The sequence below is a fragment of the Brachypodium distachyon genome, chromosome 3, assembly GCF_000005505.3.
Source record: "Brachypodium distachyon strain Bd21 chromosome 3, Brachypodium_distachyon_v3.0, whole genome shotgun sequence".
Lineage (NCBI taxonomy): Eukaryota > Viridiplantae > Streptophyta > Magnoliopsida > Poales > Poaceae > Brachypodium > Brachypodium distachyon.
Genome location: NC_016133.3, coordinates 18,068,412 through 18,139,377, shown reverse-complemented (window position 1 = coordinate 18,139,377; position 70,966 = coordinate 18,068,412). Strand labels below are relative to the sequence as shown.

Here is a 70,966-nt window from a genome sequence, read left to right as displayed (position 1 = left end):
TTGTGGGGTACTATGTGCAGATCGACCGACCTTTGTCAGGAAAACATCCCGAGTGTTTTCAAAACACTTGTTAATTCTATCAAAATCCCGGATATATACACATCGAATCGATCTCCCGTCGATCTGCAAATCCAATAATTCGTACAGAACGATTCGCCGCGTACAAGCCCGGAGAGCCGGCGAATTAACTAAACTAGATGCATCTCTCTATCACATCTCAAGTGAACCAGGAATAAGAGCGATTACACCTTTTATGGACACGCAAAAAATGGAACAATCAAACACACAGCCGTATAATACTCACGTGGAGTCTCGTCCTCTTGGCCGGAACCGTCTCCTCCTCCTCCTCTTCCTCCCCTTCCCGATCCGGCGCCCGGTCGCTGCTGCCACTAATGCAATTCTGCAAAGGCATACCGGTCAGCATCGAAGGCACGCAACAGAAAGAGAGAGAGCTCCTGCCTGTTTTGGTCTGTGTGTTGTGTATTTTGTTTTCAGCAAGAGAGCTTTGCGAAAGGAGGTGGGGTCATGGGTGTTCAGGAGTGTTCTAATGAAAGACTGACTGAAATGGACAGGGCTAGGGGTCAAGCCAGGATTTTGTAGGCGCGGCGGAGGCCACTTGGCAACGGTCCCACGTCCCAGGGAGGCGGATGGGGAGGAGGGGGGGGGGGGGGGGGGGGGCTGCTGCTCATCAAAAACTTTTGTGGATTAATTTTTTAATTCACATGGCACACTTCTCTTACAGAGGGGCCCTACTGATCATAAACTTCATTACTATGGTGGGGAATGTGCCGATTTAATGCATTAATTTACTGTTCGAATATAGTTCTTGGATATGTGTAGAGGGATTGTGGGTATTAAACATATAGTGTGTGTGGCGTTGAGAAGCGCCGCCGGCCGGCCGCTCTAGCTGCCTAGCAGAACAAGAGAGCCTGCTGCTAGCTTGATCGATATATATATATCATCGATTATTCATAAATAAAATATAGCTTAATAAATGGCCGAGCATCGCAAAAAGAATACCAGAAACATGACCGCGTTACCATAAAAAAATATAGCGGAAAGTGGGCGGATTCTGGTTAATATATACCGGAATTTGTCTCCGCTGGTTCTCCACATCTGTGGGCGGAATTCCAGGCTTAAATTCCGGGGCATGGAACGTTCCTATTACTACCTTCCTTTTCATAATCTCTATGGTCAGTACTGATGAAGAGCAGTGGAATGGCGAGCTCCTGGGTCCTGGGATTCTGTTTCTGAAAGTGTTCTCGGTAAATATTAGTGGAATGCACAACGTATGCACGTAGGCTTGAACTGGAGATGCACCATATAATAAACTATGGGAGGAGGACTGCAGAAGATGCACGTACTTATCGTATAGACGTGCATGTGGTGCAGGATTTGTCGTTCAGCAAGATATTATAGTGGAATAGAGAGATGTTTTGTGACGTGCAGGTGTCATATTTGGCACGATGCAGGATTTCAACTCTCTTTCTATGTTCCTGCATCTCATGGTCAACATGGCCGTGGCCGGGTGTGACGCGCGCAAGTTGGAGAAACGACCAAGATGCTGACACAGGTATATATCTTTGGGCTGCAGGTCTATATACAATAATCTCTCCGTCTGAAAATAAGTGACGTGCATTTGTATAAATCTTATACAAATTCAAGTCACACTTATTTTGGGACGGAGGGACTACAGGCTTAAGTTTAGAGCGTCTCTATACGGTTCTTGAGTCCTTGACGATCTGATCGTTCAGAATCAATTCCTTTGGATTGGACGGGATTGGTAAGGATAGAAGGAAATGAACAAAAATCTCTTTTAACTAATCCATGTAATTCCTCCTGATGGTGGGGTTCGGATTGAAAAGAACAAGGCCTTGATAAGATTGCACTAAAACAGCGACAAGTATTTAGGAACGGAGGGAGTAGTAGTTATTACCAAAGTATTAGACTCAAGTCTTGATGATTTCTTTGCAAATTGACATATTACAATCTACCACCGTGTATATGCTCTCGTAATAGAATTAAGGCCATATAGAGTTGCTAGATACTCCCTCCGTACTTAAATATAAGAAATTCTAACTTTTTTTAAGTCAAATTTATTTAAGTAATTAAGTTTGATCAAGTTTACAGAAAAATCTACTAAGGTCTGCAATATCAAATGAGTATACTGTTGACATATATAACGACATATTTAATCAAAGTAATTTGAAGTTGTAGATGTTGGTAAATCTTTTTATAAACATGGTCAAACTTGAAGAAATTTGACTTAAGACAAAGCTAAGACTTTTTATGTTTTAAAACAGAGATAGCAATAATTAAGTACTTCCTTCGGTCCTAAATATAAGAACTTCTAACTTTGTTATAAGTCAAACTTCTTCAAGTTTGACCAACTTTATAGAAAAAATCACTAACATCTACAATATAAAATGAGTATATACTATGGATATATACATAATGACATATAATAACTAATTTGAGGTATAGATGTTTGTAATTTTTTTTCTATAATCTTATTCAAACTTATTTTTTTTACTTAGGACAAAGCTGAGACTTCTTATATTTAGAATCGAACGCAGTAGCTATACATGACAGCTTGATCGATTGCAAAAAGGCAATGTGGGATTCTAATGTACAAGTACAGTTTCTAGCCTTGCGCCATATATTTTCTGTCAAGTCACATATACATGGATCAATATACAATTTATCCAGATCATCGAGGCAAATGATATACAATAATGTACCACTACAAGCAAGACGAGAACTTACTCAAGTCAACGAATAGGGATGTTTATTTTCCGAAATGCTAAAGAAATTAAAAGAGACAAAAGGACAATGCCAAATCAGTGTACTACAAAATTTCAAACTATTCACATGCGCTTACGGGTTCGGTGTCTGTCAGCAACTTAGTGTAAGGGCATCTCCAACAAGAGTACCAAACAGGTACTTAGGGCAACTTCAATAGGAAGTTACTATAGTTGTTACTTAGCCCCCTCTTTTTCTCACTCATTTCTCTCTCCCTTCAATGACAAAGCTAACTTTTTTATTTTGGACCCACATGGCATACTCCTTTTCTATTAAACTATCTCCTGAGATTCCTGGTTCTTGTGCCAAAGTGGTTACTTCTGCGGCATATCATCTCTTCAACTTTTGGTTCCACCTCGGCCCAAAAAGTAGGAAAGAGAATATAAGTACTTGCTAGGTACCCTTGTTGGAGACGTCCTTATATTCCCGTTCCTATTTTTTGGGTTGAGGTGGAACCAAAAGTTGAAGAGATGGTTTTTTCTACAAGATACCACTACTACACGAGTACCAAGACTAGAAAAAAGGATGGCAGTGGGCCTGCCAGGAAAGAAAAAGTATAAAATAAAATATCCCCTATATAATAAGGGAGAGATGTGATTAGGATGGAGAGAAAAGTGATGACATAAACCTATGTATTCGTGTCCTATTGAAGATGTCCTAGGTGTTGAATACTCATCCCTGAGGAGTGCCATATACCCGTCGGTGGGGATGGCCTGCCTTCGATGGGCCGCAACGACACATCAGCAGAGATCCTTCGCTGGCTTGGCCATGAAGTCCATTGTAAGCATCATGTGTTGGAAATCAGCCCAAAATCTCTGTCACGCAGTAACAACAAGCAACGCACATGTCAAGTACTTTCCGACAAGCCAATGAACTCTGGCGAGACGCACACGTACAAAACTGCCCAGCAAGCAAATCGATTAGCAGCTAGCACCAGTAGTACTCGCGTGACGCACACACAGGAGAATATTGATTTTGGTATGGCTATAGGCCCTTGTCGAGCCTGCTCTCTCTTTTTCTTATTTTCTGGGATTAACTTACAGGGTACCGTATACATGCATATATACACGGCAAGATGCAATTAGACTAGAACACTGAATACGAGACCTACACCTAAACGGACTTGACTTCTAACCAGAAACGGATTCGATTTTGTCTTAAGCTTACATTCTCCCCCTAAGATCAAAACGAAAAATTACTTGACAGCATGAACACCGATCTTCTTCCTCATCTCCTGAAACTTCACCCTTCCAAGAGACTTCGTCAATATGTCGGCCAACTGTTCACCTGTGTTTATATAATCAACATCAAGCTTGCCTTCTTCCACGCATCCTCGTATGTAATGAAATCGGGTGTCGATATGTTTACTTCTATCATGAAATACCGGATTCTTACACAGAGATATAGTGGACTTGTTGTCGATCTTTAACTCAAACTTTTCTGGTTCTCGGTTTAGTAGATCAGCAAGCAATCGCTCTAGCCACACTCCCTGGCATGCTGCGGTAGCTGCTGCAATGTATTCAGCTTCACACGAGGATAGAGCCACAACCTTCTGCTTCTGTGACATCCAGCTCACAATATTTCCACCTAGGAAAAACGCCATGCCCGAAGTACTTTTACGGTCATCAACGTCGCCGGCCATATCACTGTCACTGTACCCGACTAGTTGTGTCTTCTCCTCTTTCTTCTTTGAGTAAACACACCCATAATTCAGGGTTCCTTTGATGTACCGCAAAATCATCTTCACCGCTGCAAAGTGTTCTGTTGTGGGGTTCTCCATGAATCGACTAACGATCCCAACCGAGTATGCCAAATCTGGCCTTGTATTCACCAAGTATCTCAGACTTCCCACAATACTTCTATATTCGGTACTATCAACAGGATCTGCTTCGCTGTGTTTGCTCAATTTATGCCTTGCTTCCATCGGTGCCAAGGTAGCATTGCAGTCTTCCATGCCGCACTTCTCAAGGATTTTCCTCGCATAAGCTTCTTGACACAAAGTTATTGAGTCTCCTCGCTGACATACTTCTATCCCGAGGTAGTAGCTCAACAAACCAAGGTCACTCATCTTGAAAAGATCTAGCATCTGCTTCTTAAATCTTGCAATCTCCCTCTCATCTGCACCCGTGATCAACAGATCATCAACATATACTCCAACTAGGAGCCGTTCCTTCCCATCACCTCGTTTGTACATAGCATGCTCCAATGGACTCTTCTCAAATCCGAGGGACACCAGTGTAGCATCCAGCTTGGTGTTCCATGCCCTCGGTGCTTGCCGTAGCCCGTACAATGCCTTGTGCAGTCGCAACACCTTATGTTCCGCTCCCCCTTCGACGAAACCTGGAGGTTGTTGTACATATACTTCTTCTTGTAGGTCACCGTTCAAGAACGCTGATTTCACATCCATATGATGCAGTTCCAGGATTCTTGAGCGGCCAAAGCAATCAACAACCGTACCGATTCCATCCTTGCGACCGGAGCGAACACTTCCTCAAAATCAACGCCTTGTTGCTGCACATAGCCCTTTGCTACCAAGCGTGCTTTGTGCTTTACCACATTGCCATTGGAGTCTTTCTTCACTTTGAATACCCACTTGAGGCCTATGGGTTTATGCCCTGCAGGGAGATCAACCAAGCTCCATGTCTTGTTATCTTGGATTGATCCCATCTCCTCCTCCATTGCCTTGCGCCAACTTTCTTCCTCGCTAGCTTCTTCAAACGAGGTTGGTTCTTCGGTACTTAACGAGCACCTTTCTTTCGCTGTGCGCTTCATCTTGATCGTCTTCGTCTTGCGGATCATCTTCTTTGGAGAAGGGTACAACTCCGATAGAGGTCGAAGTCGTTCGGGCGTAGGTCGTCGAGTCCGCGACCGAGTCTGCACCGGCGATCGTACCATCGTCGATGCCCTTTGAGAGGTTGCTGCCACGGTAGAAGTTTCAGCGTCACCGCCGGCTGCTGCATCCTCCCCTTCACTCGCTCCTGCCGCGGCAGAGGGATTTTCTGCCGTCTCTCGCGTCGTGGCAGACGCAGATCTTCCTGCCGCGATTTCTGCCGTGGCAGAATTTTCTGCCGCGGATCCTGCCGCGGGAGGGATTCCTGCCGCTGTTCCTGCCGCGGATCCTGCCGTGCCAGAGGATGAGGCCGGTGCTCTACTGAAGCTGAACACCGGTGTAGCGCCGTGGCCCTGCGGCGTTCCTGGTGGATCTTCGCCACCTGTGTCATGGTCGTGGCCTTCTCCACGGTTATGACCTGCATGCTTAGGGTCAGGGTAAGATACAACAAACATATCATCCGAATTTTGTTGATTCTCTTCTTTGTTTGAGGACCAATCCCATGCCCTCTCTTCTTCAAAGACGACGTCGCGTGCCACGTGAACATTTCTTGTTCGTGGATCGTACACACGATAAGCCTTCGAGTGTCCCTTCAAGCCTGCTTCATAACCCATCAAGATCATCGGCTTACTCCGATCTTCCAGCTTTCCCACATGTCCAGAAACATTCTTCACATGTGCCATGCACCCAAAAGTACGAAGGTGATCGACCGAAGGTTTTCTTCCACACCAAGCTTCATAGGGTGTCATGCCAATGACACTTTTCGTCGGTGCACGGTTTAGCAAGTATACCGCTGTAGTCACCGCTTCTCCCCAAAACCTCCCCGGCAAGCCTTTGCTCTTCATCATGCTTCGAGCCATTGCTACCACGGTTTGGTTCCTTCTTTCAACAACACCGTTTTGCTGCGGTGTGTATGGGGCTGTCAGAAAACGCTTGATGCCATGTTCCTCACAATATGCAGCAAACTCATGTGAGATGAATTCTCCTCCTCGGTCAGTCCGGAAAGCCTTCAACTTTGCCTCTGCTTCTACTTCAGCAGCAATCTTGATCTTCTTGAATGCTTGAAACGCTTGAGCTTTCGTTTTAAGCAGCACAACCCACATGTACCGACTGTAGTCATCTACCACGAGTAGAAAATAGCGATTGCCGGCTGGGGTTGCAGGTGAAACTGGGCCACATAGATCACCGTGAAACAAATCTAGTACCTTCTCTGCCCGGTACTTTGCTTCTCTGGGAAACGGCGCTCGCCGTTGCTTCCCTACTAGGCATCCATCGCACACTTGTTCAACATGATCCACCGTCGGCATCCCAACCACCATGTCCTTCTGGCCGAGTTGTCGAAGCGAGTGAAAATTCAAGTGCCCGTAGCGAGCGTGCCACCTCCATGCTGGATCGTCAAGACCAGCTAGCAAACAGATCGGCTCTGTTCTGTCTAGGTCAAGAATATACAAGCGATTTTTTGCCCTCTTGACCTTCATCAGTAGCTTGCGTTGTCGGTCGTAGCCCCACAGGTACCCATCCTCTAACACGATTTTACATCCCCTTTCCTCGAGTTGACCAAGACTGATTATATTGCTTTTCAGCTTGGGGATATAATATACGTCGGTTAGTACCTTGTGATCGCCAAATCTTGTCTCGAAAAGAACTGTGCCTCGCCCTTGTATCGCCACCGTGGAACCATCTCCAAAACGCACCGAGCCACCCACCGCTACGTTAAGCTCTGCAAATTGGGTTTTGTCGCCAGTCATGTGAGTGCTAGCGCCCGTGTCAAGGTACCACACATTGCCCGCCTTCACTCTTGCTTTATCATGTAGGTAGACTTTCTTTTCAACAAGGGTTACGGACTCAGACTTCTCCTCGATGACTTCCTCTTGACCTTCTTCCATCAGCTCGCATATCTCTACCATCAGCAGTGCCGGATCATCATCTTCTTCCCTGGCCATATATGCTTTCTCTTTCTGTGGCTTTCGGCACTCCGACTTGAAGTGCCCGTATATTCCACAGTTGTGGTACCTAACCTTCTTGCGATCAAACTTTTTCTTGGGGCCCGCACCTTTCTCCTCGGTACCTTGAGGAGCTTTCTTTGCTTGTGCTCGACCTCCTCCTTTAGCTTGATCTCTTCTTCCACTGGACGATGACGAATCGCCAGTTTTCCTTGCGGCCATAGCAGACCACTGCGCACGGGTCATCATCAGATGCTCGTCATCTTTGCCGTCTCCGAACACCATCCGGAGTCGTTCATCGTGCGCCTTGTAGCGCCCCACCAAGTCCTCCACCGTGAGGGTCTTCAGATCGACACACTGCTCGATTGAGGTTACGATCTGGATATACTTTGGTGATGCCGCACGTAGGAACCGCCTGACCACGGAGATCTCGGAGAGTGTCTCGCCTAGGTCACGAATCCCGTTAACGAGCGTCCTTACACGCGCTGCGAACGCGTCGACCGCCTCGTCTTCTCCCATCTTCAAACTCTCATAATTCTTCAGCAAGGTTTGAAGGTTTGCCTCCCGGACACGCTCGTGTCCTTGATGTAGGGTCTTGATCGTATCCCATGCATCCTTCGCAGATTTCTTTCCCTTCAGGTGTTGTAGCACATCGTTCGGCACAGCCACATGGATGGCCGCCAACGCCAGGCGATCAATGCGATAGTTCGCCGCTCCTTTGGCGTACGTGTTGCCGCCAGGGTCGACCGCGTCCCAGATCTCTTGAGATTCCATAGCCACCTCCATCTTCATTGCCCACATGCTGTAGTCGCTGCGATCGAGCTTTGGAAATGTCGTCGGTGCTGAGTTCCTTCCAGCCGCGGCTCCTGACGTCCCCGCATCCGTCGGCATAGCTCCCGTGTACTAGGGACCGCTTTGCCGGATTAACTTGGCTCTGATACCAAATGTTGGAAATCAGCCCAAAATCTCTGTCACGCAGTAACAACAAGCAACGCACACGTCAAGTACTTTCCGACAAGCCGATGAACTCTGGCGAGACGCACACGTACAAAACTGCCCAGCAAGCAAATCGATTAGCAGCTAGCACCAGTAGTACTCGCGTGACGCACACACAGGAGAATATTGATTTTGGTATGGCTACAGGCCCTTGTCGAGCCTGCTCTCTCTTTTTCTTATTTTCTGGGATTAACTTACAGGGTACCGTATACATACATATATACACGGCAAGATGCAATTAGATTAGAACACTGAATATGAGACCTACACCTAAACGGACTTGACTTCTAACCAGAAACGGATTCGATTTGGTCTTAAGCTTACATCATGCACCACTGGCACAGTTTGGTAGTGTGTTTATTTTAGTTGTAGCGAGTTTCTTTATTGATAAAGAACTATTTGTACAGTCAATGACTTGGTAACAACAAAACTCTGGTGTGCACATTGAAAAGGATGTCAGTGTGGTAGCAAAAAAAGACGGACATGTCACCTTGGCGAAGCGTTAGAGATCGAGAGCACCATCCAAATCTTTGACGCTTGTGCACAGGAAAGCGTCAGATTTGTTCCTGTCACCTCTAACGCTTTCTGGAAGAGGAGAGTCAGTAGTTCTACACATTAGTGCATACCAGGTTCTGTGAAACTCGGGACAAGTAAGCATCCGAAATAACTTATGGATGCGGCGTCCTAGATGCTACTTGTAACTACACTATATAAGGAGCGTCAGCGATAAAAATCGGGTCTGACACTTCCCTGTGCATCACTACGTGGTGAACTTACAGGAACGACGAGTTTTTTAGCAGTGTCTAGGCTAACACAGAAAGATTTATTAGTAACGGTCGAAAAACAGCATCAGTAACGATTAGGGCCGCCGTTACTAATTTCGTGTTACTGATGATAACGGTCGCTCCGACCGTTACTGATGTATCATCATCAGTAACGGTCGCGTTGTCACATCAGTGTCGGTAGAGCGACCGACACTGATACATTTTCGGTATTTAAAAAAATAATTAAAACCACAGAAAATACACAGAATAATATATACAACACAGAAAAATGTATCTCATCACAGAAAAATACATATAAAGCCGCATCACATCACATCATTTAAAGCATACAAATGTATATAAGCCGCATCATTTAAAGCATATAAAGAATATAAATGTATCTTACTTCACGACATTGATTACAAAGTGTCAAAATTTCATAAAAGCATAATTACAAAGTGTCAAAATTTCATAGAAGCATATAAAGAATACAAATGTATCTCATGTCAAGCTTGAATCTATTGTCGTGGGTGAACCCTAAACACCACTTGTTCCACGCGTTCGTAGAAGTCCCCACCAGGCTTTATGACCTCATTGTTGATGAGATGGGCGAACTCCCTTTGAATGTTATACACGACCCATTTAGGTCGGTGCCCCATTGTCATTCGGGGCCGCCGGTACTCTTCCATCGCCGCGGCTGACCCCTTCCATTCAGGCTTAAACATGCTGGCATTCTCCATAAGGATGTGACAGCAGTAGTAGCCACAGAACACACTACCGGGCGGCTGTTGCTGGCAAGGGAACCTGTGGTTGTGGTGAGGCTCGTCTTTATAGCCTTTACCAGCTAGTTTTCCTTTGGTCGCCACTTTCCAAGCAGTGTTAATGAGTGATTTGATGGGTTTCCAGAACCAGCCTCGAACACCCTTCTTCGGAAGTAGTGAATCGAAGTAGTACACCGCGGACCAAGGCAAACAAATGAGTAGTGTGACCCAATGGTCTCTGTTTTCAAAAGAAACAAACTTTAGTATCTAAGGGTGTATAAGAAAGACTGAATTAGAAAAAACAAACGATTCCATATATAAAATTGAACTTACTCCAAATTAAGGAAGAAGAGTACGAAGTCGTCATCCGCGTATTTCTCGAGACATGCCACCAAGTATTTAGATGCTATGGTTCATGAAGCATCCTTTTCTGGCTCAAGACCAATGTCACCGTAGTTGAACATCGCGGGGTCTAGAATGGCTACTTTTTTTACCTTCATTCGTCGCAGTTCTCTTATTTGGTAGGCAGACCACAGCATTAAGAGGTTGATATCAAGCTTTTGGCGGTTGAAGAGGTGGAACAGTTCATTAAACTCCACACCAAAGGTGATAGGACGTTCCTGAATCTTCCCGGTTTCTTGGTCAAAGAAGCCATAGTCTTTTGGGATTCTAACATTGATCTGTTGGGCATGCTGTTGAGAACCAGCTGATGCTTGCATGTAGAACTGATGAAGCTCTTGCATCTCTATGGACACGGCACGCACGAAATCTTCGGTGACCATCGGTCTTTCAGGATAGTAAATAAGCACCCGGTCGAACTCTCTAGCCACGAAATAGGATCTGTCTTCGAATCTCTGGCCTTGATATGGGTTCTTGATGAGAATGTCAGGCCTATTGTCCTTCCAGACTCCAGTTATGTCAGGCACATAATGCATCTCATCTTGAGTGGCATTGGAGGACTCCTTGATGGTCTTGCCGCCGCGCCCCCTCTTTTTATGTCTCCTCTTACTATCCCATGCCTTTTGCTTCTCTGCCTTGTACTTGTCATCGATCTTGTGGCCACCCATCGACTCAACGGCACCCAAGAGAGAGAAGGTAGGAGGGACGCTTCCAGCCTGTGCCGACCCTGTGGTCTGGCTATCTTTGAGCTGTGCAGGCATCGACATTGCCCGCTCTTCATCTCCGCCGGCATCGACAGGAGGAAGTATCTTAGGGGAAAGGCCAAGCGGCGATTGAGAAATACCTTTGTGGGCGGAGGGAGATGTCTTCGTCCTCCATACGTGTGTCCGAGGCGGCGCTGCTCTTCAGCGGGGTGCTCTTTCGCGAGGGGAGAGGAGGAAGAGGAGGAAGAAGGTTCCTCAAACCTTCCACTCCTCCCCAGAGTATGGCGTGAAGGGCGGGGTGGTCTTTGGCCAATGCCGACACCAAATGATGGACGGCTTGCACTGCATATTCCCGCGACACCTCTTGAGACATGATAGATGCCTGCTCTCCCGCCTCCGCCTTAGCTTGTTCTATTATCTCAGCAGAAGCGGGGAGCTTTTTCTGGACCCTGCTTCGCTTCGGAGCAGGCGGGAAATAATCATCCCAGCAGGCCCCTTCGCCTTCTCATAGAACACGGCTCGTGTGCTCCGCCTTTTGCAAGCCGGCGGTCACAGCCGACTCCCACCTCTTGCTCTGCACGGAGTTGTCGAAGGTTTCTGACCTCTTGCTCTCCTCCCATTTGTGAGCATTTTCCTGTTATCATATAAGACAGGACGTGAGTCTTATGGATCAGGAGTGTCATAATTAACGCCGAAAACAAATAAATGCACGTGAACCCTTACCGTAAAATTTTAACAGGCGGCTGCATTGGCTCAATGCCCGCCCACTCCTCGGGTGTCATGTGCTGACGTGCATATTCTCTAGCACGTTGGTCCTTCAGCATGTCATGCACTGGAGGCACCCTGCCTGCCGCCTCGAGAATTCGGTCCTGCTTGCGCCAGACCTTCTTCTTCCCCTCTTTCCCTGCACTCCCTAGCCTGTGGTTCAAGGGCTTCCTTGCGCGCAACACGCTCATGCGTTCACTCTTCGCAATGAATGCAGGGTCAGACGATTCCTTCTTGAATTTTTCCCATTCGGACTCATCAGTTACCGACGGCCATTTCTTCTTGATGATCTCGTAGGGTTTGTCCATCCACTTTCTAGCGGTGGTTTTCCAATTAGCAAGTCCATTGCGGACTACTATGTTGACGGCCGCTAGGAATCGCTCGCGTCACTCGTCGGTGACTTGGAACCTACTTGCAGCGTTCGCGATGCACGTGTTTCTGACGACTTGGGAGATGTCACTCCACTCGTCGGTGATCTTGCAATACTTGCATGCAACGGCTCCACAGGTCGTTGCGAAGGCCTTCTGTGCCCTCTCAGGCGACTCTGGGCGGCCTCTGTCAGAGTGCCGGGTGACCACGTAACAGAACTCCTTCAAGTTGTGGCTCCCCCTCGGCATCTTCTTCCTTTGCTTCTTAGCGGGAGTTTCAGAAGGCTGCGGGTTACTCTCTTCCACCCATCGCTCGTTGTCGCGCTCTTCTGAACGAGAGCTACCTGAGCCAGAGCTGGCAATTTGCTCTCCCGATGAAGACTCTTCATCGACACGATCTACCTCCTCCCGATCAAGAACTGGTTTCTGGCTACTCTTGCCCATTTCGTACCTATGCCATCAAAACCATCAAATATATATCGGCCGAAAATTTCAGCATGACCTATGCTAAAAAACTAGCAGATTTTCTCTACTAGGAGCTCGAAATCTGCATAAAAAGCCCACCCGCATATGTACCCCCTCGGCACGATGACCGGCCCCTTCTCCAATGACCCGACACGATGGTCGGGCCCACAATTCATTACTCAATTCTCCAAAAATAGCATATAAAACCGCTATATAAACTACATGTCTATCATATAAAACAACATGTATATAGCATATAAAACATCATGTATATAGCATTTAAAAAACCTATCATTATGTATCATGTGTGCTATATATTATCTACTGATCATGTGTTCAATAATGCCCTTGTGTTCAATCCCCTCGCTCACTACAATGCTCTGTAACTCAATACTATATCAAATTCATAATGGTAAATAAAATGTATCCATGTTACAAATTAGCTATTACAATATGTGTGCCCATGTTCCACATACATGCCCTGGTGTGTGGTGGGAAATGTACATCTAAATCCTAACTACAATGCTAATCCTAAATTAACAGCATACCCTAACATCGCATATGTGGATCATTAGATGGACCATGATATCGAAGAATGATGGAGGGAAGAACATCTCGAGCTCGCACAGAATCTGTATCATACTATCCTTCAGTATCTGGCATCGTCTAACGGTGATTGACTTCTGCGAGATGCTATCAAAAAAGTCAGAAAGCTTCATGATTGTCTCCCTTACGTGCGGCTCCATGATACCTCTGATTGCGACTGGAAGTAATTGAGTGAGTATAACATGGTTGTCGTGAGACTTCTTACTAGATAGCTTGTGACTCTTCATGTCAACTAGATGCTTGATGCTCGACAAGTAGTTCAATGGGACTTTAATGCCCTGCAGGCACTGGCACATCCTATGCAACTCGTCTTTGTACAGGTTGTAACATGCAAGACGACACCGCGTGGTCACCGTCACGAAACCATTCTTGTCGGCTGCCGAAACTTGATCTTTGCCCCACAACTCTTTCCTGATAGACATGAGTTCCAGGTCCTTCCGTGCATTGGGTCCATCTTTCGTCTTCTCTGGAATGTTCATCAGCAACCCCAGCACGCTGTCGCATACATTTTTCTCCACGTGCATGACATCTATGCTGTGGCGGCATTCTAAGTGTGCCCAGTACTCCAGGTCCCAGAATACAGACCTCTTTCTCCACACGACGTCTTCAGGTTCCTTATATTTCTTTGCAGCAATTTTTCCAGGGACAACCTCAAGATCGTTCACAATTTCAAGGATTTGCATACCAGACTTCTCCTTCGGTGCTGTCCCGTGCTCCGTCTTCTCATTGAACCTTTCATAGTCATCCCTCCAAGGGTCTTTAGCATCCAACCACTTTCGGTGGCCCATGTAAACAATTTTGGATGAAGCGGGCAACTTCTCCGATGTCGTGTTTTCCCCGCACTTTGTACAGGCCTTGTACCCACGTGTCACCTGGCACGAAGTATTTCCATTCGCGGGGTAGTCGTGCACGCAGGTCTGAACCGCTGCTCTCATCGTGAAGTACTCCCTCCTGTTTGCGTCCCAAACCACTCTGCCAGGGTTCCAAAGCTGCTTCAGCTCATCCTTCACTAGCTGTAGATACACATTTAGGTCAACTCCCGGCTGCTTTGGACCCTGTATGAGCATGCACATGTGGATGTACTTTCTCTTCATGATTAACCATGGAGGAAGGTTGTAGACAAACAAGATCACTGGCCATGTGCTGTGCTTGTTGTTCATGTTTTCGAAAGGATTTATCCCGTCAATGCTGAGACCGAGCCTCAGGCTTCTGGGCTCTGCCCCGAAATCTGGAAATGCCGTGTCGAAGTTCCTCCACTGAGTCCCATCGGCAGGGTGTCTTAGGACCCCAGCTTTCTCCACACGGTAGTGCCCGTCAAAATCAAATGCAGCCTGCGCCGGATCGTGATGGACGAGATACCTCGCGTCCTTAACGTTCTACATCCAACGCTCAACTCGGCCACCTGCCGTAAGATACCAGACAGTCTTTGCCGGCCTGCCCTTCATCACTTCTTCCCCATCATCTTCACCAGCTCTGGCGTTTTTCTTGTATCTCGATGCACCGCATATGTGACAGCTCTCATGGTTCTCGTACTCTCCAATGTATACCATGCAGTCATTTGCACATGAATGATGTTTCACGCAATCTAATCCAAGCAGGCATGTAATCTTCTTCGCCTCGTATGTGCTCTTGGGCAACTTGTTTGGCTATGGAAAAACCGAAGTAAGGTAACTCAACAAGTTCGTGAAGCCCTTGTCTGAAAAGCATGATGCTGCCTTCAGTCTCAAAAGTTCGAGCGTCACTTTGAGCACGTACGTTTTCTTCGCCAGCTCCATCATACAAGGGTGTGTTTGCGTCCTCCAACAATTTTTTGAACTGAGCAGGCTCTGCCTCATCTTCGGAGTCCTCCAGCTGGTCCCGTAGGTACGGGTCATCTAGCATTTCAGCAATCCTGCCACGTGGAGCTCCTTCACCTTCCACATTAGCATCCTCATCAACCCTTGTTTCTTCCTCGGAATCATTTGCCAGATCATACCGCAAGACATCATCATTTTCGCTATAGCTACCGACATCAACCGCATCCTCCCAGTGACAAGTCCAGTGAGAATAACCTTCCACAAAACCCGATGCCAGCACGTGCATCTGAACATCTTCAGGCTTCATCATGCATGTGTTTCCACATTTGCGACATGTACAACGCATCATCAAAAGTCCTTTTCGTTCCATATCACCTTTCGCGACTCCAAAAAAGACCGTCCATTCGGTTATCCATCGAGCATTGATTCTTTTCTTGACGTACATCCAAGAACGGTCCTTCGATCTACAACACAATACACAAGAAAACAAACAAAGCAAAATAGTTAGCCTACTCATTGACAAAGGGATTAAGGTGTTAATTAACCGGAGCTAACTAAAAATTTGAAATTAGAGACATTCGGAGAGAAATTGGAGGCTGGCGAGAAAGATCGGGAGGGAGAGAGAGCTCGCAAGAGAGAGGGAAGCTCCGGGCGACGACGAGGAGGCCGCATTTTGGCCGGCGGCCGCGGAGCTCAAAAATTTGAAATTGGGGAACTTCGGAGAGAAATTGAAGGCCGACGAGATAGATCGGGAGGGAGAGGGAAGCTTCGGGGTCGAGAATCGGAGCTCGCCGGCCGCCGGAGCTCCAAAAATGGAGCTCGGCGGCCATGGCCGCCCGCCGGCCATGGAGACGGCGGCCGCCGGCGTAGGGGGGAGAGAGGAGGAAGGGGGAGGGAGGAGTTGCTACCTAGGGGGCTCGCCGACGGCCATGGCGCCATCGGGCAGTGCTTCGCCGTCGCCGGAGAAGAAGGGGCCGCAACTAGTCCGTTACGACGCGCAGCGCGACCAGCTGCGGCTCTGCCCAGTGTATTTAAACCGCGACGATCATCAGTGGCGGTCGGGAATTGGGCGACCATTACTGATAATCGTGGGTACATCAGTAACGGTCACGTTGGGGTGACCGTTACTGATGCGTGGTTCATCAGTGGCGGTCGCCTCTTAGCCGACCGCCACTGATGTAACTCGCGAGCTATGATGGTTCATCAGTGGAGGTCGCCTCGCGCGACCGCCACTAATGTATGGCTGGGCGGGGACGGGCAGAGCCCGCTATGTTTATTAGAAACGGTCGCGGCCGCGACCGACACTGATGTTGTTCATCAGTAACGGTCGCGCCGGACCCGTTACTGATGTGCCGTTGCATATGGACCGTTTTGTAGTAGTGCTAGTTTAAAAGACCTCTCGCCACGAGAGATTCAATTGTGAAAATCATGATCTGAGCTTGGTGTTCTCAGTGAGGTCTCGGTTGACTATTGCCCTTCGTAGGCGAAGGTTTCACTTTTCGCTTTGCAAAGTGCTCGGGGTTGTTGGTTCTTGAGTGTCCACCCTTCTGTCAAGGTTCGTGTTTGTGATTTAGTCTCGGTGGAGCAATGCCCTTCGATAGCCTGGTGCCACGGCTCGCAGTAATGGCAACTTTATTCAGCAGGCGATGATGGTGGTAGTGGCGTTGTCTCGGCAAAGTGATGCCCTTCAACAACATTACAACATTGTTTGACATTGTGCTCGGATCTCTCCCTTGGACCGTTGAGCAAGCAAGTGAAATTCGTGCATCTAGGTTTTACTCGGCAGTGTGATACCCTCCGAAAACGCTTGAGGCATTCTTCCCTTGTTTTTGTAGTAGATTGTTTCTATGCTCTGGCTCTCTATTTGTGCAATTCTTATGGTACACACTAGTATGTAGTGTGTCAACCTCAATGGACTTTAGATTGAAAAACTTGATTAAAAGATAGCCGCTGGCTGTGGCATGATTATCTTTCCCCCTCATTGTAATTCTGTGTTTTTTGAAGTAATATATTCAGGTGGGGAATCTTTCCCTCCCTTTGATTGCCTAATAGAAAATCATGATCTGAAACCTCAAGATGAAATTTTATAACCTTTTTAATTTTCTTCATAAGAAAATTGATCCATATTACATCTCCAACCAACTCATCATGAGGACCACATCCTCAAGACCATATATGCGGTCCTGACCTCTTCCCTAACAATAATTGATGCGGTTCACCCAAAATCCTTGTGTGGAATGCAAGAAAAGATGACACATTTTTTGGCTCCATCAAATATTTAATGCATATCCAACAAACCCATCCTTGGGACCACGCATGTAAGCATGTGTGACCAAACCACTCTCCCGCCGATAATTGATGTGGTCTGCACGCAGCAAGACACTTTCCTATTGTGTAAGCTGGAAGAGAAAAAAAAGGGGAGTTGGGTTGATTGAAAAAAAAATTGATATATGTGTGTATGCCTTTACCGAGAGAGCAAATAATTTTATTGAGATACATTATCTTTTGGCTAGAATCGCTCGACAGTGATGGGTCCTTGAAAAAAGACTGCTTAAAGGGACTCAAGATCAAACTCATCGACAGTACGCACAAGATTCCTATGTTCAAATCATATGCGCAAGATTGCAAAACTTAAACATGAACAAAGCAATCTAAATTACCTCCGGGCTGTGAGGGAAATCGACGTTCATAGTGGGCTTCGCGAGACATCAGGAAGGACACACCAGGGCCCGACAAATCAGCGATGGCGCCGGCTACTACAGTGATGGTGCGGCCGAATCGAGGCACCCCATGAAGCTGCACGCCATATTTGTGGCAGCCACGAGCTCTGGTCAACTTCGAGCGAAAGAGACCCAACAAGCCGCGAGCTCCCAGGGATGCCGGACGAGCACGGTAGATGACGAAAGACCTTGTTGGCAACGCAGAGTCAAAGGCAGCAGCCAAAATCCATGATGGGAGGCGGCGGCAAGGGGAAGTACTGGAAGCATGGGGGTTAAAACTTCAGCATGCCATGGGTTTTTGAACAAACGAGGGGTACCAAGAAATTCAAAGCGGAAATGGGATATACAGCGGTGGGAGGGGTTTATATGCGGAGTTTTAATTATTGGTTTAAGGTTTTCGTAAATAAGAGAGATCCGCTCGGATCGGTTTTTCGGTCAAAACCGTAGTAAATAAGTAATTTTAAAGGTCAGACCTACGTAAGAGATCTGCTAGAGATGCTTTAAGGACTAAAAACTTGTTTTGTTTAACACTAAACTTTAAAAAAATATTTATCTAAACATGTGATGTCTAATCTTGAAGATCAGACACGAAAAACCTAATAGGTATTTTAAATCATGATTACGAGCTGAATTTAAAAGTTTGTACCTACTTTTTGAAGATTTTTTTAAGAAAAGTAATATACATATCCAACGAACTCATACTTAGGACCACATCCTCGGGACCATATACGTGAAAGCTCGTGCGCTCCAGCCTGTATCATAACAATAATTGATGCGGCACACCAATTTTTTCTATGTGCAAGACAACAAAAGATGACACATTTTTTAGTTCCATCAATATTTAATGCATATCCAACCAATTCCATCCCTGAACCACGTTTGTGGAACCACGTCTGACTAGACCACTCTCTCTGACGATAATTCATGACACATTCCTTGCCCGGGGATATATCTTTCGGGTAAGCCGGAACACGAAAAAAAAAATACTCCGAGCTTTTGCATTTAGGAAAAAATAAATTCTCTACGGCTCTACGCGTGCCCCGTTACCGGAAGAGCAAAGGATTTTCTTTGGATACACTTTCTTTTGACGAAAATGGTTCCGTGCTGCAGTCGAAGGAGTGATAAAAAGGCACCGGCTCCCCACCTGCCCCCTCTCTGCGTCTCCTGCAGAAACAGGGAAGATGGCAAGCCCGGGCTCCTCCTCCTCCTCCTCCAGGAGTGGCCGGCGGGTGGAGGACGCCCCGGCCGTCGGGCTGGACCCGCTCGTGTATCTCCCGCCGGACATGCTCGACAACGTGCTCGCCCGGCTCCCCTTCGAGCAGTTGGTCCGCACCTCCGGCCTCTCCCGCGGCTGGCGCCGCCGCTGGGAGTCCGTCGCCGGCCTCGACATCTGGTTCAGCCCTGGCGTCTCCCCCAAGCCCAGCATCGGCGCCCTGAAGCGCTGCGCCGCGCCCGTCCTCAGCTTCACCGCCCGCGTCCTCCCTCCCCACTTCCACTGCGCCGACGGCTGGCTCCGCGCCCTGCGGGGCAAGCGCGTCGCGAAGCTCGCCGTCGAGCTTTTCGACCCCAGGGCGCGCTTCCTGGGCGACGTCGACGGCGCCTCCCTCCCCGCCATCTTCCTCCACCGCGAGCTCGTACACCTCGACCTCGCGGGCTGCTGCTCCATCCCGCAAGTCCCGCGGGGCTTCGGGGGCTTCCCCAACCTCGTCACGCTCTCCCTCAACCATGTCCGCCTCCCTTTCTTCGGCGGCGGGGCGCACCTCCAGTACCTCATCTCCTCCGCGCCCAACCTCGCGGAGCTCTCGTTGATCGACGTGGATCAGGAGGAGAGACGGTCTCAGGTCGTTCGGTGCGACATCCGGGCGCCCAAGCTCCGCGTCCTCAAGCTCGTCATGCTGAACGACAACGACAACGGCTGCGAGGTTGCGGAAGACCTCCCGATGCTGGAGGAGGCGGTCATCTCCGCCGATTGCCTGCTCGAGACTGACGAATTCGTCACTACTTTCCAAAGGATTGCTACTGTCAACAAGCTTACCTTCCGCACCGACTCAAGAAAGGTACCTATACTGTACTAACCGATTTCCATGAAACAATGGGTTCAGTTCTTGTCGCAATTTTCATTGCCTTTTCCTGAATTTTACTACAGTGGTTACTCGCATATCCATCTCTCCTCCTTGCATTTTGAGTATCTAATTAATCAACGCAAATGATTTGCATTAAATGGATGCCCAAGTTTACTGAGATGTTTTTGTTTGCAAATGCTGACTACTGACTATAAGCAAGCTTGGTTGAGAGTGCTCTAGATTTGTTCATGTCATCCAGATAGTATGATCTGCCTCCGCTCTTAGTTTCGCTCACACAATCCTATCCAATTACTAGTCATGGTCATTGGCTTTATTGTTTCCAGAAGTTGCTATAAATTGCTTTTGACTGATTGTAATTATGATTGGCGCCATAATAGTAGATCTACTTTATTGCCAGTTATGTGCTGTTTGCTTAAAGCCTGGGTATCAAACATAGAGCAATCTCCGTCAATGCCACAGGTATATCAAACGAAGTGCAGAATCTCCGTAAGAGATTGACTTTGGCCTTCCAGGAAAAAAGAAGTTCCACTCTCTTGTAGATGCACAGGCTCCAATTGAAATGCCTAGGATAATACTCTATCGGTTATTTAATGTAGGCCATAGTTTCACTGTTGAAATTCAAGTATTCACCAAAAATTAATCAAATAATGTGTGGACTATGTTACACAAAAAATTGTATAATTCGATTTCTATTTATAACACTTTACATTTACCATTCTGATGTTGTCACCGTTAACAAAATATTATACAAGAAACTTAAGGCCAAAGTTCAACCCTGGGTAGTCGGACTAGGCCCTGCATTTCCAAAATGGAGGGAGTGTATGCATTATTTATTTATTTCGTTGAGAGAGTATAGTACTATTAATTTCCATTGTCTTCAAAGATTAGTTGTGCAATACTGTGGTGGTTAGCAAATATGAGCGCTTCGTAATTTACAGCTGTTTTTGCTTCCCGGTGTTCAAATCCTTTTATTTCTCTGCTTCTCTGAGTTTGACTTCATTGGAAGAACCACTTGTGTTTGTGTCATCCCCAGCATCATGACATCAGAATTATCTAATTTTTTATCTGATATGAGGCGAGTCCCTTGGCTGGCTTGGCTTTACCTTTGCAAGTCCTCATGAGCAACTTATAGCTGAAACCTAATAGAAGAGATAAGTTGGTGACTCATTTCAATGGCAACCTGAAACTTGCTTTCAAACCTTGGATATTCTGCATGAACCTTGAATGAACTGCAGCAGTTGGGCTTTGTCGTCTTTTTTTAAAATGTGTTAGGAACTTGCAGAGTTGCAGGTATTTATCTATAACAAGTGAACATAACAGTTTCTGCAATGTGATTTCGAGTTCATCCATTCTCTATGCAAATAAACATTGCGGACAAATTAATCTTAGCTTTTCAGCTTCAGTACTTTTGGAGACAAACTGCTTAAGATAGTAAATCAGTCAATCAAAACTTTCATTGGGGTTCATATTTCAGTCTAACCCTGTTCTCATAATATCCAGTGTAATCAAGATCCACTGCGAGTGATTTCATGGAAGTTTCAGAACTTGAAGGTAGCAACCTTGAGTGCAAATTTTGGCAAACTCTCAAGCATTATGTCGATATTTTCTCTACTGAGATGTGCTCCTTACATTGAAAAGCTTGAAATTGAGGTAATATTAGTTTCCCTTGGAACATGTATGTTATAATTTAACATTTGTCTGATTAAGTTGTTTAATTGGCACTGCAATTCTGGATTTCCTTTTATAGGTAGAAAAAACATACATCCAGGCTGACGAAGATGATGAAAATTTTGATCCTGAGACATATGATGATGAGGTGTATGATTTTCTTTCCCACCTAGATATGGTTGTGGATGAAATTGATGAACAACTTCTGAATGAGAAGGCCAGTGATGACTTGTTTGTTAGTCTCAAACATGTGTCCCTGCATGGTATCAAGGGCTACATGCGAAACGATATCTGCTTCATGAAGTTTCTGCTATCCAAAACAGGCTCTCTTGAATCTTTTGATGTCACTTTACGCTCTGAATTCAGGAAGGAAACTGCATGTGTGGAGTTAGCGACGTGCAGCAGGGCATCACCTCAAGCTAAGATCAGTGTTAGGCTTCTAAACAAGCCAACCCCAGAACCAGATGAGTCTTGAGTTCAAACCTCTTATCCTTCCCATATTTGTGATTGATTCCAGAATTGCTTCAGATTAACAGCTCATCGCCAAATTATGGTACATTTTTATATTGGTTACTAGAGTCAACAAAGAATGCTGGAATATTGGTTACTAGTAGCAGCAGTTGTCATCATGTCTGAACTGATGTTTTTTAAATCGTATGATGTATTTTACCAGTTTTATCCTGAGCGAGTAAAAGTATTCTGGCGCCAGCACTCGGTCAAGTTTATAGAATAATAAATGTACTGTACTTAGCTTTCGACAGAGTTGTTGTTTGATTACTTGAGTTTCCGCTGAGGTTTGCTTGAGTTATCGGGCCATGCAGGTTTGCATAATTAAGAAAAAGGCTTACTTGCTTTGTTGCTATGAACACTTAAGAATGGGCTAGTTTTTTCATTTTCTTGTTGAGACGTTGAGCAATCGGTTAAACGAATCCACAGCGGAGCGGTCGTCCAGATGAAGAAAAGAAAACGTGGCTCTTCACACCGATCGCGGAAAAAATTCTATTAGATCGCTTGTTTGTGCAAAGGCTTCCTTTCCACTAGGTCCAAATTCATCAAATCGAAATATGTGACTCAACAGAAATTCTGCATAGTGATTGCAGCTGAAATATGGCTACTAGGCCCGCGATCAACCCGTATGCCATAAAAATTTACTACTTCTTGGATAGAGGAACATTCTATTTATCCGCGAAATGGCTCATTGATCCAAATGAATCATTCTAGTAGGCCATTCGACCTATTGCAAATTTTATTAATGAAAAAGCGAGAGTTCTCTCTCACAACACCCTAACCAAGGTGGTTAACGGCCTGAAAAGAGAGACAAAAACAAATGAAGTAAATCAACGAAAAAGCTGAGAATCCAATCCTGCATGTTCTCATAACGCTTTCTTCTGGCTTTATGGAAAACCAAATTCATCTCTCTCTCTCTCCACAAAATTGAACTACGACATAGTGCCCATTCGTTTCGCGTGTGCGAAGGCAACGAAGTTCAATTCAAAAGACAGCTGTGGAGTGGAGCAGCCATTTCTCAAACAACAGAATACCGTCCAGTTCTCTAATGTTGCTCTCTCCAGTCCAAGTTGAAAGACTAGCTTTCAGAGAGACAGAGAGTGTCCCTAAAAAAAGATACAGAGAGTGAGACTATAGCTTGATCTTTTCATGTTCTTTAAAAAAAAATGTTTCAAGTTCTTTTTCTGGCTTTTACTTCGTTTTTCTTTGCTGTTAAATACTAGGTGCTAGACCTACATGTAATGCCGCAGCTAACTAACCCTAAACTTTGGTACCTTTTCTTTGAAGTAATATATATAGGTGTGGATGCCCCCTCCCGCCCATCTCCTCCGGTGATTGCCAAAAAACCATGTAAGGCCCGAAAAAATGCCGGTAATTTTAATGAAGCATCATATTTAAACGGTTTCAACTTCAACAGATACGATTAGTAACTTGTTGGGATATCACATACTTAAATTAGTACTCCAATTATTCTATACAAAATTATAGTTCAACAACAGTGTAATTTAATTTTGGAAATTTAGTGTTAAATCTAGATATCGGCATATCCGAGTGCATCTAGGCATGTTTAATTATTTTCCAATTGCATAAGACAAAATAGAATTGCATGTACTCTCCAAGACACGACGGAATAGCCTTGTATAAGAAAAAAAATCATCCTATGAAAATGAATAAGAACTATTCTCCAATATTAGGAAAGAACAATTCAAAGGGCCAGATTTTAATTCATTGTATTAGATGAACAATTGTATGTGTTTTCTTTTTCACTTCAGACTAATATATAAATAAATCTAATTAATGGGAAATTAGATGTTTCAAATTCATGATCTATTTTTCTAATATTATACTGCCATGATATGTTTTTAATTAACTTTATTCCTTTTCCATATAGAAATATTTTTTTACCATTCTCAATTCTACGTAATTGTAGTTCTTTACTTGAATCTAGTTTACATATGCTTACTTACCTTTAACTCGTATTTCTTATCTATATCTACCTTGGAAACGTGGAATAATAGATTGCTCAACCATACCTACTTTTCATATGATGAAAATCAACTTATCAAAAGCGCATGAAGTGAATTTATTTTGAATTAGGATAAAAGGATATCTAATTAAAAATATATGCGGGTTCTAGCTGTTGGCGTACAAAGGGAACTCTTTGCTGCACTTGAGATCACCACTGAAGGAATAGTTCATGCATATTGTAAGGTTCTGGCTAATTTTTTCAGTTTAATTTATGGGTGATTTCGGTGACTTTAGATTCATTGGCCCGGCTTACCAATCCTTTTGTTTCTCAGATGTATCATGGAGATTTCTTTTATTAGTTTAGTTGAATCATGTCGATTGTTTCTATTTTTTCTCTACAAGAAAATAATAAATCCTCTCATTTCAGTTATGTAAGGCAGCAGCATGCTTAGTATTGTAGTTTCTCTTGTTTCAGAAAAAATATAGAGGAGTATTTTCTATCTTCTCTAGGTAGATATATATTGCTTCTAGCTCATTTCATTCCTTGCATGATCAATTCTATAATGTAATTTTTCTGACCTCTCAGCAAGAATTTTAGTGTTCACATTTTTCATATATATCAAGAAGATAGTGAGTGACTCAATCTATACAAATGTTACTCAAGTAACGTCTATTGTTTGTTGAGACCAAGTAAATAGATCATGATTCATGAACGTCAAATAGGAAACAAATGCATATATTAATTCTTTTAAATTGGAGTTAGCATGTTCTGCAATTGTCTTCTAACGAGGTATTATTGTCCTCCCATAACTTTATTAAATTACAAAATCACTCAATTCATAGTGAAGAACAAGAATACAAGATGACGAGGAGACCGTTCAATTCGTATTCAGATTGAGTTGGTATGTGATCAATTCTAAGGCCATACCTCTTTTTTTTTGAGGGAAATACGGCACTTTATTGATTACGAAATATCATAATACAGAGTCTCCCGGATGCAATCCGGTGTACTAAACCTGAAAACACGAGATACAATATGCTCCGCAGAGCGAGCTAAAATATGTGCTGCAACATTACAAGAACGGTTAACATGAATGAAGACAGCAGACGACAAGGAAGAAGCTTGAGACTTGATGTCTTGCACCACCACACCAATTGAACTACGATCCAGTGTCAATGAATGAAGACGTTGCACCGAGAAAGGCAATCAGATTGAATGCAAAGATTTGTGAAGCCCTCATTCATAGCCAACTCGACAGCACGGCGCATGGCAAAAGCCTCCGCCAGCTCAGGGATAATCACATCATCCCGAAGCTCACTGCAGCAAAAACACATGAGCCTCTGTGATGATCTCTGATGACAACTCCCACACCCATCTTCCTAGAAGAAATAAACAGTGCAGCATCGACATTCATTGCAAGAGAACCTGTCGGCGGCGGAGTCCAGCGAAGAGCAGGAGGCATGGACTCACGCCTATTGGAGGATTTTACAAGATGGAGATCAATCATGTCGAGATATGCCATACCTCTTTTTTCAGAGAATATCAATCAGCAATTTCGACCTGCTCACATTGGCCCCATGCATGTGGAAATATATCTACCGATCAAGTTATGCACTCCTGTACTAATCGGGCATTTGACATTTAACAGTGGGAAACTTGGATGAGACTAATTAGTGGTTTACTGGCTAGTCTAGCTAGGCTTCCAAGACGAGTGGTACAAATGGTAATTTCATGTCCTAGAGTCCAAAAATAGAAAGTTTCCTCGGCCCCCAATCCCCTCCTCCCCACCTCTCCATGTGTCCTCGCAACTTGTTGTGCCACCCCGCTCACGTTAGATACGAGATTCCCGCACCCTGTTCACATGCGAGATTCCCACGCCTGCATGGTCTGCCTCGACCATGTGAACACACCTGCCAGGGGAAAAAGGAGCAACAATCTCCTATCCTCGAAATCCAAAATTGAAAAGTTGCCCTGGTCCCCACTCCCCTTCTTTGCCATCTTGTCCATGTGCCCTCGCAACTTGTCCCTCCCCACCCTATCGTCCACGTCAGATGCAAGATTCCTGCGCCCTACCCACATGCGAGATTTCCATTCATGCCTGGTCTTCCTCGACCATGTGAACACACCCAAGGAAAAAAGGGAGCAACAACTCATTGGCCCCACGCGTGTGGAAATATGTCTCTCCATTAAGGCACGCTCTTGTACAAATTGGACATTTGACACTTAACAATGGGTAATCTAGATTGGACTAATTAATGGTTGTTGGCTAGTACAGGCTTCCAAAACGCCTTGTATAAATGGCAATTTCCTATCGATAGATTCCAAAAATGGAAAGTTATCATGGTCCCACTCCCCTACCGCTCCCGCACCTTGTCCGTGTGCCCTCGCAACTTGTCGCCCCGCTGGCGTCATATGCGAGATTCATGCTGCCTGTCCCCACATGATACATTCCCGTGCCTGCCTGATCCGTCTCGACCATGTGAACACACCTAGGGCAAAAATTGAGCAACAATTTCTTGTCCCCATAGTCCAAAAATGGGAAGTGTCCCTGGTCCCCACTCTTGGCCCTCCCCCACCTTGTCCATGTGCCCTCGCAGTTTGTCCACCGCCCCACTCACATCAGATGCAAGATTCTCGCACCCTACCCATGCGAGATTACCATGCCTCCCTAGTCATCTGCCTCGACCATGTGAACAACCCAGGGAAAGAAGGGAGCAGCAACAACCCCCCCCCCCTTCCCCCCTCGCGCAACAACAAAATTATTTGATCTAGTTTGATCTTCTCTGTGAAATAGATCACTAAGACTTTGCTACATATATGGATCCTCATGGAAGTTAGATCAAATCACAAAGTATCCAACTCTTTATTAAACTCTCCCCCTCCTAACCCTCCCCTCTTACAAGTAAACAAACACTTACAATAAAAAACAGCAAAACAACCACCAGGAAGTTGTTTTTATCTTCCAACTAGCCCAACATGCAAGAATTTTGAAAATTCCACAGATTCATGTCTCCAATTGATGACTGAGATAGGAAACTGTTGGGGATTGCTACAATTGGTAAGCATGGTACTGTAGCTGTTGGCCGCCACCATGATGAAGTTGATGTACATTATGTAAACGTTGTTAGGACTTACCAATGCAAAAGTTTCTTAGCTAAAATCATAAAGATAGTCTATTATATACACAACATGTAGCTAGTAATACTAGTACAAAATAGGCCATCAGTGTCGGGCGAAATTGGCTATCAGTGGCGTGTCCCCCGCCCGCCACAGACTTCTGGCCACCGATAGGTGAGCTATTAGTGTCGGGTTCTCTAGCGACCGCCACTAATGGGTGTCCCGGGGGACGAGACATGGCCCATTGTCGGCCCATCGGTGGCGCGTGGTTGGTTACCCGCCATTGGTAGGGAGCTATTTGTGTCGTGTTCTCTTGGCCCGACACTGATGGGGGTCGCGTATGGCCCATTTTGTACTAGTGTAACATAGATAGTGGTACAAAAACACACAATCATCATCAAATATACGAAGTAGCTAAAAACAGCTATAATGTTTGCAAAAAGCAGCTTTTGTAGCATCATCCTTTTCCATACGCTGCACTTGTCTTCGAAGGCCAGATAGAATAGGTTACCTCATGTTTCGCTTGGCCTATAGTGTTGGGGGAAACAATATATTAGTTGATGATGAAAATGAAGGGCATGAGCCATGGTATGATTAGCTTGGTGAACCATATGAAGTTACTGAGATATGTGCAAAAATTACTCAACGGAATGCTCTGCTCATTTAACTGTAGGATCCTGGTTACTAGTATGCTCAAGTTGCTTACTCGAATAGTTCAAAATTTTGTTCAATGTCATGTGAAAGATTACTCATTGTATGGCGTACCAAGTTTCTCACGCTCATGCCCCTCCGCATTGTCGTCGTCGTCGTCGTCGCTAAGAATCGAAGTTGAATTTATAACAATATATTAAATTGGAGTTGGTGGTGATTGTACGGACGTCGCGGTACGTCACTTCACTGAAATTACGAATCTGTCATTGCTGTCCCCACCTCTCTTTTAATCCCGGCCCGCGGTCCTCAAACATAGAAAGAACACGTACCGCCCAAAAAAAAACCAACAGACCGCTCCTCCTCATCTCCTATGAATCTCACCCCCACCCCCTGCCCGATCCGGATCTTGCCGCCGCTCTTGGTCGCCTCCACCAGCTCGTGCGCGTCGGCGGCGTTCGCGTGCGGAAGGCGGCTGCGGACCCGCGGCTTCGTCGCGTGGTCCGACTGCCGCCTTCACCGGCTCTTGCGTGCCGGTGGCTCCCCGCAGGACTTAGACGGCGATGGGATGAGCCTGAGGCCGAGATGACGGTGGCCTCGCACAAGGAAGCAGGGACCGTGTCAGCACGAGCCATCGGTGGCCCTCCGGACGGCAGTAGCGTGCGGCGACCAGTGGCCGGACGCGATGTGGGGCGGCGCGCGGGTTCGGCGAACGGGCGGACAAGGCTGCGAGAGGGCGCAGGCAGGGCGGCACACATGCATACCAGGCGGCAAGTGGGAGCAGATGGCGCGTGAGAGGGGACGGGCGGCGGGAATCTACGGGTCGAGGCGGTGCACACAAGCGGGCGGCCGTGCATGGGGGCGTGATGTTCGGTGGCAGGATGAATCGGCACAGGGAGAAGAGGAGTTTGCACTCATGGTGGATGGAGAGGATAGTCAAAGGAAGAGCGAGAAATTGAGAGAAGAGATTTGAGAAAGAAAATACGAAGTATAAGTAATAGGAGAACAGGACAAGGAGAAATATAGAAATAAGACGTGTGAAAAAAGAGAAAGAGATTAGAGTATAGCACACGAAAATAAACATATCATAATCGTTATATACATATGTGCTCATGAAACACAACAACATTTAATTTGACGGTTTGATACAATTTTCCGTTCTCCATAGCAATGCACGGGCTTTTTGCTAGTCTGTAACGATATATTAAATTGGAGTTGGCCTCACCCTTCACCTCGTGTCCTCCTCCCGGAAGTCTTCCGGATCGAACTCCTCACCCGATCCAACTCCTCACTTTCCCGAACTTCGATCCAACTCTTCACCTCCCCGAACTCCGGCCCCTCGTGCGTAGCCGGAGACGGCGTCCTTCCAGCGCCAACCCCTCACCGAGACCTGACCCACCTGCCGATGCCTCTGCCCGACCAGACACCGCCACGGAGGTCCCAACGGGAGCCGTCTCCACCACCATCATGACTGATTCGTGTACACCCCAAATTTCACGCTTCCTCGAGCAGTTCCGCATCCTCCGATTTTTTTCCCAAGGAGGAACCCCCAAATCCCCCGATTCACGTTTCCCCCGTGCGGGCGCGAGCCAGCGGATCCAACACCCATCTTCTCATAGCAGCGGCGGCGTGGGGTCATGGAAGGGGAAGAGCGACGCCGGATCGGAGGAGGGAGCGAGAGATGGGGAAGATCCAGTACGTGGTGGCGGCGCGCGGCGCAGTGGTGCTGGCGGAGCACAATGGCGCGGGCGTGGCCACCAACGCGGGGGCCGTCGCACGCCAGACCCTCGAGCGCACACCAACGGAGTAGGAGGCGAAGCCGCCCCCGACTGCAGCGTCTACTGCACCCAGGGCCTCTACGTCTTCCACTTCAAGTGTGATAGGGTTTAATGTTCGCAGTTCGCAGCAGGGAGATGTATGTGATGTCTCTGGTTCTTGATTTCTTTACTCATAAAGTCATAATTATAGTTTTCTGCATCTTGTTGTTTGAGTCAAGCGTTCGGCCGGCAGTGAGCTGTGACGCACGTGAGGTGTTCGATGAAATACTAGATAAAAGAAAAATATAGTTCTTGTTTTAAATTTGTCCAAATATGGACGTATATACTCCCTCAATTTCACAAAGAATGGCACGCACGTTTTTTAAGATTTTATTTTGACTAACAATTAGACTAATGATTTGAAATTTATGTGTTACAAAAATTATATCATTTGATTTATATTTCAAAAATCTTTTCAACGATATTAAATTTGTAACATATAATCTACATACAATTGTTCTAATTGTTGTTCAAAATTCGACCTCGAAAAGCGTGGGCGCCATTCTTTATGAAAAGGAGGGAGTATATTTCTTAAAAGCGTCTGGATACATGTAATATTTTGACAAGAATTATTCAAATAGTTACGACACGATTATCAATTGCATTTTGGTTACATATAATACATGTTCAGAAATAATATATCATTTTATTTAATGTGTCTATACGTCTTTTTAGCCCTAGCAACGCACGGGAAGGTTACTGGTTTTTATTATTCGTGACAAGCTCGTGGGCCTCCGGATGAGGAGGTTCAGCCCATTACCCAGCGCATCTACTCGTGTGGCCTGTGGGCCTGTAGGAGGACCCAGGCCCACGCGACGACAACCGCAGGCCAAAGATCCGCCAGCTATCTTCGAACTGGAACAGGTAGAACTACTTCGAACTGGAACCAAACTCTAGACTCACCGCAGCAATTCCCCGGAGCAATTCCCCTAGACTAGAATCGATCGATGCCAAGCCACCACATGGCCGGGGGTTAACAGTGTCCTACAACAACTATATATATATCGCCTCCGGCCGCAAGCAAACAATAAGCGGTAGCTTCTCTCTCTCTCCGGTTTGGTTGTGCCCGTGATACCAAACATTTCACAAACCTACAACATTTACAGTACTCTCGTGCTGCCGCCGGCGCGCGTGCATCCAAAGCAAGACGACCCTGTCTGTCTCTTTGTTCTCTTGTGACCGCCCTCAAGAATCTCTACCCAAAACTACATGCATGCGTCGATCCCATCGATCTCTCACACATTCACATTCTCTTGTCTCTTGCGCTACTCCCCTTTCTTCTTCTTGGCCGCTTCCCACGAGGTCGATCCACTCCATTCCTTGCAATGGTGGCCGCTTCTTCCTCCAGCTGGTCTCCCGTGCAGCACCACCTTCTTCTTCCTGTCCTAATTGCTCTCCTTGCCTTCGTTGGCCATGTCGCCGCGGCCGCCGGCAGCAGCGACGCCCGGAATGCCGTGGTCGGGAAGAAGAGCGCGGTGCTGTCGCTGCGTGAGTTGGAGTACTGGGGCACTGGCACTGCTGCCGCGAGGGAGACGATCCAGGGGCGCCGCTATGCGCAAGCAAAGCAGGCTGGGTTCCTAGCAGGTCAGTTGTTATACACCAGCTAGCTAGATAATCTTATGCATGCTATTCCGATTTCTGCGGCCAGTTGTAGTTGGACCGAAATGTGCAGCGATTACATTTGAGAATTAAAAATGCCATCAGTTAATTTTTAGCTAAAGCTAGATACACTAGTTTGCAGTACTACACTACTACTACTATGCTTCGAGAGGAAAGAATTAATGTATTCCCTCTCCGTCCGATCATAAATTCTTGACTAAAATTTGCCCAAATATGAATATATCTATTATTAAAATGCATCTAGATACATGTAAAATTTCGATAACAATTTAGGATGGGAGGGAGTACCTTACAACTGTAGTAAAACTTCACGAAAAATATGGTCTCCAGTCCAATCATTCTGAGTATGTAGTATGACACATTTTCCACTGCTATGTCCTTTATTTTGTCTCTGTCTCTCTATGTACAGTTAGTGATAAGATTTCGAGGTGTTAATATTCTTCAACTTCGACTTAGAAACCAAGAAAAGAATGATAAAATGTTGCATGTTCATCCATGATAAAGAATATACTGTGGTGTAGGCTGATTCCGTCGACATGGGCTCTTGGACTCTCACACAGATGCTCGTATATGGATATATGATATGGTCCATGTTCTCTGACAGTGGCCTTCCTGGGATGTTACATTTGTATTTTTCACTGACCCTTCTCGTCGTCAATTCCCCACTTGTACTATGTTGAATGCTGACGCTGAAATAAATAGATCCCGCATCTAGAGCTCATATAATATTCCAGTGGCAAATATTCTCTGACAGTCCTACTTGGGATTACAGATCTTGTATTTTTCACTGACCTTTCTCATGGTTAATTGAATCCCTTTTTCTACTCACATATCGAAAACCATATCATGCACATATAGGGCTTATTTTGTTCACGGGATTCGGAAAGGATAAGAATAGTAACAGTAGAAGAATTGTAATGTCATGCATATTTTTATGAAACGATTGAAATCCTGCAAAGATCCTTTGCGAATCCTTTATCTTAAAAATGAAATCTGAAACCCGACCTAAATCAATTGCATGTTTCCACATTCCTCTGCCTGATAGTCACATACACTCGTCCACCATCTCATCTTTTCCAGGAGAAGACAAGAAAGCTGCAGAGGAGCCGGCAGCAAGAAGATCAAGATCAACAACCGCCGTGCTAGAGCTGAAGCACCACTCCTCCACAGCCACCGTCCCCGACCACCCGGCCGCCCGCGAGCGTTACCTGAAACACCTCCTCGCCGCCGACTCCGCTCGCGCCGCCTCGCTACAGCTCCGAAAACCCAAGCCAGCATCCTCCACCACCACCACCCAGGCGTCGGCGGCGGCGGCCGAGGTGCCGCTGGGCTCCGGCATCCGCTACCAGACGCTCAACTACGTCACCACCATCGCCCTCGGCGGCGGCGGCGCGAAGAACCTGACGGTGATCGTGGACACCGGCAGCGACCTGACCTGGGTGCAGTGCGAGCCGTGCCCTGGCTCCAGCTGCTACGCCCAGCGGGACCCGCTCTTCGACCCCGCCGCCTCGCCCACCTTCGCCGCCGTCCCCTGCGGCTCCCCCGCCTGCGCCGCCTCCCTCAAGGACGCCACCGGCGCCCCCGGCTCCTGCGCCAGATCCGCCGGCAACAGCGAGCAGCGCTGCTACTACGCGCTGTCCTACGGCGACGGCTCCTTCAGCCGCGGCGTCCTCGCCCAGGACACCCTGGGCCTCGGCACCACCACCAAGCTCGACGGCTTCGTCTTCGGCTGCGGGCTCAGCAACCGCGGCCTGTTCGGGGGCACGGCGGGCCTGATGGGCCTGGGCCGGACCGACCTCTCGCTCGTCTCCCAAACCGCGGCGCGCTTCGGCGGCGTCTTCTCCTACTGCCTCCCCGCGACCACCACGTCCACAGGCTCCCTCTCCCTCGGGCCCGGCCCATCATCGTCCTTCCCCAACATGGCCTACACACGGATGATCGCGGACCCGACCCAGCCGCCCTTCTACTTCATCAACATCACGGGCGCGGCCGTGGGCGGAGGAGCCGCCCTAACCGCGCCGGGGTTCGGCGCCGGCAACGTGCTCGTGGACTCCGGCACGGTGATCACGCGGCTGGCGCCGTCGGTCTACAAGGCCGTGCGCGCCGAGTTCGCGCGCCGGTTCGAGTACCCGGCTGCGCCGGGGTTCTCGATCCTCGACGCGTGCTACGACCTCACGGGCCGCGACGAGGTCAACGTGCCGCTGCTCACGCTGACGCTCGAGGGCGGCGCACAGGTCACCGTCGACGCCGCCGGGATGCTGTTCGTGGTCAGGAAGGATGGGTCTCAGGTTTGTCTGGCCATGGCGAGCCTGCCGTACGAGGACCAAACGCCCATCATCGGGAACTACCAGCAGAGGAACAAGAGGGTGGTTTATGACACTGTTGGGTCAAGGCTGGGGTTTGCTGATGAGGATTGTACCTAGCTGGCTAGCTATGTGTATACAAGAAATTCCAGACTGGTGGTAATAAAGGTTGTGTTCTGTAAAAAAACGAAGGTCGAAGACGAGGAAGCTTGAAATTCACTTTGTTTCACTCTGCTCTTTGCCGTCTGTTTGCTGTTAGCCTGTTATGCTAAAATTTCGTGATAATAATCAGATAACTTAGCCAGAAGTGCTGAATCATGCTGTCGCCAGTTGCATTGAGCCATTGAGTGATGATCATGGTCTTACATAGAAAGAAAGCATTTCAAATGTGAAGTCTATCTAGTCTACAAACAGGCCACAATTTGGTTCAGCTGTTATTCTGTATAAACTTCATATTCAGTCATGAATACGGAAATGGGAGGCAGGGTGGGAAATAAACAGCAACTTATATAGAGTTGCGAACTCAGAGGAGATATTCTTCCATATGCTCCACTTTGTGCCTTGATAATTGGCCCTGCTTTGTTTCACTGGCATGTGATGTGGTGGTCTAGGGCCACATGTCAACGAGGCAAGGCAGAACAAATTATCAAAGTGCAATGTAAAATGGTCATCGCTTCAATTTGTTTCAAATTCAAATTCTTCTCAGTTCTCGACAGCTCAAAACAAAAACAATAGAATTAGTATTTTGATCAAATATCTCTTATCATACCCACTATTCCCAGGTTCTGAACAGAATCGACAGACAGAGATGGCATAAACACAACTGTATGCATGCCCAAGGCACCTCGATCCCACATATAAGGATTAATACTACAGATCAAGAAACAGAAAGGAACAAAATAACTGGAACTCTGGACAGAAACCAAGTCTGAGTTGCTCAAAGTTTGGCGGCTGAGAGTGAGGGTCTAACTGAAATTTTTATATCACTATAAGCCTCTTCTTGTTGTACATCAATATAATCATAACTCTTCAGGGCCTAGAGGAACAGAAGAAACAAAATCAAAATCCAACATCAGAAACAGAACAAATATTTGCACCTGCACAAAAAACAGTTATATGTATAAAAGAAAGTAGACAAGGGTCCGGATATTACCAATGTTTCAAAAAACATGCGCGCCGCTTGCTTTCTTCTTCTTCCTTCCAAGATACTGTTCAAACTGAATTTTCCTGGTTGGTCATTTGATGTGGCTGAAGACATCTTATCTTTAAAATACTGCGCCACAGCCCTACATTTGCAGTAAGATAAAAGTCACATCATGCACTTAGATAATGCCTAGCTTTCCCTCCAAAAAAATTAATGAAGCCATCCCTTGAAACATATGCCATTACCTTGTTCTAGCAGACATGCTGCCTAATCCTGTGGCGCCTGTCCCGGCACTAGATTTCGTGCTAGGAGTATTTATGAGCCCAGGAATCTCTGGCAGGTCTTCATCAAGTTCGTCATTGAATGGAAATGGAGATCCATTAGGATCAGACTCATAAGTCCTTTGTCCAGGTGATGCATAAGTGCCATATGTTGGTGGTATTTCGCTGGCACCAGTTCCTCCAAATCCAGACTGTGGGGTTCTACCAGGAGTTTTGAAAGGAGTAGCATGATCTTCTCTTACTGGAGATAGGTTAGTTTGTGGAGTGTTTTGCGGAGAGAATCGAGGGAGCTCAGGTGCATAATCAGATGGTGTTGCATCTGCATTTCCTGGAGACATTGGGGTGAGCTGAGGTTCAAGGTGTGCATCTATATTTCCTGAAGACTTTGGGGAGAGTTGTTCAGACTGTGTGTCTGCGTTTCCTAGAGACTTTGGGGTGAGCTGACATTCAGGCGGTGCATTCTGGTCACCAACATTTGCATCACCCGTAGCACGGTTTTCAGACGCAGGCCCAGAATCGGAGTCACTCAGACGAGAAAATTCCCTCTCATAGGTTTTATGTAGGTCAAGGCACATTCCTGTAATGGAACAAATTAAGGGCATGAAGTGGTTTCTTAAGAGAAGAATACTACACACCAGCAGAATCGAGGAGCACAGCTTACCATGTACTAAAGGTTCACACAAGAAGCTGTCCTTTCTGCGAATCCTGTTGAATTTCCACATATCAACGGCCGTATGAGGTAGTTTCTTCCTCTTGCAGACCAGCTTACATAGATCATCGCCATCAATTTGTTTCTTCATATAGCTGCGCAAAGAGATGATGAAATTATCCTTGTCATTGATACAAAGAATACCAAAATCCAACAGAACTCCTATTATCATGACACAACTTCTCACAATCACAATGAGCATAATGATAGAGAAAGTTAATGACCAAGTTGATTATTTACAACAAAATATACCCTAATTGTTATTTAGCAGTTGCTAGACGAATTATTTAACCAAAGAACTGAAGGAATGGGATTGTTGTCGCTGTTACCAAGCCAATGTTAAATGGCAGGTAGGGTAACACTGATATGAAATTTGCCCAAAACCGTTGATACGGCAATACAGCTGCAAATATATTTAAGAGTCAAAGCACAACTGACAAAATTAGATGGTGTACAATGGAAAGCGGTGGGATTCCAGAGTATACGTGCACTGTTTCGGCAGAATTTGGACTAACACGGTAACAAATTATATGATTTGAATATTTGATGATAACGAAATTATCTGAAGCAAATTATTTGTTATTTCTCGAAACATTGATCAAAATAAAGGGGGGGGTATAAGAATCTGTCCTTTCACGGTTCAGGGCCTATTGAAACTTACGCATTTGATAACACTATTTCATCATCGAACTTGGGGGCTTGTACTTTCGGTATCCTCTTTCTCTTGTTGTCTTGTACTTGAGGTGGTGATGGCTCGAGCCTAAATTCAGGTACCGAAATTCCTAAAATCACAAAAAGTAAAGAAATGAAAGTTGCATTAGGAGTTTATACTTTATGCCATCAACAGAAAGTACATCTTACACGGCCATCCACTATCCCAATAAACTCATGCTGGTAGAATTCCCGAAAAGTTTCAATTGTACTTAAAACTTCACATAAAAGTGAGGACAAACAAATCCTTTAAAAAAATAAGGAGTTAGCAAGAGTACGAACCAGTATCGCCTGGTTCTTCATCTTCAATAGGATCATGTCTGATGCTTCTTGGTACATTATGAATGGATGCCCCAAGCAAAGATCCTCGACCAGGGGATAAAGATGGGTCCTTTGCTGGTGGTGTGGTAACCTTGTAAATGAAGGGCGAGAGATCTTCCTCCATGGGGTCGTTGCCGTCAATAACACCTTTAAAGCTCAGCGGGCTCTCAGGTGCTTCACGTGGTCTTTCCATGGAGTCATTGCCATCAATAACACCTCTAAAGCTCAGCGGGCTCTCGGGTGCTTCACGTGGTCTTTCTGGTGAGTCTTGTTCCCCATTAGTAGGGTTCGGTGGCAAATTGTCCTGGACAGGATCTAGAGACATGGCATCGTCTGGAAATGGAGGGAACGTCCTGGACATAGTAGCAAAGGAGACATGAGTCCACCAGAAATGTTTTAAAGGAAACAGTAATATTTGAGACACATACCCTTGCTCAGGTGGTTCAGTCTCAAAGTCTAAAGATCGACCAGTAGGGGATGGCTCTATTCTACCATCCTACACCATGTACAGGTATAAATAATGTTATAGAAGAAAGTAGATAAGGAAAAAAAATCAAGGCAAGACAGTACTGAATACCTCATCAAGACTGATCGTCACATACTCTTCTTCTGCAATGGAAAAGAGGTCGTTAAACAATGGTGTTGAAATGACAGTAAACATACTAAGTATTGAATATATTGAGCTTCAAATACCAGATAAGGTGATCTGATCAGAAGTTCTCCGATGATTATCTGGCGTCCTGTCAGAAAGTTCAAGAGAAATAACATAATTACATTGATGTTGCTTGACACACAAAGCAGTGATACGAAGCAAAAAAAAATGCTTACTCCATCTGACGAATTGCATCATCCAGGTTTAAGTGATCAAGGTTAAATGTTTCTGGCATTGTGATAAGCTCAAACGGAGCACGGTCCGCATCAAATGGAAGATCTACTTCCACAGAGGCAAAGGCAGTTCTTACTGCGCTTAGCATTCGGTTACAATCTTGAAAGAGGTAATTCACCTGCCATGAATAAATGCGAACTAGTCCTAGAAGAAGATGCCCTGATAATCTCAGAGCAATTGGAACCTCAGGGGCCATTATGCATTCTGGAAAGAAACAGAGAGCATGCATTTAGAACCCAAAGGCAAAAACTTAAGGAACAAAGGACAATGCAGAAATACCGGTGATAAACAAAGTTGGTTGCACATTTTCTAAGATATTATATGTTTCTATTTGGGCGTAGTGCTTAACATTGGGGGAAACTATTACCTGGCCAACATGCTATTACCAACAGGTTCGTGCCAGAGAGAAAGGGAAATTGAAAATAACAATTGCACCCCCCAAAAAAACAAAGTTCTGTATTCACATAAACCCCTAAACAAAAAATCATAGCTATTGGTTAAATTAGTTTACTTCTCATAATAGTATAATGGTGATTGTCCTAGCCATGAAGCCCATCTGCAAATTTAGTGACTTTACCTGATTAACTTCAAATCTACATATTTGTTTCCTAAATAATTCAGTTGGCATTTGGCAATATCCCTAGTTGTGCACTCCAAATCATCGAATATGTTCCTAGCAAGAAGTATTCCCCATTTGTTCTTCTCGGTGAATTAAAAGGAGAACTTACTAGCTCATAAGAACAGCTTGAAACATTTTGTTGGTTAAAAGAAGCATCAATCCCCACACAATCAAAAAAATTAATGAGTACCAAATTAAAACTTAATTCCATATGCACGATCGGTATAAAAGACTATGTCTTTGCCACACAAAAAGAAGAGCTCCAACATCTGGCAAATAGCTTAAAAATTGAACGAGCTAGGCCCAAGCTTCCAGCAGCATGACCGAATAGCTCATTATCAATATCATTACTAGAAAACTAAATATCTTCCTTTGGCACAACACACAAACATTAATACAGAATTTTAACTAACAACCATATTTTATTAGATGAATAATGAATCATGTCCAGACTAAAAAGCCTCCAGGCATAACTCTCTCCCAGAACCCAGCCGAGCCATCTTCTTTGCTCAATGTGACATCATAAAGGTGGCCATTTGGAAGAAAGAATACATATTTTGTCTTGTTGCCGCACCAAGACCCGTGAAACGAAGCATGAACACAGACAGAAAACCACCCGTCTCTACTGAAGAGTAACACATTGAAATTTAACTCAAATGTATCTCACATGCACGAAGTCCGTTCAAAATATTACATCTTTGCTACAGAAAAGTCCTACCATGGGGAGAAACAGCTTAAGAATAGAACACACGAAATTTGAAGCATATTTGCGATGAATCGTGAAACCCGACCGGGCAAAGAAACCTCCGGATATGATTCTTGCCCAAGAACCTAACCGGGCCCTCTAATTTACGTAACATCACATCGTAGGCACTCATCAAAAGGAAGAAGTAGTATTGTACATCTTTTGCCTCCCTATCGCCCTAAGCAATCCGTGGAACCGCCGCGGAAAATCTCCGCCTAGCCGCGGGCAACAAGGAAAGAAAGAAAGAAAAATCGAATCTTTGGGCGAAGAAACTCACCGGCGTAGGAGGGGATGTTGATTCCGTCGATCTGCGTCTTCTTGACCTTGCGCTCGAGGTGCGCGGCGATCCACACCGTGCCCAGCGGGCTCTTCCTCGCCAGGATCGAGTGGGAGTAGAACATTGTCGCGGCGGCTCCGGCACGACGTCGTCGGGGTGTGCTGCAGAGACTCTTGCGGGGGCCGGGCTAGGGTTTGGTTGCGGCGGTGGAGACGGCGGAGACGGAGCGGCGGGAGGGGATGGGGGAGAAATAATTTTGGGGGGAGTTGCTTTGGAACAACGATTTGGAAAGGCTCTTTGGAAGGGGAACGGAGCGGGCGGGAGAGCCTCGTATAGGCGGCTTTTCGCGCGCGGTATTTTTGGCCCTGCGCGCGGGGTGATAGGGTCCGTGCCTCCGTGCGTCACTGACAGCGGGGCGTGTACGTATGCCAGGAGTTCGGATTTTGGAAGTGTGAGTTTTTTTTTTAGAGAAAAGTGTGAGTTTTTTTCCCCTTGAGATCGCAACGTGAGTTCGTGGTGCTGCATCAGATGTGTCTTGGACAGCTTGACACATTGTTAGTGAAGAAATGGCTTTGCTCGTACGGTTTTCTATTGTTTCTCGCTTGACATCCCATCTTTTGAAAAAAAAAAACCGGATAACCAACCCAAACTGTGGCTATTTAAGTGGTAAAAGAAACTATTCAATAGGCAGAAAAATAGGTTTTACTCCATGTAAAAAAGTTTGTCATTGGGTCCATCCACTCGTCATCTTTTTTTTAATGTAAATAAATAAATCTATTTCAAAACACTAAGATGACGATGATGTTTGTCATCAAAGTTAGGATAAAATTACTATCAAGTGCCACTAGTATATAATACTCCCTCCATCCAATAATAAGTGTTGCGATTTTGTCTAGATACGCATGTATCTAAACGCGTTACATACATGTCTATCTAGACAATTTGCGACATCTAATACCGAACGGAGGGAGAGTAGTGATTTTTAGTCTAATTTATCTGTAGCGGGAGTCTAATTTAATTGATCCATGGCAACACAAAGCTATTTAGCTAGTTGACCGAGTTTACGAAATCACCAAAATACACGCATATCTTATTTATTTAAGTAGAGAATGCTAGATTAAAACCACAATTCCACGATCATATTGGCTAACTATACCATGTCTAGATCGTCACCCGCATGAAACGACATGCAACAAGGAGCATTGCACCAAGATGACAAAGCCAGACGCGTCAAATAGGTCAGGTTCGGAAATAACGCAACCAAGAAGGAAGCGATGCTAAAGATGTCGTCTTCATTGATCCAAGACACCAGATATGGATTTTCAACCCGAATTTCCATTCATCTTAACTTTGTAGTACTCTGTGCTATCCAGTTCATTCACATCAAACCATGGCAAAAACAAATCTATTTATCTATGTATCCTTCATGGCATTGCCATCCTAATTCTCATGGTGTGACTACACCGTCTTGCGGCCATCGTGACCTGGCGTGGCGATGCTGATCTTCTTTGTCAGCCACTCGTCCTCGTCTCTCCAGCGCGCTATGCCGTTTCACTTCCGTTTCCTAGAAAAAGTCTCTATTACCGTGTATTCATATCCGCCTTGTGTTTGTCATCGGCTGTATTGCACTCTCACGTTTGCTTAGAGAGTACACATACTTAGGACATCCATAATGGCTGAATCTTAACCGACTCTTATTTAAAATATGCTCGTGTGGAGGAAAAAGAAATAGGAGAAAGAAGATAGTTGACTCTTCGTGAAGAGTCAGAATCTTAAGGAAAAAATCAACGAAGAGTCGGCTAAGTGTTAGTGAAGAATCGACTTTTTAACCATTGCACAACATTACATTTAATACTAACAATTTATCCAGACCCAGTTTAAAGACCTTGCACATGTTATTTTACCGTTTACTCTAAATGATATGGAGAGTTAGTATGGACTTTGCTATTGCGGATACCCTTATTTTTAAGTTTCCTTAGTATCAAATATTCCATATTTGTTCACGCTTTTGCCAAAAATATGTACCCCAAACAAATGTACTCCATAGTCACCCGTTACGCCACGGAGTACTCATTTACTCTCTTCATCACATATTAAGGGACTTTCTGTTTCATGTATCTCGATGCTTTTTAGGCATATATATATATATATATATATCCATATTTGCGGGCCCTACCGTCGCCCGTTACGACTAACCAGGCCCCGTGACTGGCCTTCCTCGCCGCATTGAAGGAGAGGGCGATCCTGACTAGCTTGGAGAAAAGCGAGCAGAGGAGAGGAGAGACGGCAATGGAGTACAGAGGAGTGAAAGATCAGGTAACTCACTCAATTACTTTGTCCAATTAGCATCAGCAGAGCCCCCCAAAACCCTAGAAGACGAGGAATTTGTCTGATCCAGTGCGTCCCAGGGCGCACCGCCAACTCGAATTAGGTCGCTTTTTCAGCCGGTTTGTTTCAGGATTTCCCCCTTTTCGGGATCTTGTTTGTCTCAAGGAATCGCCTTCAGGAGTCTAAAGGCTGTCAGTTCCTGGTTACTGTAGTCCTTGGAAGCTACATTTCTAAACCAAATTCAGCATCGCGTTCTCAACCCAGCCGATATATGAAGTGCGGCACTGACCACTCACTACTTGAACTGAAAGGTTGTTTACCAAGCTTAAGCAATCCAAACTATGTAAAACTCTAAATCATTTGTGTTCGTGGCTCAAGCTCTTGTCTTGGGTTGAGTAAATTGGTGTTGTCGGTTACTGGTTGGGCTGCCTCAAGTTTTACAATTCACCTGAAGTACTAACTTTTTGTGATGCACCTGATTGCTCATACAAGTTCTTCGTTTCTGTAGAACTCACAGTTTGCAGTTGGATCTTGGATGCATGTATTTATGTGCAATTGTATTGTGCGGCTAACATTTTTAAAATTGTACACTGGAGTGTGTGATGGCCTTGTACGTCAGTCGCAGCTACAAAAAAACATAATCTGAAGACTGATTTGGTAGTTAACCCATTCCATAAAACTTGCCAGTCCCTGTTAGTTCCTAGTCAACTAGACTGAAACAGAATGTGCCATTTGTCAGTTCCGGGTTTTTGGGTAAATTTGTCCAGTTAATAGCTCCTAGCAGTAACCAAACCATGTGGCAAAAAATGAGAAAAAAGTACTAGTAATCTTGTTGGGTGTCTGTATGTGCTTCTATTTGTTACACCAGAGTCCTGCACTTTATCAGTAATAGATCATGTTCTAACCTATCTTCTTTTTCATCTAAAGGAGACTTATGATGATATATCCTGCAAGGATGTAGAAAGCCTCAGCGGGAGGGCTCTGTCTAGCGCCAGTGGTAAGCCACTGATGCATCATACAAATTCTCTATCTTGATATCAACAGTATGAACTCTATTGATTCCATCAGCTACAATTGCAGCAACAGCAGGTCTCAGCTCCACAGGAGGCTCAAAGGGCTCCAGTTGGAAACTAAAGCAAGTGTTAATCCCCTTCAAATCTCTATGCTACATTCATACTTCCTTGCAATCGATCTGATCTATTTTCAATGTATCATGACAGGTCCATTGTTACCATAGCTTTGACATTGCTAACAAGTTCACAAGCAATACTAATTGTGTGGTCAAAAAGAGCCGGAAAATATGATTATAGTGTCACAACGGCTAACTTTTCGGTGAGGAAATACGGGTAGAGTTCTATATTCTACTTACGATTCAGGTTATGCATACCATTTCAGTGTCATATTTTCTATCTGTTCTTCTGATAATGTTTTTCTTTATGCTTGGCTAGGTAGAAGCTTTAAAATGCCTGCTATCGCTAGCTTCCCTTTCTAGGACATGGAATAATCAAGGTATTCAAGAAGATAATAGGTGAGGACATCATTTTGTCAACTATGTTACTCATATCCCGTTTCTACATCATAACATGTCTATTTAATTATCAAGGCATGGCAGATTGAAGAGTTTTTTAGACAGAACTAGACTATCCAAATTGTTTTCGAAAATGTTCTGAAACTGCGAATCATATAGGTCAACCATAGAGAACAACATCATGAAACTCTGGTGTCCAATTTTTGTTGACTTATAAGTATGTTTTTGAGTTAAATATGATTAATATGTTATTATGTTCCAAATAAATTTAAATCCTATAGAATTGCCCTCTGATTTTTCAGTAGCCATATGATTTAATTATTTTTCAGGTTAATCACTTCTCTTGATGAAGTTAGTGTTTATCCAATTCCCGCTGTAGAACTTATTGCAGGTATGCATAGTTCTTCATGTTATAGTCAAAGTTTCATGATTCAAAGTATGTTGACATACTCTTCCACTTTCTGCTATATGCCAGTACTATATATTTGCTTATGTGGATGCACCCGCGTACCAGATTTTGAAGAACCTTAATATCATCAGCACAGGTGTCTTGTACCGCATCATTCTCAAAAAGAAGTGAGTTTCTATTCTGAGGAGGTGGATACTATAATTATACCTGATATTTAGATTGCTCATTTCTTTATAGCTTGGAATGGAGGCATGAATTGACAGTATAGGTAGAGCCCCTCTTAGATTTTCATTTTCAAACCTTTGAATGTACGAATTATAGCAGAATTGGAAGAAATGAAGCAAATGATGAACAGAAGCGCACCTTGCCTTCTGTTCCTTCTTGCTTCACCAACAGTCTAGCACATGTTTCCTTTTCAAGCTGTAACACATCAGCTGGTGCATGGGTACTAAGTGTCTTTCATATGTTTTTCAGGCTAAGCGAAATTCAATGGGCGGCATTTGTTCTTCTTTGTGCTGGCTGCACAAGCTCAACTCAGTCCTTCGTAAGAAATAAACCATTTGAATTTCGAAATGTATCTTTGTTTGATATTCTCTAGTAATTAGTTGTTCATTTATTGGGACGTGAGGTGTCAGTCTTGTTACCTTTTTGGGGAGAACGAGTCATGTTACTGGTTGAAATGTTATTTGCCCTTTCAGGTCTGACCACGTTCTTCAAACTCCCATTCAAGGTTGGATGATGGCAACTGTGAGTTGTAATAGAGGAGATATTCAATTTAGATATTTAGATTACTACAGGAAGGGTTTAACTCAACTGTCTGAAATGATTTTTTTTCTTGCAGGTGATGGCTCTTCTATGTGGTTTGCTGGGGTATATACAGAAGTATGCCTTGTTGGTCTTTTCCCCTGTTTACCTAATATCTGACCATGCATCATTCTCTGGGGTATATACACAACATTCGTTTGATCTGAAAACTAAGGGAAGTTTTCTTTTTGACAATGCAGGCTATTATAAAAAAACGCCCATCAAGAAACATCAATGTGCAGAACTTTTGGCTATACATTTTTGGTCTGGTCTTCAATCTAGTTGCAATCTGTGTTCAGGACTATGATGAAGTCATGAATAAGTGAGTATTTTTGCTAGTTACTGAATTCTATGTTGTGTACAGCATAGTAAGTTCATAGTGTCAACAGTTTGAGTTATTATTACACTATTTGGTACAGAGGCTTTTTCCATGGATATTCATTCATCACAGTTCTGATGATATTTAACCATGCACTGAGGTACCAACTACTAATTGCTTTGCTTTATATTCGACCCCATCAACCATCTTACAATGTCTTGATTTACCTTGTAGTGGGATTGCTGTTTCAATGGTGATGAAGTATGCTGATAATATTGTCAAGGTATGTGGCATTGAAGTAGAATCAATTTCTCCCCATCAACCATCTTACAATGCTTCAATTGCATAGATGATGGTTGAATATCATGAAAGCCTGTCAGTTTAAAGGTTTAGTAAAGATGGTTTCTTTATCTAATGATAAACTTCTTTTGATACAGAAGTCTTGGTGGGCTTGGAGTTGGCAAATTATTGATCCTTATCTTAGTGCTTTATATTGTCTAAATCATGCAAGTTCCTCTTCATTTTTTTTTGAAACCAAGAGAACTATCCTCAATCAATCCTGTGTCTGTGGGATAAGCTTGTAGGAATATATTTTAGGCACTTGAGACTGCATAACATATTCATGTTGCAAAAAGAAGTTGCTGCAATTAGTGCTCAGAAGGAGTTTCAGCATTGCGTGTTGACAAATATCATTTTGTTACTGAAAAACAAATAGGCATTTTCTACTATGGCCTTGTCCTTTTGTGTGCATATAGACACATCACATGCATCTTGTAGAGGATTAGAACCTAGAACTTATTTTTTGGTCTTACTGTGTATTGATAAAACTGCAGTTATTAAATTAATACTTCCTTGGTTCCACAATATCTGTCCATTTTCTTGGGAAGTGTTGTTTCTCAACTTTTTGTCGATTGAGGAAATGCAGTGTTCTTCTGGTGTGTTACAGGTTTATTCAACTTCAGTTGCAATGCTTCTAACAGCAGTTGCATCTGTCTTTTTGTTTGGCTTCCACCTATCCATCGCATTCTTCCTCGGATCGACGTAAGTGTCAATTAAAATGCAGCCTCCGTTGATCATAACACCTCAGCTTGTGCTAAGACTCGTGAAATATGCTCAATTTGCAGGGTTGTGTCTGTCTCAGTGTACCTGCACTCCGTTGAGAAACTTCAACCACAGAAATGAATTTTGCAATCTGGTTGAGTGATCATTGGACTGAATTAACAAAATGATTGTTGCTCAATGACATTCAGCCTCCATCTTAAAGCTCTGAGAAGTTTCTGAGTTAGGATTTGATTGTGTAGCTAACTAACCAGGTAGCCATAGTTCCCCTGTAGACGTAAGTAGTTCTTATTTTTTGTCAAGCACTGAAGGAGATGAGGCATATGCCTCTTTTTTTTTTTTTTATCGAGAACTACTAACAAACGGGCTTCTAGTTAATTTTTAGCCTTCTTATACGGATTCTCGTGGCATTCCTTTGTCAAGAGCAGGAACAGCTTGTGATTGTAAACATTTAAATTTCTCTCTGGGGAGCTGATTCACCTCTCGCTCAACATTTCAAATTCGATTCTATAGAATGATTCAAGGGACTTATCTTGCAGTACTGTAGATGTCTGATTCTTCATTTCTGCAAATTTGAATTCCTAACGCTGGTGAAATGGAACACACACGAGGTCTCCCCACTCTTGTCTGTGTAGTAATTTTTATATACAGGTTTTACATGTAGTTTTGTGCAATTATTGTTTTACTGATAATGGTTTGCTAGGCTACCGAAGCATCCTTCAAATCCTGAGGCCTTTGCGAAAGTAGGTTAGGACCATACCGTGGTCGCAATCCTCTTCCCATCCTCACTTGCCTTCACGATGGCAAAGCACCTCACCCACAGTGGTAGAACATCTATGCAGGAGCTTCATTTGATCTGCTATAATGATACTGCCCTCTGAATAAATAAAAATGAACACGAAAATGAAAAGAGAAAGAACTTGCTTCTTTCCAACTGTTTCAGGTTTCCCGGTCAATTTTCATGGCAATTGTAAAATAGTGGTGTTCTATGAAGACAGCATAGATTCAGGCATTCAGTACACAGAAATTCTGAACTAAACAGCAGCATCTGATTTCCAGCTCTGATCTGGTAAGCACCGTTATGCAGCCAAGAATGATCTAGCGTTCAACAAGTTTTTCTACTATCTGCAATTACAATGACAACATAACTTGTTCAAACCAGTGAATTAAACTTCCAGCGTATACTCTTCCAGCAGCAGAGGCTTACACAAAGTCGATGGACCAAATAAATGCCAAACACTCTTCCATACGATTGTAGCCGATGAGTAACAAATTGGGTCTTCCCAAAAAAAAAAAACAAATTGATCAGCATGTCATCCTCATAAGATGGCTTACCCGGATTTCTCAAGTAGTTGCACCCCAGGCAATTACAGGAAATCACACAGGGGCATTTAAAGAAATCATTAGAGTGAAACTCTTCATTCTTCTGCCATTGCATCCCTTCCCCGTGTTAGAACACCAATTGATTCCCATTCCAGGGCACAGACCACATCCTGTGAAAAAAAAAAACAGAAGATGATTACAGCTCATCATCAAGAAACAAAAACTTGCTCTATTCAACCTGGAGCAGACATAAACTTACAGAAGGGTTCTGAGGATCAATATCAAAGGAGTTGATAGCACAGGGTTCGGCAAGCAATTCAAGAGGTCTCTCGTCTGGTAAAAATTGACACATCTTAAGCACTTTGCATTAAAGAAGTCAACAATGGACACAGTTATAGCTTTCTGGCCACTGGCTCACCTTGTTCGACAATTGCAAGGATTCCATCCTCTGAGCACATCATCACAGGTAACATTCGTGTTGAGGCAGATGAAATAATATCAGAAGACTGTGTGTAGTTATCAAAAAGAACCTCCCAGACCTCACTCTCACACACAGATTGTGCTGTTCCATCAAGGCCTACACCAGAGAGCGGTATTGGTTGTTGTTGCCAGCGTAGGTCCCAAGCAAATATTGTCCCTGAGGAGCCTCCCACCTACAAACATTTAGAGGCGATTCATCTTTGTAGTAACGGTTCAGCTAAACACTTCCATTCAACTAATTACAACTATGTGCTCAACAGGGGTTGACCCATGTTTGGGTTCTGTGTGCTTGAGATAACATGAGCTGGCTGCCCTCATTGGTGGCAAGCCAGTTACCTGTATCTTAGGTTTAACAGTGTGGTCACAACTCAATCACCTTGCCACTTGAGAGTTCAACAGTTGCACCTACTCCCTACCTATCTCTAGGCCCAGTCTCATATAGTTATGGCTGGCTTCACAGGGTATACACACCAATTACCCACATCCTAGGTTTAAAATCATGGTTCGATTTATGCAGCTCAATCATAGCTTAGTTACACAATACCTGAATAATTTTCTTGTCCTAGACCCACCAAAGCACTTAACCCTATGTTTTGGGTGTTATGTTCAATCACTCGTTTATACTAGTGTCTTATCTTTAAGTGCCAAATATCTGGTGAAAGAACAAAAGTATCATCATGAGTTATGCTTTATGGTCAATATGAAGGTTCCAATTATTCACAGGAAAACATAACAAGGGAAACTTTATTAAAACTGTGCATTCACTTAAGTGAACATACATTTACTATTTCCCGGTTCATGCAAAGAGTTATATTGACATACCACACAGATATGCTTTCTTGATGGATGGATATCAATGGAATGCACCATGCCAGTGGCAATGCCACGACCCCTGCAAAATTACAAGTTAATGAAATCAGCATAATAGCACCAATGGAGCATTAGGAACAATATAAAATTATGATACTATATTCAGTTGCACAACGATAATTATGACTTCTGTTTTTCCTATTTTTATCACATGTTAGCAGAATTAACCAGTTGAAACTTGAAAGTAATACAACCAGTGCTATATGACCTGAGCATGTGAAAGAACCTTAATCTTCCAACTATATATTTGCTGGGAGTACAGCTAAATCCACATGATGTTTTGCAAGATTACAGGTTGACCTAAAAGCCATCAATCCTATGAAAAGCCACAGATCCAATCTTTCTGCTTCTCACTAAATAAACCAAAACCAGGTAGTTGTCCCATACATTAGGGAATATCTTAGCAGTACACTCCAAGCATAAATTGACAAGATTGTGCAGTTTATCAAGTTTCGCACCTGAAAGCTTCTCCATTGCTACTAATCAGTCAACAGAATGACAAATAATGAGCCATAGCCTTCTGGAAATGGAACGTAAATATGGCAAAAACATTTTCTTAATATTTCGAGACAAATTATTGCAGAACATAATCATCTGATCCATATGAGAACGTGCATTTCTTTCAAAACACAGAGCCAGTGACATCTTGATATGAAGACCATCACACAACAAAAATATACAAAGAGTAAACCTTAAGCTTAGTGTTCTTTTATCCGGAATGAAAAAAGTATCTGCGCATCACTGCATTCAACCATAATAGGATAACCAAACTAGTGAAGCATTGATCAAAATAACATATGTCTCTTATAGTCCGCATGAAGGGCTACCAGAGAACCTATATCGCACTGCCCACAACACCTTGAAGCACATGAATCAAACAGCAGAAAATGCAAAATCCAGTCAGACTCACACTCACCAGATGCCCTTGCACTGCGCCACCACGGCGTCCCCCTTCCTCCGGTCCCACCACTGCACGCCGCAGCCGGCGCCGCCGGTGGCGAACTCCGCGGACGACGCCCACCTCGCCGCCTCATACCCCGACATTCCCTTCCCATCCCAAACCCTCTTCGCGACCACCCTGCCGTCGCCGCCACCGGAAACCACGTGCACCCTGCCGTCCTCCCCCGCCGTCACCCACTCCTCCCCGCCGCAGTCAAGCCCGCGCACGGGCCCCACGTGGAACCCCGCGCCGCTGGGAACGGATATCGCCGAGCCGGCGTCGAAGGAGGAGGGGAGGAGGTGGAGGGAGCCGGAGGAGGTGGCCGCGGCGAGCACGGATGGGGAGCAGCGGAGGGCGGTGGCTCGGGAGGGGAGCGGGAGGGAGGCGAGCGGGGAGGCAGGGTCGGGGAGGGGGAGGAGATGGAGTTGGGAAGAGGAGAGGTCGTGGACGGCGGCGGCGAGGAGGCGGCCCGAGGAGGTGGAGGAAGGGAGCCAGCGGACCAGGTCGATGGAGAAGGGAAGCGGGTGGCGGCGGAAGGAGGGGGAGTCCGCCATTGATGTGGTGGCTTTGGAAGGTTTGGGGTTTGACTGTTTGAGTCGTTTCCTCAGCCGAGTTGGTTGGGACTTTTTGGACGTTTGGAGGGGACACGAAGATATGAAATCGAGCGGACTTTTCTTTTTTCCTAAGAGCTGACAGGTGCAGCTGCAATTTTTTTCTCAGTTACGAGTGCAATTGGTCCTGAGTCGAACAAAACAATCCACATGCAGTTTTTCCTTTTCTTTTAACTAACTTAACTATGGACCATGTAGTCAGGCGTGCGCTGATATTACGTGGGATTAATTTTGTTTTTCAAAATTCAAAAGATCATAACTTTCAAACCGGACGTAAAAAATATGATCCGTTTTCACGTTGGAACTCTTGCGACAAGATCTTCAAAACTAGACCTCATATGGGTATGTTTCGACATCGTTTTTTCAAAAAGCAACTTTCTCTTATATGTAAACAACATTGATCGTTCCGCTAGTAACTTCTGCTACACTATATTGTAAACAATTATGACTCCTCGGTTAGCAACTTTCGCTCATGTATTCACAGTTTCAATTTACATCCCGACAATTTTGGCTCATGTGCTGCAATTTTGGCTGCTCTACTGACAACTTTAATATTTAGTCGGCAATATTGACTTCTCTGTTAGCCACATACTTTGATGGACAATTTCCACTACTCTTCTCGTAACAAGTTTATCTCATGTGTTGGCAACTTTGGCTCCTCTATTAGCAAATTTCGCTACTCTATTACAACCGTTGGCTCATGTGTTAACAAAGTTGTCGGTATGAGAGCCAAAGTTGCTAGCACGAAAGACGAAGTTGCCAAACATTAGCGAAAGTTGCCACCGCCCACCGGGCACAAAAAACCGTAGTTCGTGATGGAGTTAAAGTTGCCAAAGTGTATCAAAATTGCTACCGGATGGGAGCCAAATTTATCGGCATAGAAGACAAAGTTCGCAAAACAATAGCAAAGTTGTCACCGGGCACACCAAAATTGTTTGTGATGGATTGTAAGTTGCTGCAGTGGAGCAAAATGTTGCTATCAGATGGGAGTAAGAGTTGTTTGGGAGTTAAAGTTGCTAGTATCCAAGTCAAAATTGTTAGTATTAGAATCAAAGTTGTCAGTATAAGAGTACAATTGCTAGTATGAGAGTGAAAGTTGCTGATATAGCAGCCAAAGTTGCTAGCGTGAGAGTGAAAGCTAGTTGCTATTTAATACAAAAATCAAATTTGCTAGTATGAGAGTGAAAGTTGTCGATATATGATTTAAAGTTGCTAGTATGAGAGTGAAAGTTGTCGATATATGATTTAAAGTTGCTAGTATGAGTGAAAGTTAGAAGAAGTTTGTCACACGCTAGCGGAAGTTTGATCTGCCACACCAAAGATGTCTGCGATGGTGCGAAAGTTTCTAGAGAAGAGCAAAAAATTGCAAATGGTAGTGGGCTAAAGTTGCCATAACGGGAGTAGTGATTGCAAGTGTTTGAGTCAAAGTTGCTAATATGCGAGTAATAGTTGCTAGTATGAGAATTGAAGTTGCTAGTATGGGTGCAATAGTTGCTACTACAGGAGTAAAACTTGATGGCACCGAAGACAAAGTTCCCAACACATCGCAAAAGTTACAGCCGAGGCATACCGAAGTTGTTTATGACGGAGTAAACTTGCTAGAGTGGAGCAAAAACTGTCATCGGGTGGAAGCCAAAGTCGCTAGTATTTTAGTCAAAGTTGTCAGTATAGAAATCGAAATTGTTAGAGTGAGCAAAAACTGCTACTGATATGTAAGTCAAAGTTGATACTATGAAAGTTAAAGTTGCTAATATGAGTGCTAAAGTTGCACAGTCTCTCGCAAAAGTTGCTTTTTGTAAAATATTGGTCAAAATATACCCAAGTTGCATCTAGTTTTGAAGATCTCGTTGCGGTAAAGCCAACGGTGAAAACAGTTCGTCATTTCGGCGTGTGGTTTGAAAGTTATGGCGTTTTGAAAAAAATTAAGGAAATTAAATGCATGTAACACCACGTGTAAGACATGCTGAAGTAAAGATAGAGGAACTTTTCTCGCGCGCGTTGGTCTTGTCAGGATTGTTTCCTTTTGTAGCTATACCGTGTGATTTTTTACTTTCTGTATCAGTCATTGGCTGGCTAGGCTTAACCAGCCAACGGCCACTCTCTAGTCCTGTCCTTTTTTGTTTTTTGATGAGGCAAAAGCTTTGCAAATTAGTCAAAGAAATGCATACAGGCTTTGAATTTGGTGTCGCAGTTCAATTTAGTTCTAGTAGTCTAAATCTGTTCATTAAGACTATGTTTGGATGTATGAATTGTGTCGTCGCACGGTGCTCCGACACCGGGGGTGTGCGGTCACGGCCCCCTTTTAGGTTCGGTAGGGGCGTCGGGGCAGAGCCCCGATGATCACTGGCACGGCCGATGAGGCCCTACGGGGCCGGCGAAGGGAAGTACTAGAGAGTGCGTGCTAATCCAAGAACAAGCACACGCACGTTTTTTACCCAGGTTCGGGCCACCCGAAGGTGTAAAACTCTACGTCCTGCTTGTCTGAGCTGATATTGATTGTGGATCGAGCGTTTACAAGTTGTCGGGCAAGTTCCCGGGCTTTCTCCCTCTGGCTAGGTACCTCTTACTACCCTTTGCTCGTGCAGGAAGCCGACTATGAGCTGGTCGCCCAGCTGCCCACTGGAGCCAACTAATCTTCTGCCTAACCTTTTTTCCCTACTCGGAACCAGACCAACACATGCGGAACCTCTTGACCGTTGGCATGGGTCCTCCTTTTATACTCAAGGGGATGCCACAGGTGCCGTGGTGCATGGGCTACAAGTGTCGGGCGGGGAGGCATACAACTCCCCCCGGTGAGCTGGTGGCATGCATGGACGCCACCTCTGCCGCTAGGGGTCTAAAACCCCTAGAGTAGGATTGGACAGCCACTGTTCCTTTGATCGGACGGGTAACAACCCGTCGGTCGGCTCATTTACTGAGCCGTGCGCCTTACTCCTTGCCCTGGTGGGACCGTGCATCCCACGCGCGCCACGCGTCCTCATGGCGCTGTAAATCTGGCCACTGGGCCCCGCGCCTGAGGCGGGGGCATGCGCCCGGGAACCCCTCGTCCCGGCAAGTCGACTCCGGGAAGCACCCGGGCCCAACGCACCCGGGAACCTCCCCCAGGAAGCAGCTTCCCGGGAGGTGCCCAGGCGGGAATGTTCCTAGAAGCCCCGCTAGCCCCTTCCGGGCTGGTAGCTTGCCGGGCTGCTCATAGACGTTGCCCAGGATGAAGCCTTCCCGGGAACTCGAGAATGGTGCCACTGGTGCGACAGTAGCCCCCGGGCGTGGGCCGGCATCACCTGTTCCCGGAAGAGTCTTCCCCCTGGTCGGTTGCCGGGCTACGCCCTCAACCGGCGCGTGGGCCCCGATCAGTCACGGGCCCGCGTCCCTTCGCCGCCCCGTGTACGGAGCCGTTACAAACGGAGTAGTGGACGCGTGATTTCCGCCCTAACTCCCCCCCTAAATAGGGAAGTTAAGGCCACTCCGCACATTACTCCTGATGATTAGGAGTTATCCCCGCGCACCCGTAGGGTACGGAACCGGCCGTTACCAAACGGCCGGCGTTATAAAGTCATTACTGTTGCCAAAAGGGGAACAACACTCTGCCCCCCTTGCCTTCACTTCCATCCCCTTTCACATCTCGCATCCCTGCGCTCCTGCTAGCTTCCGCCCTCGCTTTCCATGGAGCCCCCCACCACCAGAAAGGGGAAGGAGGTCCAAGTCTCGAAGAGGGCTGCAACGAGCAAGACCGAGGCGGCGATCAAGGAGGCCGCTGTTGGAAATATGCCCTAGAGGCAATAATAAATTTGTTATTATCATATTTCATTGTTCTTGATAAATGTTTATTGCCCATGCTATAATTGTATTGATTGGAAACTCAAATACATGTGTGGATAAATAAACAAATACCGTGTCCCTAATACGCCTCTACTAGATTAGCTCGTTGATTAAAGATGGTTAAGGTTTCCTAACCATAGACATGTGTTGTCATTTAATAACGAGGTCATATCATTAGGAGAATGATGTGATGGACAGACCCAAACCTAAACATAGCTTTTGATCGTGTCACTTAAGTTTAAGTTGCTTATGTTTTATTATGTCAAGTATTATTTCTTTAGACCATGAGATCATGCCACTCCCTAGTACCGGAAGAATACTTTGTGGGCATCAACCGTCATCTCGTAACTGGGTGATCATAAAGGTGTTTTTCAGGTATCCCAGAAGGTGCTTGTTGGGTTGTATCGATCAAGACTGGGATTTGTCACTCCTTGTGACGGAGAGATATCTTTGGGCCCTCTCGGTAATATAACATCCTAATGAGCTTGCAAGCATGCAACTAATGTGTTTAGTTGCGGGGGTATTATATTACGGAACGAGTAAAGAGAACTTGCCGGTAACGAGATTAAACTAGGTATGGCGATACTGACGATCAAATCTCGGGCAAGTAATATATCGCGAGACAAAGAGAATTGGATACTGGATTAATTGAATCCTCGACATAGTGGTTCAACCGATGAGATCTTCGTGGAATATGTGGGAACTATTATGAACATCCAGGTCCCGCTATTGGTTATTGATATTTGATCATGTCCACATGTTCTCGAACCCGTAGGGTCACACACTTAACGTTTCATGTTGCTTGGGTTAGATGAGATAAATGATGATGATATCGAATTATGATTCGGAGTCTTGGATGGGATCCTAGACGCAACGAGGAGCTCCGGAATGTTCCGGAGATAAAGATTTATATATGGAAAGTTGTTTTCAGGGTTCTGGAAAGTTTGGAATATTTCCCGGTTTTGACCGGGAAGCTTCTAGAAGGTTCCGGAGGGATCCGGAGGGTTCCACCTTGAGGCCCACCTATCCCTGGGCTAAATGGGCCTGTGAGGGAGCACCCTGGCCTTAATGGGCCGAGGGGCTAGCCCACAGGGGGCCCATGCGGCCAGGAGGAGAGTCCTGGCCGCGGGAGAGTCCTGGCCGCATGAGAGTCCTGGCCGCCGGAGAGTCCTGGCCACGGGATAGTCCTGGCCGGCCACGCCTCCTCTACCCCTATATAAATAGAAGGGGGGGCAAGGGAGAGAGACACCCCAAGCTTTCAGTTGGATCTCTCTCCCCTGAGCCCTCCTCTCCTCCTCTTCTCACGCGCACGGCGTAGCCCTGCCCGTGAGAATATTCACCATAGTCACCACGCCGTCGTGCTGCCGGGATCTCGTCTACCTCTCCCTCTCGCTTGCTGGATCGAGGAAGGAGGAGACAACGTGAAGCTGAACGTGTGGATACCAAGGAGGTGCTGTCCGTTCGGCACTGAGATTGATCTCATTGAAAGTTTCACTACACCAACAACGATCTCGTGATCGTAACGCTTAGCGGTCTACGAGGGTATGGTGTTCATGATCCCTCTCGTTACATACATCTAGTATATATATTCTTGGGTTTCTTCCGCACTTCTCGTAGGAAAATTTTTGTTTCCTATGCAACGAACCCAACAGTGGTATCAGAGCTAGATCTATGCGTAGATGTTTTGTACGAGTAGAACACAATTTAGTTGTGGGCGTTGATGTTCATATTGCTACCTCCTTTGTGCACTATCGGATTTTGCGGGATAGTGGGATGAAGTGGCTCGGACCAACCTTACTTGTCTTCGCACAAGAGACCGGTTCCGCAATTAACATGCAACTTGTATTGCATAAGGCGGCTGGCGGGTGTCTGTCTCTCCCACTATAGTTGAAATCTGATTTGCAATGGGAGGCCTATATGGTTAATAAGCAATTTGTATATCACCGTTGTGGCTTTTGCGTAAGTAAGAACGGTTCTTTTAGTGCAGCCCCTAAAGCCACATAAAACATGCAACAACAAAGTAGAAGCGTCTAACGTGTTTTTGCAGGGGCATGTGATGTGGTATGGCCAAGATATGATATAATATATTTGATGTATGAGATGATCATGTTTTGTAATATTTCACGACTTGCATGTCGATGAGTTTGGCAACCGGCAGGAGCCGTATGGTTGTCTCATTAATTATTGTATGACCTTCATGTCAATGATTTAATCGCCATGTAATTGCTTTACTTTATCGCTAGTAGTAGCAATAGTCGTAGTAGCAATAGTTGGTGGAGGCAACTATACATGACGCCCGAGGACCTAGGCGCCATGCTGGTGATGATGGAGATCATGCCCGTGCTTTGGAGATGGAGATCAAAGGCACACGAAGAGAAGGCCATATCATGTCACATTATTTATGCATGTGATGTTTATCCCTTTTATGCATCTTATTTTGCTTAGTTGACGGTAGCATTATAAGATGATCCCTCATTGTTAATATCAAGATAATAATGTGTTCTCCCTTAGTATGCACCGTTGCAAAAGTTCGTCGTTTTGAAGCACCACGTGATGATCGGGTGTTATAAACTCTACGTTCGCATACAACGGGTGTAAGCCAGTTTTACACATGCAGGAATACTTTGGTTAACTTGACGAGCCTAGCATGTACAGACATGGCCTTGGAACACAAGGAACCGAAAGGTTAAACATGAGTCATATGAATGATGTGATCAACATGCTGATGTTTACCATTGAAGCTACTCCATCTCACGTGATGATCGGACTTGGTGTAGTGGATTTGGATCATGTGTCACTAAACAACCCGAGGGATGTTGATTTTAGTGGGAGTTCATTAGTAATTTGATTAGCTTGAACTTATTATCATGAACTTAGTCTAATTGCCTTTGCAAATATGCTGTAGATCAATGGCTCGTACTACGTTCAATATGAATACTCTCCTAGAGAAAGATAAACTGAAGTCCAATGGAAGCAACTTTACGGACTGGTTCCGGAATGTGAGGATTATCCTCGAAGCTGCCAAAAAGGCTTATGTTTTTGATGCAGCGCTTGGTGCAGAACCCGCAGCAACTGAGTCTGCTGACGTTAGGAACGTTTGGCTGACTCAATCTGAGGACCACAATGTAGTTAGGTGCGGCCTCTTGCTTGGTATGGAACCTGAGCTCCAAAAGCGTTTTGAGCACCACTCGGCATATGCTATGATTGGGGAACTGAATACTTTATTTCAGACCCAAGCCCGTGCGGAGAGGTATGATGCCTCCGAAAGGTTCTTTAACTGCAAGATGGAGGAGAACAGCTCCGTTAGCGAGCACGTGCTCAGAATGTCTGGGTACGCCGACCGCCTGAGACAACTGGGAATTGAGATTCCTAATGAATTAGGCATTGACCGGGTTCTTCAGTCACTACCACCTAGCTATAAAAGTTTTGTGGTGAACTACAATATGCAAGGGATGGATAGGACACTTCCTCAGCTCCTCGCGATGTTAAAAACCGCGGAGGTGGAAATCAAAAAGGAGCATCAAGTGTTGATGGTCAATAAGACCACCAGTTTCAAGAAGGCAAAGGGTAAGAAGGGAAATTTCAAGAAGGGTGGCAAAACTGTTGCCACTCCCGCGAAGAAGCCCAAATCTGGACCTAAGCCGGATACTGAGTGCTTCTACTGCAAGGGGACTGGCCACTGGAAACGTAACTGCCCCAAGTACTTGGCAGATAAGAAGGCTGGCAACGTCAAAGGTATATTTGATATACATGTTATTGATGTGTACCTTACTAGTACTCGTAGTAGCACCTGGGTATTTGATACTGGTTCAGTTGCTCACATTTGTAACTCGAAACAGGAGCTACAGAATAAACGAAGACTAGCAAGAGATGAGGTGACTATGCGCGTCGGGAATGGATCAAAAGTTGATGTGATCGCCGTCGGCACGCTCCCTCTACATTTATCTTCGGGATTAGTTTTAAACCTTAGTAATTGTTATTTGGTGCCTGCGTTGAGCATGAACATTATATCAGGATCTTGTTTAATGCAAGATGGTTATTCATTTAAATCAGAGAATAATGGTTGTTCGATTTATATGAGTAATATCTTTTATGGTCATGCACCACTTGTGAATGGTTTATTTCTTTTAAGTCTCGATAGTAGTGACACACATATTCATAATGTTAATGCCAAAAGGTGCAAAGTGGATAATGATAGTTCAACATATTTGTGGCACTGCCGTCTAGGTCATATTGGTATAAAACGCATGAAGAAACTCCATTCTGATGGACTACTTGAATCACTTGATTTTGAATCATTTGATACATGTGAACCATGCCTCATGGGTAAGATGACTAGAACCCCGTTTTCAGGCATAATGGAACGGGCCAGTGACTTGTTGGAGATCATACATACTGATGTGTGCGGACCAATGAGTGTTACAACGTGCGGTGGATATCGTTACTTCCTAACCTTCACAGATGACTTGAGTAGATATGGGTATATTTACTTAATGAAAAACAAGTCTGAGACATTTGAAAAATTCAAGGAATTTCAGAATGAAGTGGAGAATCATCGTAACAAGAAAATTAAATTTCTACGATCGGATCGTGGAGGTGAATATTTGAGTTACGAGTTTGGCACGCATTTAAGACAATGTGGAATTGTTTCACAACTTACGCCGCCTGGAACACCACAACGCAATGGTGTGTCCGAACGTCGTAATCGTACTTTATTGGATATGGTATGGTCTATGATGTCTCTTACTGATTTGCCACTGTCGTTTTGGGGTTATGCATTAGAGACAGCCGCATTCACTTTAAATAGGGCACCATCTAAATCCGTTGAAACGACACCGTATGAATTATGGTTTGGCAAGAAACCTAAGCTGTCCTTTCTTAAAGTTTGGGGATGCGAAGCTTATGTAAAAAGGCTACAACCTGATAAGCTCGAACCCAAGTCGGAAAAATGCGTCTTCATAGGATACCCTAAAGAAACAATTGGGTACACCTTCTATCACAGATCCGAAGGAAAAGTGTTTGTCACTAAGAACGGGTCCTTTCTAGAGAAGGAGTTTCTCTCGAAAGAAGTGAGTGGGAGGAAGGTAGAGCTCGATGAGGTTATTGAACCTTCTCTCGAATTTGAGTGTAGCGCAGCACCAGAAACTGTTCCCGTGCATCCTGCATCAGCTAGAGAGGAAGCTAATGATAATGATCATGAAGTTTTGAATGAGACAACTACTGAACTTCGCAGGTCGACGAGAACACGTAATACTCCTGAGTGGTACAATGTTCGTGTCATGAATGTCATGTTGTTGGACAACGATGAACCTGCGAATTATGAGGAAGCGATGATGAGCCCAGACTCCGAAAAATGGTTAGAAGCCATGAAATCCGAAATGGGATCCATGTATGAAAACCAAGTATGGACTTTGGTAGACTTACCGAATGACCGAAAGGCCGTTGAGAACAAATGGATTTTCAAGAAGAAAACAGATGCTGATGGAAATGTTATCGTCTATAAAGCTCGACTTGTCGCAAAAGGTTTTCGACAAATTCAAGGAGTTGACTACGATGAGACTTTCTCACCCGTAGCGATGCTAAAGTCTGTTCGGATTATGTTAGCAATTTCTGCATTTTTCGATTACGAAATCTGGCAGATGGATGTCAAAACCGCGTTCCTTAATGGTCACATTGAGGAAGAGTTATACATGGTTCAGCCCAAAGGTTTTGTCGATCCTAAGGATGCTAATAAGGTATGCAAACTTCAGCGTTCCATTTATGGGCTGAAGCAAGCATCTCGGAGTTGGAATCTTCGTTTTGATAAGGTGATCAAAGGGTTTGGATTTGTCCAAACTCACGGAGAAGCTTGTATTTACAAGAAAGTGAGTGGGAGCTCTGTAGCATTTCTAATACTGTATGTGGATGACATATTGCTGATTGGGAATGATATAGAACTTCTTAAAAGTGTTAAAGGCTATTTGAATAAAAGTTTTTCAATAAAAGACCTTGGTGAAGCAGCTTACATATTAGGCATCAAGATTTATAGAGATAGATCAAGACGGCTGATAGGACTTACACAAAGTACATACCTTGACAAAGTTTTGAAAAGGTTCAAAATGGATCAAGCAAAGAAAGGGTTCTTGCCCATGTTGCAAGGTAAGATATTGAGTAAGACTCAGTGTTCAGCTTCGGCAGAAGATAGAGAAAAGATGAATAGTATCCCCTATGCCTCAGCCATAGGCTCTATTATGTATGCCATGCTGTGTACTAGACCAGACGTGTGTCATGCTGTTAGTTTGACTAGCAGGTACCAAAGTGATCCAGGAGTGGAACACTGGACAGCAGTTAAGAATATCCTTAAGTACCTAAAAAGGACTAAAGAAATGTTTCTCGTTTATGGAGGTGACGAACAGCTCGTCGTAAAGGGTTACGTCGATGCTAGTTTTGACACTGATCCGGATGACTCTAAGTCTCAATCCGGATACGTATTTATTTTGAATGGTGGTGCAGTTAGCTGGAGGAGTTCCAAGCAGAGCGTTGTGGCAGCATCAACAACTGAAGCGGAATATGTGGCTGCTTCAGAAGCGGCACAGGAAGGAGTTTGGATGAAGGAGTTCATATCTGAACTTGGTGTGGTTCCGAGTGCGTTGGATCCCATGGACATCTATTGTGACAACACTGGTGCCATAGCCAACGCCAAGGAGCCGAGGTCTCACAAGAATTCCAAGCATATTAAACGCCGGTTTCACACTATTCGTGAATATGTCAAGGATGGTGACATAAAGATTTGCAAAGTACATACGGATCTGAATGTCGCAGACCCGTTGACTAAACCTCTTCCACGAGCAAAACATGATCAACACCAAGACTCCATGGGTGTTAGATTTATTACAATGTAAAATAGATTATTGACTCTAGTGCAAGTGGGAGACTGTTGGAAATATGCCCTAGAGGCAATAATAAATTTGTTATTATCATATTTCATTGTTCTTGATAAATGTTTATTGCCCATGCTATAATTGTATTGATTGGAAACTCAAATACATGTGTGGATAAATAAACAAATACCGTGTCCCTAATACGCCTCTACTAGATTAGCTCGTTGATTAAAGATGGTTAAGGTTTCCTAACCATAGACATGTGTTGTCATTTAATAACGAGGTCATATCATTAGGAGAATGATGTGATGGACAGACCCAAACCTAAACATAGCTTTTGATCGTGTCACTTAAGTTTAAGTTGCTTATGTTTTATTATGTCAAGTATTATTTCTTTAGACCATGAGATCATGCCACTCCCTAGTACCGGAAGAATACTTTGTGGGCATCAACCGTCATCTCGTAACTGGGTGATCATAAAGGTGTTTTTCAGGTATCCCAGAAGGTGCTTGTTGGGTTGTATCGATCAAGACTGGGATTTGTCACTCCTTGTGACGGAGAGATATCTTTGGGCCCTCTCGGTAATATAACATCCTAATGAGCTTGCAAGCATGCAACTAATGTGTTTAGTTGCGGGGGTATTATATTACGGAACGAGTAAAGAGAACTTGCCGGTAACGAGATTAAACTAGGTATGGCGATACTGACGATCAAATCTCGGGCAAGTAATATATCGGGAGACAAAGAGAATTGGATACTGGATTAATTGAATCCTCGACATAGTGGTTCAACCGATGAGATCTTCGTGGAATATGTGGGAACTATTATGAACATCCAGGTCCCGCTATTGGTTATTGATATTTGATCATGTCCACATGTTCTCGAACCCGTAGGGTCACACACTTAACGTTTCATGTTGCTTGGGTTAGATGAGATAAATGATGATGATATCGAATTATGATTCGGAGTCTTGGATGGGATCCTAGACGCAACGAGGAGCTCCGGAATGTTCCGGAGATAAAGATTTATATATGGAAAGTTGTTTTCAGGGTTCTGGAAAGTTTGGAATATTTCCCGGTTTTGACCGGGAAGCTTCTAGAAGGTTCCGGAGGGATCCGGAGGGTTCCACCTTGAGGCCCACCTATCCCTGGGCTAAATGGGCCTGTGAGGGAGCACCCTGGCCTTAATGGGCCGAGGGGCTAGCCCACAGGGGGCCCATGCGGCCAGGAGGAGAGTCCTGGCCGCGGGAGAGTCCTGGCCGCATGAGAGTCCTGGCCGCCGGAGAGTCCTGGCCACGGGATAGTCCTGGCCGGCCACGCCTCCTCTACCCCTATATAAATAGAAGGGGGGGCAAGGGAGAGAGACACCCCAAGCTTTCAGTTGGATCTCTCTCCCCTGAGCCCTCCTCTCCTCCTCTTCTCACGCGCACGGCGTAGCCCTGCCCGTGAGAATATTCACCATAGTCACCACGCCGTCGTGCTGCCGGGATCTCGTCTACCTCTCCCTCTCGCTTGCTGGATCGAGGAAGGAGGAGACAACGTGAAGCTGAACGTGTGGATACCAAGGAGGTGCTGTCCGTTCGGCACTGAGATTGATCTCATTGAAAGTTTCACTACACCAACAACGATCTCGTGATCGTAACGCTTAGCGGTCTACGAGGGTATGGTGTTCATGATCCCTCTCGTTACATACATCTAGTATATATATTCTTGGGTTTCTTCCGCACTTCTCGTAGGAAAATTTTTGTTTCCTATGCAACGAACCCAACAGCCGCTGCCAAGGACCAGAAGAGGCGGGAGATGCGTGGCACAGTCACCTTCTTCCGCCCTGGCTACAATGGCGAGGCGCTGGGGAAGCTCCGGCATGCCGTTGCTTCCCGTTTCAACGAGCACGGGGAGACGCAGATCTTCCCGGCGGGCGCCGAGCACCAGGATAACGACTTCCGGGGGTTCACGCGCTTCCTCCTCTGCGGCATGGTGCCGCCCTTCTCTCTATTCCTCCACGCGCTGATGGAGTCCTACCAGCTGCAGGTGGCGTAGCTTCACCCCACCTCGCTGTTCCTCCTCGCCACCTTCCAGTTCCTTTGTGAGGCGTTCGTGGGGGTGATGCTGTCGGTGGGGCTCTTCTGCCACTACTTCTATCCATGCATCGACAACGTGAAGGCGATGTCGTCGGGGGTGGTCTTCCGCGCCCGCGACTAGATGAAGTTCGAGTTCATCGTCCGGTCGGGGAAGAAGATTGAGAAAGAGTGGCGGAGCGACTGGTGCTGGGTCCGAGTGGAGGATCCCCAGGAGTTCATCCAGCCACCGACGGAGTTGCCGGTACTCCAGAACGGTTGGCAGGAAAGGTACCACCACGGCGCCGACCTTTCCCCCATCGGGGAGAAGATCAAGGCGCTGCGGCTAGCGGGGCTCACCGACGTGGATGTGGCTCCCACCTTCGTCCATCGGCGCATAGCCCCGCTGCAGCTACGCTCCCGGCCCGCGTGGATGTACACGGGTCCCAAGGACAGGACACGCCTCCAGCAGGACGGCGTGGACTTGGAGACCCTTAGGACATGGGTGAGGGGGATCTCCGGCGAGATCTTCCAATCAACGGAGTTCCCGCCGGGGGTTCCCTCCCTCCATGCCGACGTCCAGGTGCTTAGCGACGTTGTCGGCGCCTTCCCGCCCTGCAACGAGTGGGGGTTAATGGACGACACCCCCACCCGGGTCCAGCACGCTCCCCCTCAAGCACCCCGTGAGAAACAAGTGCTCGAGGAGAGCGTGGACAGGTCCGAGCCCAGCTGGCCCTCCCTCTAGTCGCTGGACGACGAGGCGGGCCAGGCGGCGGCTTCCCCGGAGGTCGTCGCCGTGGAGGACGACGACGAAAGCAGCGACAGCGTGCCCCTGATCTTGAGGAGATCGAGGGTGTTTGCCGCGGCTGCAGCCATCTCCTCGATGACGACGTCTGCCCCAACAGCGGTCACCAAGCTTGCAGTGGCGGCCGCTGCAGGGGCGCTCGTCGGCACCTCGACGGCATCCGCGGCAACAGGGGCCGCGGGTGTCTCGGCGGCGGCTCCCGCCTCAACGGGAGCCGCCAATACCGTGGCAGCAACCGGTCCTAGGGCGCCCGCCGGGACTCCGACAGCGCCAGTGCCCGCAGGGGTTGCCGGTGCCCCGGCAACGGCCTTCGCTCCGGCAGCGGGGGCCTCCGCGAGTGTGGCTTCCGGCGTTGCGGTGGCCTCACCGTCGATGCCCGGAGCTCTCCGGGTTACGACGACTCCGCGGGCGCCCACAGCGCCACCTGCTCGGGGGGTCTTCCGGGGCTTCGCGCTCCAGCGTAACCCCCTGAAGTCCTCCTCGCCGGCGGGTGCCAGCAAGAGGGCGAGGAGCGATTCCCCGCCCTGGATGCCCAGCAAGAGGACGCGCGCCGATGCCAGTGGCGCCGCCGATCCCATCGTCGCAGGTGTCAGCAGCGACACGGGCGCGCCCCTTGGCGACCCAGCCCCCACGGAGCTAGGACCGGCAGCTGGTATGTCTTCGTCACTCCTCTGCAATTGCAATTTTTGTTAGCCAAACTCATGACCATACCTTTTTTCTGCAGGGAGAGGCAGCTCGCCCGTGGCAGGCCTCTCAGGCACTCCCGCCGATACAAGCGGGGCAGGGGGGTTTCCCCGGCAAGCCCGGCGGCCGCGCAAGGTAGCCACCCTGGTCACTCTTGTCTGTCTTTGATAGCTCCATCACTCGCTGATCCTTATGCTTCTCATCGTCGCAGGCACAAGTGTGCCCATACCCAGAACGGCCGCGGCCGTGATCAATTTTGACCCGGTCGTCGAGGCCGTGGGGGCGGAGGTGGAGCCGGAACCGGCTCTCACGCCCAGTCCCGCTGCGGCGGACACAGCGGCAGCGGTGGGCACCACCGCCGCCGTGGCTGTGCCCGGTGACGCGCCCGCAGCTGCGGGCGCAGCCGGCGCAGGCTCTCCTGCCGCCCAGCAGGGGACGGCCCCCGCCGGGAGCAGGGAAGCCTCCCCAACCCCGGGGTCCCTGGGCGCAGGCGCAGGGGAAGTTGCCGGGGAAGGACATCAAGACCCTCGGGAGCAGGCTGGCGACCCTGCGCACAGCCCCGCATCGGCAGCAGGGGCTTCATCGTCCTCGGCGGCTCTCCACGGTACTGACCTCGGCACCCTTGCCGGGGTCGCTTGGAACCCCTTACTTGGGATCCGAGCATCTTTGAGCAGGGGCACCGGTTCCTGGACGCCGTCAGGGACCAACAATTGGCCTTCGTCACCTCCTTCAAGGAGGTGTCACCTCCTTTAAGGAGGTGAGGGAGCACCACACCGCCGCCAAGAATCAGCTCGGCGAGGTGCGGGAGGCCGTGGAGAGAGAGCGGCGCGAACTGTCCCGGCTGCGCGAGGAGACAAGCCTTGCCGAAGAAGAGGCGTGGCTGGCCCGGCAAGCCCTGGAGGACGCCCGAGAGCTGGTGGTCCCGGAGGCTGAGCTCCAGCGGCAACTGGAGGCCCAGCGCGCGGAGCTTCAAGGGAAGCTCGACTCGATGTCGGCCACCCTGGAGGCGACCAGGAAGGAACACGCCGAGGTGGTCGCGGCGGCCCAGGCCCGGCTGGACGAGAAGAGCGTCCTGATCGCCAACTACCGTGGCGAAATCTAAGGCCTCCGCGTCATGCTGAAGGTGCAGGTCAAGGCCACCGAGGACGCGGCGTGGCGGCGGCTCGGCACGAGGCCGAGCTCAACTCTGCCAAGGACAGAGCGGTTAGGCTTGAGACCGAGCTAGCTGCCGTCCGGGAGGAGCTCGCCAAGGCCGACAACGAGATCGCGGTGAAGACCGTGGAGCTTGCGACGATGGAAGGCAACGTCCGCAAGGCCAAGAAGGCCGCGCACGAGGCTCGACTCCATCACGGCACGTTGATCGGGCAGCGGCAGATCGAGACGGAGAAGCTGGCGAAGATCGCCCAGTCGCTGCGCGATCTGCTGCCCAAGTTCGAGCTGCAGGCGGCGGAGGTGGACGGGACAGACGTCACGACGCTGATTCCCTTCTTCTCTGACCTTGTGGGGAAGCTTGGGGCGCTCGACGTCTGGATCGCCAAGTACGGCACCAACGAAGTCGCCAACTGTACCCGGGAGGTTGTCGGGACAATCCTCCCGCGGATTCATCTCCGGGACCCGGAGTTTCCCTTCGAGTCCCTGCTGGACGCTTGGTCTGACAGCGAGGACGAGCCCACGCACACCCAAGCAGTGCCCGAGTTCATCGACGAGGTCGTCGAGCGAATGCAGATGAAGCCGGAGCCTGATCTCCCTGCTGACCCCCCGGCCGAAGACGGCGACAACTAGTTGCCACAGCCCGCAGCCGTGCTCGTTGCTCCCAATGTATCTTCTCTAGTATGCTTTCCTGCAAGTATGGTGCTTAACGCCGTTTGAACAATCATCTCTTGATTAGTCCATGTAATCATTCAGCACTCGGTCAATCAAGCTTTTAATTCGCCCAATTTTTGTCCCTTGTTCCCGGGGCTGCTTCGCGGGGTGGCCTCTTTAGCCTTTGTGTGTTCTGCCTTGTGTTGCCGGAGACTCGCGCGCCTCACCCTTGACCGGACCAGGGACCCGGGACGGACCCGCAGTGCCGACCTGGGGTCAAGCGGTAGTCGGCGAGTCACTCCACTTGCGGGGTAACTACTCCAAGCCATGCCCTCCCGAGACGGACCCGGAAGCCACACGGGGAGCTCACTCCCCCCCGCAAGCGTCCTCCTCACACCCCGGCCACGCGCAGGTTCCGGGGCCACACTTGGCGAAGCAGCGTCCAATTCTTAGTTACTTAAGTCTTTCGACATGTTCACTGTTCCCGGCGCTGTCTAGCGGGGTGGCCCTTTTAGCCTTTGCGTGTTCCGCCTTGTGTTGCAGGGGACTCGCGCACGCCTCACCCTTGACCAGACCAGGGACCTGGAACGGACCCGTGGTGTCGACCTGGGGCCAAGCGGTAGCGGGGAGCCACTCTACTTGCAGGGTAACTACTTCAAGCCGTGCCCCTCCGGGACGAACCCGCGAAGCCACACGGGGAGCGCACTCCCCCCGCAAGCATCCCTTAACACTCTGGCGACGTGCGGGATCTGGGGCCACACCCAACGAGACAGAGCTCAATTTTGTTCAGTTCTTAGCGAGTTCAGCGTTCAAGTTCAGACCCTTAGCTTTTCCGTTCGGTCCAATGCCTCATGACGCTCGGCGGTAAAGTGCAGCTGGGGCACTGCCTTGGTAGGGACCCTCCTCGGGTACCTGCTCAAGGGAAACGGTTCCTCAGGGATGCGGCAGGAGCGCGGAGGCAGGATCGCCGCCAGCGGCATCCGCCGCCAATGATGCTCCCACCACGCTCACGCGGCAACCCTCGCCTTCAGGGATGAACCCTGGCTTAGGAGGACTTCACCCCGGGAGCAGCCGCAAGACGGCTATAACGTCCTCGCCGCCAGCTGCGCCCCACCAAGTCGCGGGCACGGGTGGCGAGGTAGTTATAGCCTCCCGGCGACAGCTCCCGCAACTAGGGAGACCTGGTTTCTTCTGGGGAGCTCGTCCCAAGGGATGCGACAGCCCTTGTTGCCCGGGAGCAAAACTGCTCGAGGGCCGTGGCAGGGACGCGGTGACGGGCCGGAGCGGGCGGCAGGCGCCGGCACCGGCGCCATCACGGCGTCCTCGCAACGACCCGCGCCCGAAAAAGGCTCTCTCAAGGGGAATGCGGCCGGGTCTCTATGATAGTGCACCCGTCGGCACAAGGCACAGATGGCATGCACTACAATAGAGCCTCCGCGGCAGCCCATGCTCCTTACGGAGGTGTCTTATGGAGGGGCGCGGCAAGGGCACTGCGGCAATGCACCCCGTCAGCGCTGGACGCTGATGGGATGCACCACCACAGTGCCTCCGCGGCGACCCTCGCCCAGGAGCCACCCGCCTGAGGGGGCGCGGCAGGCTCGATGGGGTGATGCGGCAGGGGCGCGATGGCAGTGCACCCGTCGGCGCTAAGCGCCGATGGTATGCACCCCCATCGCGCCTCCATGGCACCACCCTCCTTAACAGCCCCGGACCCGGCTTCGCTCTGAGCCGTTCTATGGCTGGGGCATGCCTTTTATAGGCGCGGGAGGGGGTTTGCCACCGCGCGCGACGGACCTGCGCTGCACCCGTGGCACCCCTCCCTCGGAACGTGGTACAGTCTCCGCCACCACGCATGCCAGGCGACTGCGGTACACATGGCACCCTCTCGAGTCAGAAGCCTCGGAGTTCGGTGAACCCCTTGCGTTGTGGTCATCCCGCATCACAAGGCACCGGTGCATGGTGGGACCCGTGGGCAGCCCACGGGCATCACAGTGCACAAATTTCCACCCTTTCCTGCAGGTTAGATTCTTACCAGGCCCGAGGTGCTGCAATTTTTTTTTGAAATTTACAAAAATACACAAGGCAACACAGAGAAAACCCCTCCTGCCTCCCAGCCCCCGAGCACAAAGGGGTCGATGCCAGACTTGGATGTGAGCATGTCAATTCCCAGGCGCAGCGACTGCGCGGTGCATGCTGCGGGGTGCCCGGCAGCTGCACGTCCAGTGATGCGCGTTGCGGAAAGCCCGGCAACCGCATGTCCAGTGATGCACGTTGCGGGAGGCCCGGCAAAAGGATGTCCTGTGCCGGAACGGTCCGGCAACGGGTTTATGCTTTCGAGGCTCCAACGGCCCCTGCTCACGACCAAGTATGGAAAGACACCTTTGTGCACTTAAAGCAGGAGACAGAAGAGGGAGAAGCACGCAAATAAACAAGGCAAATTCAGAGCTCAGGGGTGAAACACTTATCTTTATTCACAATAACTAGTGGTTTACACACGGGGGTTGCCCGGCTACACTAGTTCGAGAGGTATGCATCGGCGGAATCACCTAAGGGTCGGGCTCCGCCGCTTCACGGGTAGAACTTGCGCAAGTGCTCAGTATTCCAACTATTGGGCACCGGCAAGCCGTCTTCGGTTTCCAGTCAGACAGCCCCCGGCCTAGTCACCTGCCCTACCCGGAAGGGGCCCTCCCATTTCGGAGTCAACTTTTTCCCAGCCTTCGTTCCTTGTATCCGGGCGCAGGACAAGGTCTCCGTTCTCGAGCCCCCGGGGGCGGACTCGCCTGTCGTGATAACGACGGAGTCCCTGCTGGTAGTGCGTGGCTCGCACAGCAGCCCGGCATCGAAGCTCATCGATGAAGTTTAGATCGTCGACCCTTTGCTCTTGTTGGCTGGTGTCACCGTACGTGCGTACTCAGGGAGATCCGTGCTTGAGCCCGAGGGGCACCACCGCTTCTGCCCCGTAGACAAGGGCGAAAGGAGTTTCGCCCGTTGCCCGACTAGGTGTTGTCCGGATGAACCACAGCACGGGCTGGTGTTCTTCAACCCAGTGTTTCCCGTGGCCTTTGAGCTTGTCAAAGGTGATATCTTTTGATTTTGAACTCCAAATTGGTCCAAATAAATTCCAAAAAATTTGTAAAATCATGTTTTATCATGATTCAACTTTTGGGAGAGATTTCCCCTCAAAAAAATAAATAAATACATTTGCCTTATAAATGCCTTTAGGGCTATATAACTATTTAAATAAAATAGTTTTTTTTCAACTCCAAATAATTATCCAAAAATTATGGGATAGCTCATTTATGCAATAAACCCCTTTTATAAATAAACCTTATTGGTTTGAAAATCCAAAGCTTAAATGGGTGTAAAACCCTAGGGTTTAAATTGAAATAAAAACTTTTAAAGCCTTTTCCGATTCAAATATGCCATTGTGGCATGATGCTCATGGATGCAATGCACATGTATAAGTTTGAAATTTTGGGATGTTACGGGCTTGAAGTATGAAGAACTCAGTGAAGAACGGAGAAGAACGTGAAGCGTAACTTTCTTCATAAGTCTTTCTGTAGCGTTTTCTTCACTTGAGTATAGGAATGTCGTACTATTAAGGGGGGTTTGAAGTGTGGAGCTGGTTCAGGTGAAACCTATTCTTCATGTTTAGCTTAGGAGAAAACCATTTTCTGTGTGAGTGTTTTTCGTCGGAGTGAAGAATGAAGCATTTCAGGCTTCCGTGAAACTTCCGCGAGAAGTCTTCACTCTCATTTCAAATGTGTTTGAAAATCTTTGTCGCTTTAGACCACGCAATCTAACCATTGTGAAACAAAGAGATAAAGTGTGAGTTGGAGTCTCAGGGATCACTTTATCCAACGGGTCACAACAGCTAGATCGGCCGTTGCCAAGGCTATATAAGACGACCCACCTCGAACGGGTTTGGTGGTGATCCCCAGAGAGTTGTTTTGAAGAACACCTGAGAAAACCGTTAGAGCTGAACTGAGCGTGAAGAATGGGATCCCCTCTCTAGCCGAGCACTTGAAGCTTGTTACTCTTGGTGATTGGCATCACCTAGATGGCTAGGAGTCAGTGTTGAAGAGCAATCGAAGCTTGCGATTCGCCATCAGCCAGTCTGTGAAGGTCCGGAGATCACCTCAAGATCTACCACGAGTAACTGGACGAGACTTAGGTCTTAACTTAGGAGGATTGGGTGGACTTGTGTGTCCGCGAGTCTTGTGTGACTCAGCCCCCTCAACGGAGACGTAGAATTGTGCCAACAATCTGAACTTCGGAAAACAAATCCCCGTGTTTTCGTGTTTTGGTGATATCGTTCCTCAATCTCATACTTTCTATTGAAGTATAATTGTTCTTACTATTCTTGTCTTCACTGCTACTGTGTTACTTGTTCATCTTTCTTCATTCCGCTGCTACTTTAAAATTGCTAAGTAAAATCTTTGTTGTTGAAGCACCGTGACTGTCTTCAGTTTTCAGTCTTCATTTTGAAGAAAACTTAAAACTGGTCACATTCACACCCCCCCCTCTGTGACGTACTCGATCTTCAACTTCTCTACGATGTTATCAGCCATCCTATCTCTAACTAAGGAGTTCATCAAGCTTCCTGATCCTTCTATCGCCCCTCCCAATGACTACAAATGGAAATGGTTTGGCAATGCACTTGGAGCACTAGACGGGTGTCATGTGGATGTTATGGTTGATGTTGCTGACCAAGGGAGGTACAAGAATTGAAAGCAATCTATCACCACTAACATGCTAGGTGTGGTTGATTGGAACATGAAATTTCTCTATGCTCCACCTGGTTGGGAGGGATCAACATCTGATTTGGGAGTGTTGCGCGATTCTATGAGAATCAATCGCCAAGATGCATTTGTTGTACCTAAGGGTATGACTCTTTCACTTGGCATTTTATTTCTCATATTT

General features: G+C 46.6%; 4 protein-coding genes and 1 pseudogene across 4 annotated transcripts; 3 read left to right on the top strand and 2 right to left on the bottom strand.

Moving 5' to 3' along the window:
- The first annotated feature begins 19,051 nt into the window (after positions 1-19,051).
- LOC100832658 (FBD-associated F-box protein At5g38590) lies at positions 19,052-22,464 on the top strand. Its single transcript, XM_010236226.3, has 3 exons — positions 19,052-19,976; positions 21,504-21,653; positions 21,751-22,464. The coding sequence occupies exons 1-3, from the start codon at positions 19,101-19,103 to the stop codon at positions 22,144-22,146; spliced, it is 1,422 nt and encodes a 473-aa protein (XP_010234528.1). The 5' UTR covers positions 19,052-19,100; the 3' UTR covers positions 22,147-22,464.
- An 8,346-nt stretch (positions 22,465-30,810) lies between these two features.
- On the top strand, positions 30,811-33,959 carry LOC100832341 (aspartyl protease family protein At5g10770). The gene is made up of 2 exons (XM_003571546.4): positions 30,811-31,313; positions 32,430-33,959. Exons 1-2 carry the CDS (start codon positions 31,055-31,057, stop codon positions 33,770-33,772), a joined length of 1,602 nt encoding a protein of 533 aa, XP_003571594.1. The 5' UTR covers positions 30,811-31,054; the 3' UTR covers positions 33,773-33,959.
- A 363-nt stretch (positions 33,960-34,322) lies between these two features.
- On the bottom strand, positions 34,323-39,655 carry LOC100832047 (sister chromatid cohesion 1 protein 3). Its single transcript, XM_003571545.4, has 11 exons — positions 39,346-39,655; positions 37,647-37,908; positions 37,512-37,558; positions 37,396-37,427; positions 37,247-37,314; positions 36,780-37,171; positions 36,448-36,568; positions 35,739-35,881; positions 35,042-35,654; positions 34,806-34,938; positions 34,323-34,688 (listed from the first exon to the last, which is right to left on the bottom strand). Exons 1-11 carry the CDS (start codon positions 39,467-39,469, stop codon positions 34,590-34,592), a joined length of 2,034 nt encoding a protein of 677 aa, XP_003571593.1. The 5' UTR covers positions 39,470-39,655; the 3' UTR covers positions 34,323-34,589.
- Positions 39,656-41,522: 1,867 nt separating this feature from the next.
- LOC100834935 lies at positions 41,523-46,330 on the top strand (annotated as a pseudogene).
- Positions 46,331-46,760: 430 nt separating this feature from the next.
- On the bottom strand, positions 46,761-49,959 carry LOC100834630 (nuclear pore complex protein NUP43). Its single transcript, XM_003573580.4, has 5 exons — positions 49,382-49,959; positions 48,418-48,487; positions 47,534-47,768; positions 47,375-47,448; positions 46,761-47,285 (listed from the first exon to the last, which is right to left on the bottom strand). Exons 1-5 carry the CDS (start codon positions 49,957-49,959, stop codon positions 47,211-47,213), a joined length of 1,032 nt encoding a protein of 343 aa, XP_003573628.1. The 3' UTR covers positions 46,761-47,210.
- Between the last annotated feature and the right edge of the window lie 21,007 nt (positions 49,960-70,966).

Coding starts and splice junctions, on each gene's coding strand:
- LOC100832047 (XM_003571545.4), bottom strand. CDS start 39,469: ATGTTCTACTCCCACTCGATCCTGGCGAGGAAGAGCCCGCTGGGCACG. Junction 37,172..37,246: donor ACTGAACCACCTGAGCAAGG/GTATGTGTCTCA, acceptor TACTATGTCCAG/GACGTTCCCTCCATTTCCAG. Junction 36,569..36,779: donor TGAAGAACCAGGCGATACTG/GTTCGTACTCTT, acceptor TTGTGATTTTAG/GAATTTCGGTACCTGAATTT.
- LOC100834630 (XM_003573580.4), bottom strand. CDS start 49,959: ATGGCGGACTCCCCCTCCTTCCGCCGCCACCCGCTTCCCTTCTCCATC. Junction 47,769..48,417: donor CAAGAAAGCATATCTGTGTG/GTATGTCAATAT, acceptor AAATGTTTGTAG/GTGGGAGGCTCCTCAGGGAC. Junction 47,286..47,374: donor TTGATCCTCAGAACCCTTCT/GTAAGTTTATGT, acceptor TTTTTTTCACAG/GATGTGGTCTGTGCCCTGGA.
- LOC100832341 (XM_003571546.4), top strand. CDS start 31,055: ATGGTGGCCGCTTCTTCCTCCAGCTGGTCTCCCGTGCAGCACCACCTT. Junction 31,314..32,429: donor GCAGGCTGGGTTCCTAGCAG/GTCAGTTGTTAT, acceptor CATCTTTTCCAG/GAGAAGACAAGAAAGCTGCA.
- LOC100832658 (XM_010236226.3), top strand. CDS start 19,101: ATGGCAAGCCCGGGCTCCTCCTCCTCCTCCTCCAGGAGTGGCCGGCGG. Junction 19,977..21,503: donor TCCGCACCGACTCAAGAAAG/GTACCTATACTG, acceptor CATAATATCCAG/TGTAATCAAGATCCACTGCG. Junction 21,654..21,750: donor TTGAAAAGCTTGAAATTGAG/GTAATATTAGTT, acceptor TTCCTTTTATAG/GTAGAAAAAACATACATCCA.